The sequence below is a fragment of the Acomys minous genome (assembly GCF_964271855.1).
Source record: "Acomys minous genome assembly, chromosome: 14".
In the NCBI taxonomy this organism is placed as follows: domain Eukaryota; kingdom Metazoa; phylum Chordata; class Mammalia; order Rodentia; family Muridae; genus Acomys; species Acomys minous.
Window position 1 is genome coordinate 44,738,104 of NC_140496.1, and position 72,089 is coordinate 44,810,192.

Below are 72,089 nucleotides of genomic sequence, written 5' to 3' on the forward strand. Positions count from 1 at the left end.
AAGATAGGCGGGAATCTTGGCACTGATGAGAGGACAAGAGAAAAGACAAGAAATGTCAGAGCCGTGAGGGGAATTTGTGAGTATGTGGGGTTAATTATTTACAGATAAAAGAAGTGGAAATAAAATGATTACATTTTCTTTGACGACAAAGATTTTAACATATTGGCTTGGGTAAAGGGTTCATCGTCAAACTGTGTCTGTCACTCAAAATATATCTAATTTAAAGCTGAGAACTTCAGTTGTCTTAGCGCTCATTGTGTCATGCTTAGAGTTGCTTTATGAGATGCCATGAGTCCATTATGGAACTGTGCATATAAAGCAGTCTAGTGGCTAGCATGGTATTCTCCACCTGCCGTCACCATAAAGAGGATAATTAAGTGTCTGTAACTACCCCTCTGTCCTTCTGAATACAAAGAGTCCAATTTATGAAAAACACTTGGGAAATGCCTAGAGTCTGGACATCATGTGGGAGAGGAAGCAATGTCTGTGTTCTGTGTCCACCCCACACTGCTGGTCTTTCCAGATTCTTGGCTGGGAGAAAATAGTTGGCTGTTTGGAGAAATCTTTGCCTGCAGGTGGAAGTGCCAAGCTTTAGAACAGGGCACTTACTGGGCATGTCCGTAGTTAGACATAGCTAGACTCTCCTTTCCACTGAACCCTACCTCTGTATCCCGAATAGTCCTCAGCCCTGTAGCGATTTTCCTTTATCCCAGGTCACCATTCTGATTGGACAAGCCTGCTTGGACAGTGATCAAGCAAGGGCAGAGTGGTTCTCTTTGTGTTGTCTAGTTCAAAGTAAAACAAAGTGCTGATTCCATCTTCCAGTTCACATATTGGATGAATTTTACTTAGCAGTGGGTGGCAGATGAAAGGTAGAAGTAGAGTTGGGACATGTGGCCATGGTGGGTGGCAACTGTGTATTCAGAAGAACTACATTGACAAAGATGGGTGTGGCATGCAGACAGAAGAAAAGACACAGAGTCCTAACTCTTTAGGTCACACAAACATAGAGATGGAAGAGATGGAGGGATTTTCCAGTTCACAGGGCTGCTGCAGGCTCAGGTGGCGTCCTAGTAACTTGGGTGTTTCGATTCATGGGTCCCTTTCATTATGTCATCTTGTCCTTGAGGTTGGTGGCACTTTGGTTCTTCAATTTAAAATACAATTTTCTCAACACAAAAATGAAAAAAATTATGTATATTTCTTACCAAACGTTCCCCCAGATCCTCCAATTTTGCTTTAGCAAAAAGAAAAAAATATCCTACTTCCTTTTGTGCACGAATGAGCAAGGCCACAAGAATTATGTTTTTCTTCAACAACGATTTTTCAATACATTAAAATGGAAATAGCTATCTCAGGCCATTAGGAAAGCTTCTAGTGGAACATTCTATTCAGGAACATTAGCACACCACTCGTATTGCATTTTCCCTGGACAGAGAGGCCTGCTATGATAAGTGCCTTACTTTTATAAAAGTGTTTCTATAATTGAGCATAATCACAGTTATCACAATACCTCATATCCAAAAACTTAATCTGGTTGACTCTGAAAACTCTGTCACTTCAGTATTTTCTCAGAGATTTCAAGCATATTTGGGTAAGAAGGCACTGGACATCTGTGCATGGATGGGTTTTCTATGGTGGACATGTACTGCCTAGACTTCTGCCTTTGACAGTTACTGTCACATCTACTCAGACTTCATGGGCCCATTTTAGTCTTTCCCTGCAAGGACTAAGTCAGTGCCTAAAGATATCTGAGATGAAGCCTCATCCCTCTTTTCAGAGCATTTGGAGAATCAGTCCCAGTATAACTTACGTGATGCACAGCTCAACATGCAGGCTTGAAACTACAGATGGGAAAATACCTGTAAGAATTGAGCCATGCTGGTGTTGGGTGTTAGTGTAATCCTAGTGCAAGGAAGGTGGAGACAGAGGATCTCTGAGTTCGATGGTCATTCAGGCTCAGCTAATCAGCTAGCTTCAGCTTTGAGGAGAGACTCTGTTTCAAAAAATAAAGTGGAGAAAGGTTAATGAAAAACCCCCAAATTGACCTCTGTCTTCTGCATGCATCCATATAGGTACAGCTGTGCATTCACGTGCATACTCATGTATGTGTGCATGCACACACACACACACACACACACACACACACACAGAGACAGAGACAAAGAGACAGAGACACAGAGAGACAGAGAGATAGACAGAGACAGAGACACAGAGAGACAGAGAGATAGACAGAGACAGAGACACAGAGAGAGATAGACACAGACACTCAGGCACACACACATACACACACACACACACACACACACACACACACACACACATGTGCGCACGATAAACCTGTACTTATATGTGACAGTATCAAGTTCCAATAAGTGTTTTTCAATGCCCAGTCTTGTTTGTTTCTGTTTTTCATTGTATAGTCCTACTAACTGGTTGGACGTCCACTTTTCCTCCAGGGAGCATCCATTCAACAGAATTAGATGAAGCTGCCCATTTCTATGCTTCCATGTCACAATCTAGAAACACCTTCTAGACCATCTTCTTTCTGTGGCTCCCTTATTGACTTTCCGTTGGGACATGAGGGACTTCAGAATATCCTCCTGCATTGTCTTGTAGTAAACTCGTAGTTCTTTCCGAGAGTCTCTCTACTTAATACTTACCATCAACCGTCTTGATATTTGTTGCCCAACTTTGCTTCACCAGGATAGAAGTCACAGCATCTGCACTTGGAGGTCATATTGTATTTGTGTCTCTCATTGATACCTGGACTCTAATCCTTGGCACTCACTTGGGTAAGGTCCTGGCTTCGAAGAGAACATTGGATTCTTCTGGGGATCCTTCTGGAATCTCAGCTCTCCTTATCTTATCCTTCTTACATTCTTCTTCGTGCAAAGGAGGGAACATAAAACCATTAGGTAATGGGTACACAGGCTCTCAGTTTGTTTTTCTTCTAACCTTTAACTTGAAGGATACACCTTATATTTTTTATTTAATATGGCTTCAGCTCAAGAGGTGAAAACATGATGTAAAATCTTTTTTGCCTTACTCCTCAAGGATCCTTTCTTACCAAGCATCTTCATGACTTTACACTTGGTGTCAATTTGGTATCCCTTCCATAGAACAAGAGAGCTTCTTGAGTGGTGATGGTAGCCTCTAGGTATGTGTCCTTGACAAGTTCTGCCACTGGAGCCTGGAACATGGTACTCAGTGTGTTGGAGAACTTGTCCTTCAGGAGTCGCTTCTTACTTTTTTTCTGTGCAAATATCTTAACCATGTTAGCAGGCATTTTCATGGTGCTGTGTCAGCCGTGGGAGGTCTTTCTAACACACTTGTGGCATGGAACATGGCTGGTTGATCATTGTCATCCTTGCACACACATCTTCCAGAGATGGAACATGTGTGCAAGAGAGGCAGAGCAGGAAAAGGCAGCACTTTTGGCACCTGGGAAGACCTTGCTATAGACAGAGAAAAAGGAGAGAGAAAACGTGTCAAGTTCCAATGACACTTTCCTCAGGATAGCTGATGATTGAGAAGTATGGAGTGACACATTGTAAGGCGCGGCCACACCCGATAATGGCGGTGACCTGAGACGGCAACTGTTACAGCTCCCGCACATGCGCAGACATAAGCCCTCTCAATGCACCCCTCCCGAACAGGGGTATGCAAATGAAGCACTCCAACACAGCCTCTTGGCTGCCGGCATGCTAATGCGGGCATGCTAATGGGGCATGCTAATGAGGCATCCAAATGTAACCAATGAGACTTTGACATGCCATGTCCAGACAGTATTTAAATGGCGTGCTCGCAGGCATTCGGGGTCTTTTGCTTCAGCTTCAAAGGATGCTCCCAATAAAGCACGATTGAGAAGGATCCTGGTGTCTGTGTCGTTCCTGCCGGTGGGAGGACGCGACACCACATATATAAATTTCTGCTGGAGTTGGTTTCTGCCAATGGTTTCCTTTGGTTTGACTAGTCCCCATTGACTTGGCCGAGATGGTGTTAGGTTGTGGTTCATGCTTTTTCTACTTAGCTGGGGGTTACTCATTCGGGGTTACTCATGCACAGAGGCCTAAATACTCTCCTTGCTTTATGCTTCATATTTCTCACTGTGTTCTTTGTAGATCTGTATCTGAACAAACTTCCTACATTTATAACTCATGTCTTGATACACGCTACTTAGGGAGCACAACCTGATGGGTAGATGTCTACAGCCCTTAAAAACTACTAGTCGAAGCCACTAAATTTTAGTCTTCAAGTAAAAGCTCACAGGGAAAAATTAAGATTGAAAAAAAACCCAATGTGTAGGCTGTGCTTTCCTGATTGGGGTGAACACGATTTTCTGAGAGGCTGGTGAGTTCTGATGGGTCCCCAGTGCTCTGCGTCAAGCTTGGAAATCATGATACAGATAAAACTATTTTTGTGAAGAAAGCACAAAGGATATAATTTGTTCATTCCCACCCATATTAGGCTTCAACCTGCTGACCTAACCATAGAACAGTTTGAGATATAATCATTCTAAAAAAAAATGCCCGCTATTGGAGATTGTATCAGCAGTCTATGCACACAGGAGCCTGAAGATTCCCACCTGGTGTCACATGATGGCCAGAGAGAAGGTTGCATGACAGGGAATCTGTGCCATCAATACTATTGGCGCCTTTGTTTGTGCTCTTCCTGAACCTATTGGATATAAATTGAAGGATAATTAGGACATAAATTCTCTGCTGACCCCTGAATGGAACAGTGTGATGTCCGTGCTTGTTCTGGAAGGCTGTTTCTAGGACGAGTCACTATCTTGACTTGATGGAATCTAAGTACTATAATTGTTGGAGTACTCACTCATTTCCTTATCTAGAGACGTATAAAAGCTAGGCCTCTAAACCACACCCCAAGTGGTCCCCCTTTAATAAGTATCCAACACTGAGGACTGAATCCAGAGCCTTGCCCGTGTGGGAAAGTGCGTGTTGAGTGCTCGCCCACTGATGAGTTCTCGCAGCTGCTATATCCTCTGGCCCCACACACCATTTCACCGACATCCAGAGCTCATTAGAGAGACATATAGGGCGGTTTCAACAGGCAGAGCCAATTATTTTCTGAATTTGTTGCTGAGAACAACAAGTCCCTGACCAGATAATCACCAAGTGGGATTAGAATCTCTCAAAAATTGTTCTGGTTTGCCAAAAAGCAATGTTGGGAAAACTACAGACATTAAAAAACAAAAAAACAAAAAACAAAAAATAGCTAAGGAGGATGAGAGCCCCGATTTAACAAGTTAACACTGTAGACCACCAGGCTTCAAGTAAATGCATTACTCTTCAGAAGTGTACATCATAGTGAGCTCTACACACACACACACACACACACACACACACACACACACACACAGAGCAAGAGAGAGAGAGAGAGAGAGAGAGAGAGAGAGAGAGAGAGAGAGAGAGAGAGAGAAGAGAACAGTGCTGAAATGTTTTTTTCCTACTATCCATTCTTTGATTCTTCTAATTTTTCCCTTTTCTTTTTGTTCTGGAAAGAACTAATCAGTGTAGGAGTTATTCTCCTGCCTCCATCATTTGTGTCTGATGACAGCCTGGGGCAAATGGCATACTCTGTTCCTTCTAGTTTCTACTCCTCAGTGAAAGGCTCATGTGAGGAACCCTTGAAGAATGCTTTCTCTGCTGGGATACTGTGACCTTAGCCCACTGTAACTTATGTTTCTATGGCAATCTACAGGCTTTAAAGATATGCTCACTTATATATCTCCTCCCAGAGTCTGTTCACGGATCTTTTCAGCTGGCAACAATCAAGCTCCCACACAAGGTGGATTGCCTTCTAGTGGATTAACATCACCTGTTCTCTCACAAGACCGTTTCCTATCCCACACTTGGGATCATAACAAAAACAGGTTTATCTCTACGTCACTCGACTACCATGGAGAATGAGCTGTCGATTGTATTTTGACTATCTCTAAGAAGTTGTTGGGTTTCGGTATCCTTACTGGCCTTAGCTACCGTGAATTATTGGTCTGTGACTTTGGGCAGAGGCACAATAATCAGTGTGTCTCTTTGTCTTTAGTGTTCGTACAAGTGTCATTCATGCTGTTCCCCTCCGTGAGCTTCCCACTGTGTTCCTGCTCATTCCCAGTCAGTCTCTCAAGAAAGGCCTTGCCTACAGAAGGTGGCAAGTCCTTATTATGACTGGGGAACTCCTGCGCCCTAAAGCAATGATGAACATCCCAGAAAGCTGTTCTACCTTCAGCAGCAAAAATGAATTCTCTTTGTAGAAACTCACCTCCCCTATGTAGGAGGATGACTTCATAGTTATTTCTTTTACATTTTACTTCGAATTCAAATGGTGTGTGTGTGTGTGTGTGTGTGTGTGTGTGTGTGTGTGTGTGTGTGTGTGCGCTTTTATCTCATATCTGTGTATGTGTGAATGTAGAAACCAGAGAATAACCTTGGGGTCGTCCTGAGAAATGCTGCCCACTTCCACTGGGACAAGGTATTTAAATGGCCTGAAACTTACCAGTTAGAGTAGGCTGGCTGGAGGTCCCCCTACCTCCCCTTCTGCAGTGCAGGCACTACAGGAGCATGGCATCTCCTGCAGCTTGTCATGTCAACACTACGAATCAAACTTGGTCCCCCATGATTGCGAGGCAAACACATTACTAAAATATCCTCCCGGTGCCACAAATGCTATTTGTAGGTGAATTACAATGAAGAGGAAGACATTTTCACTTTGGAGACCCTATGTCTAGCTTCTCTTTGATTGAAATCAGGATTTTGGTGATAGCTGTGCTCTAGTGGGAAAAGATGTATATGTCTATAATTTCTATTTCGGTAGGTCATTGAAGGAAGGATGCAGAAGCATAAGCCTAACTTCAGGATCTAAATTATCAAGATACTCAACATGCACATTTTTCCTTAAGAAGTTAATCTTCTTTCCAAATGTGTCCCAGGTGTTATGATGTCTGATAGGGTAGTATTAGTCACAAATGTCTATTTAAATTACATTAATTAAAATTCAAGAAAATATCCAGATTCTCAGTTGTGCTTACCGTGTTCCAAGGCCTCAATAGATGCATGTGACTGGTGGATGTTACATTGCATGTGTGCTTATGGAGTGTGGTTCTCTTTGCAGATGTGTCTATTGAAATAACGTCACTGGTACACAACAAGACTCTTATTGCACAAGTGACTGAAATTTAATCATAAGATGACTGCTTTTATTATTTGTATGGGCTTCTAAAAAGTTTACTTGAAGTCTGTAAATATGATGTTGCTACTTAGAAAATAAGTGATAGATAATTTTTTAAAAATATCAATTGACTGGACCAAGGGATGACTCTAGTTGTATCTGTGAGCATGAAGTCAACACTTGAATTGATAGACCAGCCAAAATAGACTGCCTTGGTTCACGTAGGTGTGCCTCAGGCAAACAATGGAGGGCCTGATCAGAATAGGAAGAAAGCCCCCCCTCTTGGATCCTGGGAGTAGATCATCACTCTTTCCAGGCTTTGCAACCTACACCAAGTCATCAGCTCTTGCTGGGTCTCTAAGAAGAAGTGCTGGCCTCAGCATTGGAGTAGACAGCCTGGCTCTCCTGGGGCTCTAGGGTGTAGCCTGCACCCCTCCCGCTCTCAGGATTTCTCAGCTTTTGCGCTCCTGCAAGTCATAAAATCCAGTTTTTTTTATGTCCTTATAGTATGTATGTACTTATGCATGTCCGTATGTGTGCATATATAGTATGTATAGGTACGTAATAGTGTGTCTTCATATACACTTATAAATGCAACATTGTATACACATACACAGGACTGGTTGGTTTTGTTTCCTTGGAGAGCATTAAAGCGCCACCAAGAAAATAAGGTGAGAAGTGTTTGTGAAAGTAAAATTGATCCAATAGATTTTCTTTTTCTTGCATCTTACCTTATCAAAATTCAGCAAGAAAATGATTCAGTCATCAAGACAAGTGCTTACCTGCAAGCCAAAGCAAAGCAAGAGGGGCAGAAGACATCTGAAGCAATCCGACAGGGGAATAAGCAGTAGAAAATAACTGCATGGGACTTATATGATAAATTATGCGTGATGAAGCCTGGCTTCCCAAATAAAATTATGAGAATAAATATCATTATATTCAAGGTGAATCTTAGGTATCTAAACACATGATGAATTATTCTTAAGATGCTTGCCTGATGGCTTAGTGATTTTTTTTTAGAATCACATTACACCTCTTAGAATAAAGATGAATGTGCCTGGGCCTTTTTCAGGAATGTTCTCTGCTGTTAGGCCTAAGCAGTGGATCAATGAGGGATGATTTGAAGCTCTTGTTCAGCCCGTGCCTTATTTTACACTGCAATTTAGCAGCCTACAAAATACCACTGAATCATCACCGTGAACAAACAGGCGAGTAAGCAAACACTCATTCTTTTTCATGATCGAAGAAATAAACAAGAGTGGTATTAATTATCCGGCTAAAATAAATTATAATGGATGTGAACTCATTACCGTCGAAATCGACACATGGAGAGCAGAAGGTACATTTATTGAAGTCAACATACTTAATTACACTTGGAGTAATAAGGAGAGTAGGCATGGAGTCCAATGCCTCTTGAGCCTAAACATTAATTTTGATCTAATTTTCTTTTCCTTAATGTGGAGAAAACGAAAAGGCAAACAGAATTAAGAGGCCAATGTTAACTTCATCAGCTCTGAGCAGGGGCCGCCAGCTTCGTGTACCATGTGTCCTCTGCACTGTGACTCAAAGACAGGTTACAGTATATTAAGCCCCACGACACCATTATATGAATAGAAGGGCACCCACGGCCTTTCCCTGAGCACAGGAGACAAAGCTCAAGAACCTGAGCAACACGAATGCAGGGAGTGTGGGGCTGTGACACTGCAGAATGTGAGTCTAACCTCAGTGATTTGGTGCAAGGGCTTTCTTCTTCATTGAATCTCCTCTCTCTCAACATTCAAACTATGTCCAGATGTCTACTTTCCTTGTGCTGTGTCCCTACATATTTTATGCTAGCATACACACACACACACACACACACACACACACACACACACACACACACACAAAACTATGTGAGCCACATGTGCAGCTTGTCTTTCTGTGGGGCCTCTAATGGCAGGAGCAGGGGCTGCCTCTGACTCTTTTGCCTGCCTTTGGATCCCTTTCCCCTAACTGAGCTGCCTTGTCTAAGCTCAATAGGAGAAGGCGATCCTGGTCCTACTGCAACTTGGTATGGCAGGGTGGGCTGATAGGCATGGGAGGCCTCCTTTCCTCTGAAGACAAAGAGAAGGAGGAGAGGAGAGGAGGGAAGGGAAGGTGTGATCAGGATATAAAGTAAATAAATAATTAAAATATATGTGTGCTCTTGCCCCAGCTTTCAGGTGTGTTGACATAATTTCCCAGTTAAAATGTAGGGTCTGCAGACCTGTTCATAATCCCTGGTTCAGTGTTGGATGAAAAAAGTATACGAGGCCAGCCAGCCTGGTCTCCTAGTCAAGTCCAGGACAGGCAAGGCTACACACAGAGAAACCCTGTTTCGAAAAACAAACAAGCATAAAAGTATATGAATGGTTGAAGTTTTTTTTTTTGTCTGAATAAATAAAAATGACTCCCTTGGGTGCCGTTTTCCCATTGAGGGCATAGTTCAGTCAGATTATCAGTCCTGATAATTATTTTCATTATGTGGCTCGGTTGTAAGAGAAACATGACGTGATTCAGAAAAGAGAGATTTGAAATTTATTTTTACAAATCCAGAGTTTCATTGCATTTGAAGGCATCTTAGGTTTTTATGGTCGTTTTACTGTTGTGATAAGATGCCCTGACGGAAGCAACTTAAGGGGAAAAGGTTCACCTCGGCTGACCTCCATAATGGTGCATCACTTGGGAGATGTGTCCGCACCTGGAGCTTGAGGCAGCTGGTCACATGTACCCACAGGCAGACAACAATGCAGGCATGCATGTGTTCACCTTCACCTTAGTGTCTTCATTTTATACAGGTTAGTGTCCTCGGCTGGTAAATGGAGCTGCCCACAATTAAACTGTCTTCTCGTGCCAATTATTGTGATTGTGATCAAGATACTCCTCCATGTGTGAGGGGGGGGTCAGGAGAGCTATCCACAAGTCATGAGAGTGGGGGCTATCCCTGCCCCATCATTGGCTGCGGCACTCTGGAGAATGAGCCTTGTGCCTCGCTTGGGCAACACAGTGGAGTTGGCCTTGACGTCAAGGGCTAGTGTGCCAGCCCCGAGGGTGTGAGAGTGGAAGAGCTGGCAGAGCCCCTCGCTGGCTGCAGCACTTGGGAAAGTGGTCCTTACCCCTTGACTGGGCAGCACAGTGGACCTGGCCCAGGACAGGTGGGTGCCGGTGAGCAGGCTCTGAGGGCACGAGAGCAGAAGAGCTGACCCTGTTTCCTGCCGAAGGCGGCCTAGCTGAGGCAGTGCTGGAGAGCTCGCCCTGATAGTGTAGTGTGGGCTGGCCAGATCAGCTGCCACCTAGGCCCAGATCCTGGCCTCTGGGTTGGCCCATCCCAAAATCTACATCATCTTCGAACTGTTGGGGCATGGGAAAGTGCCGATCCTGCAGACCCAAAGATGCAGAATCTCCAAGACACAAGGTGACAACAGGATAACCTGGAGAAGTCCCAGTGAGGATCCAATATTGATGGCATCACAGAAGCCATCTTTATACCAAACCAATGACTCATTGCAATGAGCATTTGCAAGTGAAGATGTGTGGACAAACGCATATACTTAGGGACATACTATGACACACTACAGGTTTCATGATGTTTTCTATGCTTTGGTATGTGTGTATGTATGCATGCATGCATGTATGTATTTATGTATGTTTGTGTATGTTTTTTTTAGGAGAAGGTTGTAAGGGCAGAGGACAGATATGAGGGACAGAAAGATGAGTGGGTTTGGAATGCATGATGTGAAGTTCACAAAGAATCCAAAAAAAGTAAAAACAAAGTAAAATAAAATAAAATTTCTATAAATAAATACATACATACAATTCTAGGGGGAAAAGACAGTCCTTCATGGGCTTGCACAAAGGGTAACCTAAAATAGACGATCACTCATGGTGTGCCAATGGGCCTGTCATCCAGGCAATTCTAAAGTCTATCAAGTTGACAATGCTGCCATCACTGAAGATAAATGACACATATCAGTGACCTCATTCCAGACCTCTCCAGAACATATATCACCAGCTAGAGTTCAACATTTGTTTGTTAGCTCAAATTTATGTGCATGGAAATGTACAACTTTTGAATGTGCCATTCCCTACATTGTTGATAAATTCACACAACCCTACATCCCAAACCTTCTGATATCACCATCATCCCTTGCTGTGTCTCTAGGCACCACTGTTTGTTCCATGGCTAATGCGAAAGGTGCCACCCAGGAGGCAACCTTCTCTCAGCTGCTTTTGCTCAGCAGAACACATTGAGATAGATAGCCACAGGCCCAGACTCTTGTCAAAAGTAGATTCTCTTCCATGGTAGAGTAGCATTTTCTAGTATGAAAATGCTATGATTATTTTGGCCATTTTTTTCTGTTGCTGAACATAAGGATTATTAATAATTTTTTTCTTTTTCTTACACATCACTAAAGATGCGTTTGGATGGACTCGGTAGGTTTTCACTCTTCCTATTTCTTGCCTCTTATTCTGGATTCTTTTTTCCTTGCTCTTTTTTCTCTAGTGCTTGTCCGGTCATGGAATGTATTTAAGACCTAGTAAGGAGATAGTGCAACTAGTGCAGCTCTTTCCTAAATCAGTAAGAGCCTCCCCTCTCTTCCCAGTGTATTTCATTTTCTGTGAATGATTGTTTATTACCTTTATTCATGGCAAGACAGTTACCCATTTTCCCAATTCTTTAAAAAAATAATTAGCTAATTACTTTTATGTGTAACAGTGTTGTGCCTGCGTGTATGTTGTGTACCATATACATGCCTGGTACCGATGGAGGTCTGAAGAAGGCACCAGATCTCCCGGAACTGGAGTTAGGGATGGTTGTAAACCAGCCACATGGGTGCTGGGACTCTGTATCCTAGGTCTCCTGGAAGATTTGCCAGAGTGCTTAACTAGTGAGCCATCTCTCTAGCCCGACTTCCCAGTTCTTGCTGGTGTTTAACAAAGAGTTCTGAGTACACGATCCCCGTGGTTGTCTATGTGACCTTGCCTCACTTTCTAGGGCAAATATTTCTGACCCACACTGTGATAAGACACGGGAGAGTGAATGGGCCATCTTTTTTAGGCTCTTATGTCTTCTGTGCCTTCCTCTGTTAATAATTTTTATCTCTCACACTTTAAAGGATTCTTCTGGATGGGGGTGAAGAATGGAATTGTGGGTATAAGCCAACTTAGGAACTTGATGGTTTAGGTGAGAGACAGCACGTGGGAATATTTTTTTTAATTAACTTCGTTTTTTAATTAAGATACTTATTAATTAACAGTAATTGTTCACATTTATGGGATACAGTGGGACAATTAAATTCTTGTCCAAAATGTGAATAAATGATTAAAGCAGGGTAATTAGCATTCTCCTCTCCTTATAAATGTATCATCTTTTTGTATCAGGAAATCTTAAACTGGACTCTTCTGCCTTTAGTAAAATGTATTATAAATTGATGTAAACTATGACCATCTTATTGTGCTATAAAGCATTAGAACTGACTCTGGCTCTGGAATTGTAATATGACATCCTTGGGTGCATGGGTGCAGAAGGCTTAGAAACTATGTGAAGTCAGAATTTAAAAAATTTAATTTATTTACTTTACACCCCAATTGTAGTCCCTCCCTTGTCTCCTCCCAGTCCCACCCTCTCTCCCTCATCTCTTAGTCCTCAGAAAGGAGGAGGCCTCCCCCCCTACCATCTGACTCCAGCCTATCAAGTCTCATTGGGACTGCCTGCATCCTGTTCCTCTGTGGCCTGGGAAGGTCCCACACCCCCACTAGGGGGAAGCGATCAGCAAGTGGACACTAGAGCCCATGTCAGAGGTAGCTCCTACTCCCCATTTTATGAAACCCACAAAATATTTCTCTGTTTTATCCCTAGCTATCCTGGAAATCACTCTGTAGACTGACCTCAAACTCACAGAGATCTGCCTGCCTCTACCACCCTGAAAGCAACAATTTCTAATTCCTGTGTCTGATCATTATTTCCTTATACAGACTTGTTATTAAGCAAAAATGCTCAGCTTGCAGAAGAAAGCAGTTTCAATTGCTTTTTTTCCAGAGGAAGCAATCGACTTTCAAAATTGTCTTACTTATGATAATTCCCTCTTAGTTAATAAGACTAAGAGGGAGAGTAGTGAGACTTTAAGTAGACACTCTGATTTTTAAGGTTTTCGTACTTTATTATGTGTGTGGGATATGTATCTGTACATGTATGTGTGTGCGTGTGTGCATGAGTGTGTGCACGCGTGTGTGCAAGCGCTTGTGCATGTGCAGACATACATGTGTGTGCAGGAGCATGTGCACACGTATGTACACGTGGAGCCCCAAGGTTGATGTTTGTCATCTTCCTCTGTTGCTCTTCACATTAGTTTTTGAGGCAGGATCTCTCACTGAACTGCTCTGATAGCTGGCCAACAGCAAGCGTTCAGGACCATCTTGTATGCCCTCCCCCGCTAAGATTAGGTATGACGGCCACTGCATCGGGCTTCTTATGTGGATACAGGAAGCCCAGACACGTGTCCTTATTACATGGCAGGCACTTCGTTGGCTGAGCCACCTGTAGTCCCAACGATTTGTTTTTAAGTTTTAACAATTAAATAAGAGTGAACATGTAAAAAGAATAAAGACATATTATTTAAAGCAAATGAGGGGAACATACATACTGCCTTTTTATCTAAAGAATAAGTTTTAACCATCACTTACTACACTACATGCACCCAAAGTTTCCTAGTTGGCATGAATATGTTTAGACATTTAGATTCAGGATCTAATGAAGTGCTCTCCATAAAAAATAAAAGGAGTGACTAGGTGAGCATATGTAAACTGTATAAGGACAGAAATTGATCAGAGAAATAACAAATATGTTATATTGAAGGATGCAAAAGCAAAGATGAAACCAATCAGTTAATACAAATGTGCTAGAGGAAGGCTCTTGATGTCCCGGAACATCTCTGTGGGCGGGATTCTCTTGACATGAGCTCATTCTGTTTTGGCAACATCCTGCATCCACATATTGAACTATCATGCTGAGGGATCTGCACAAATACCATGTCTCAACACTTTAAACGCCTTTTGAAAATAAGCGGTTGATGCTTGTCTATTTGTAAAACGGAGAAGTTAGGCAATCTTTTTCCGGTGTCACAAAGGAAGAAAGTAATATGGTAGTTACATTAGAGAGGTCATGTGAGTGGCTCCTGTGTCTCTGTTGACACACCTTCCTGAAAATCTGTTAGTTTCTTCACAATGCTATAGTACAAGGATGGAGACAGTCAAGTGAAAGTCAGCAATAGCTGTCCCGGTCAGTTAGTCGAGTGGTTCTCAGCTCCTAAGCCTGAGAGATACCTGTCAGTGTTCTGTTAATCCCACGTACACTAGTTGACATTCTCAGAAGCATGGCCAGGTCAGACCTCTCCCACTGAGCTATACCTAACAGCTGTTTCTTATATACCTACGTCATACATCAGACCCTCACACACCAACACTCCCAATTCCATCTCCACCCCACAGAGTTCAATAAAGATTTCTTCCCTTTCCCGTTTGTGATGTGTTTGTCTCATATTAAGGAAGACGACTCCAGTTCTGCTTAATATGCTTATTTGATAATTGCTCTCCATGTATGTAACCTAACTTGCCCTCTCTGTGGGCAGCTGCTCTCCTCCTGGCAAGGATCTGAAACTGAGCGCTGCCTGTTGGTGCTGTAGATACCCTCCGCACCATATGCTGGCTGCCTGTGCCTCGGGATTCATTCTTCACCCTGGCCACGTAGGCCTCACCCATGGGGGGCCCACCCACCCCCTTGTCCTGTTTGCACTACCCATTCGTAGTTTTCTCACCATACTTTTAATAGCCTGGTACCATATCCTACTCATCCTGCTTCTGGGTTCCTTGCCAGGAACCCTTTCCACTCCTCGCAGTGTGTGTGTGTGTGTGTGTGTGTGTGTGTGTGTGTGTGTGTGTGTGAGAGAGAGAGAGAGAGAGAGAGAGAGAGAGAGAGAGAGAGAGAGAGAGAGAGAGCGAGCGCATACCCAGGTCCTGTGCACTTCCGGCATGCACTCTACAGCTAAGCTGCATCCCAGGCCATTCAAGTTGAGTAGAGTGTCTCGCTAAGTATGTGCAAAGATGCAGTGAAATCACTAAGCCAGCCCCCTCTATGGGGGTAAAGAAAGGTTTAGTTTAGGGAGTTCGAAACTTCCATGCTAGCTGTTGTGGGTAGAAAAAAAAAATCGGCAAGATGGTGGGAGAGTCCTGCCAGTTGTGTTGTGGGTAGAAAAAAACCCCAGCAAGATGCTTGGAGAGTCCTGCCAGTTGCACGGGGCTGTGCTGCGGCAGGAGGAAGGCATGGGAGCTGGAACCTCATGGGCTCCGATCTGTTGGAGGCTTGTGAGCAGGAGGAAGGTGGTTGTAGGGCCAGATAAGAAAGGCATAGCTTTTCCTGCCAAATAGGAACCCACTTTAAAGAATTCCTGAGGGATAGTGAGCATGTATTGGGCCAGAGTCTACCCTAAGCTGAGCCCAGACTGTCATCCACAACATTGTCAGTGGTACTGCCATTTTGGGGGCCGGGGTGGGGATGGGGGGAAACTGGGACCAAACACTGACTTGCTCAAGTCAGCCTTGAACTTACCATTCTTGTGCCTCTGCCTCTCAAGTGGCTGAAATTATAAACGAGGCATCAGGACATCTCACTAAAATGATCTTGATATATGGGATCTTGTTATTTTTATGTTGTTATTTATGTTTTGTCGGCCTGGTGACTACATACAAATGTGGCAGTAGCTGGAGGCAGGGGGGCGGGGTCCAGAAGTCATTACAGAGAGAGGTATTCAAATGGGTCTCCATTAGGCCTCCGGAGCAGACATGCCTGCTTTTTCCCTGTGTCTGCCGAAGGATTATCAAAATGGTGTCTTATGACGCCAACAAAGTGCCAGCGTATCAGGATTTCTATCGTCTAGTGTATGTTAATTAAGACTGTATGTCATTGTGACCAAGTGCCCAAGACAAACAGCTTATAATGAGGAGGTTTATAGCGGCTCACTGTTTATTTATTTCAGCTCCTGCCCAGCAGGCTCTGCTGCTTTGGGGTCTGTGTCTAGGCAGTAAATTGTGGTTGAATTGTGTACCTGAGAGAAATGGCTCCTCTCCCTGCAGCTGGGAGGAAGAGTGGGTGAGAAGGAGGCGACCACGGTCCCAGTACCCCTTGTCAAGGGCGTTCACAACGATTTGCCTTTCTCCCGCTATGCTCCATTTCTTCAAGACGCCACCTTCTTCCCGCAGGGCCACAGGCTGTGCACTAAAGCCTTCAGTACTGAAAACGTTCAGACCGTAAGATGCACCTGACCATAGGACGCACCCAGTTTTTAGAGCAGTAAAACCAGAAAAACAGTAAAATCCAGCAATCAGACCTACTCTCTGTGCTATTACCTCCCTGGAACACGCTGACTACCCTTCCCTCAGTCCATTCTTTAAGCTTCCTGTTGCAAACTTTGAAAAATCTCGTCTATTGCGTCAGGGCTTTAACCTCTGAACTCAAAACTACTGTGCGCAGGGACCCTTGTGAAGTCACTTAACGGCTCATAGTATGTACCGGTGAGCGTCCGCCTCCATGAAAGTGGCCATGTCCGTAGGACCTCTTCTGAGGTTCCACATTTCAGTCATAGGCTTGGGCTGGCTTCGGAGGCAGTGCACTTTTGTGGCCAGCTGACTGACGCGGGAGCCTGAGATCCAGACTGCTGCTTCGATTCAGGATGCACTACGGGACAGTATAGCTAAGCTGGCTGCTGAGCTGGCCCAACAAAACAAAACAACGACGGCCTTGTAAGCATCCGTCCTGTGACGGCAGATGGCGGAGGATGCTGCATGCCAGCCTCTGCCTTGGTGTCCTTCCGCTCTGCTCTTCTCTCGGGTTCCCTGCTTCTTTATCAGCCTTCCTCTTGATGGAATGCTGCTCTATGTTCTGTATAGGAAGTAACAGCAATTCCAGGCAAGAAAGGAGATGCTCATCACGTTGACAGTCAAGGATTTATAGTGTATGTGTGCATATTCCGTTGATTTTATTTAAATAGATGCATATTTTCGGTATATTTTAAGAAGTGAGAAAAATTATATGTAAAGTTATCTTTGCCTCTGTGATTTTCACGAAAGAAAGTGCTAAGACAAACTCTAAATTTACTGGGGAATTTCTTTGTAAAATATGTTTGTTATAATACAGTAAAAGCCACACACACACACACACACACACACACACACACACCACCCTTTTTTAATTAATTATTTATTTATGAGCCTAACCGTCAATGGCTGAGGCATCTCCCCAGATCTCTTTTTATTAAAAAAAAAAAAAAATCCGTTTATGGGTCATTCTACAGTGTAACTTGTTCCCATGTGTTTTTTGTTGACTTAAATCTTAGTACACAGGGATAAAGTCTGAAGTCAAGTTATACTGTTAAGAAAAGGAAAGAGACCTGCAGACAGAGGCAAACCTTCCTTTCAGAGCCTGCCTCCAGCCGCTGAGACTGAAGGCAGACTCCAGAAACACTTAAAAGATGTGAACAAAGGTATATATATACCGACTATACCAAAAGGGGTCAGAATAGACAAACTGTCTCCCTTTCAGGCAATGGAGTAGACACTTGTAGTCAGGGCAAGAATCTGGGGCCTGGAGAGATGGCTGGAGAGGTTAAGGGCAGTGACTGCTGCTCCAGAGGTCCTGAGTTCAATTCCCAGCAACCACATGGTGGCTCACAACTATCTATAATGAGATCTGATGCCCTCTTCTGGCCTGCAGGTGTACACGCAGGCAGAGTACTGTATAAATAATAATAGATGAATACATCTTAAAAAAATAATCTGTAGGCTCTCAGGGCAGACGAGAGCAAGGACATTTGGCTACAGGGTTGTGACTTGGCCTTGCTAAGTGCCTAAGCATGGACTCTGAGTGAAATGGAGTCACTGGGTGTCTGCGGATAAAAAGGAAAGAGAGTGGAGTAGGGCACAGAGTCAAAGATGTTGAACCCTTGGCTCAAAGAAGGCCTCTTGAATACAACCATCAAACGAAGTACAATCCGCTCCTCGGCAGTGATACTAGGATTCATGCCATACATGTGTCCTTTATAAAGAAACCTCAGAATGTGCATTATATCTTCCCTGGTTGCTCAAGTTGGTTATATTTGTGTAAGGATAGCTACAATGTAATTGCTTGCTCTGTGTCAGGTGCCATAAAATGAGAAAACTCTGTATAACGTCTCTTGATCTGCATTCTGTTTACACCAGATATGTACCATTTTACAGTGATCTCTTGCTCACTTCTTAGTGATTCTTTTTTTTATATATGCCCTTATTATATTATATTCCTTAGAAGCGGAAGGGAAGGGTCATGATAGCTCACATTAGCTTTGTAGAATCTGGGGTTGACCAGCTCTGTATGATTTCCAAGACCATCCTCGAGAATGTATTTTAAATGTCTCTGGGAGTACATTTGTGAAAGCTTAGCCCTCAGGTGACACTTGGGTGGTGACAGAGTTCAGTGGCAGGTCCTTTAGTCATTGGAATCCTGTCCTCACAGGAGATCACAGTTCCATCCCTGTCTTATCCCAGAAGGATAAAATAGAGTCCCGGACCCATTTTGTCCCATTTTCACCCATTCTTAGTGGTGAGCGGGGAGGCCTTGCCCTGTGTTATTCTCCTTGTCACGATGTACTATTCTACCGCAGGCTTGAAAGCAGCTGCCTGTGAACTGACAGCCCTAAAATTGGGTGCCAAAAACAAATCTTCTTATTTAGAAGGGGATTCTAGCAAGTATTTGTTATAACAGGTTAAGTTGACTAACACAAACACCAACTTCCTAGTGGTTGTATTCAACTGGAGGACTCTGTACAATCAATTTAGCCCTGGAGGCCTTACATTTTCACAGTGTCTGAGATGTTAGTCACTGGCCTTATTCTGTTGGAGATGACCAGTTGTCAGCATTACTAGTAATTTTTCCCTAAGGTTTTTGAACCTTCACAAAACTTAGAGGCTTAAAACTGGGGGAGATGGTTGGGTTTGTAAAGTGCCTGCTGTGTAAACAAAGGACCATGACTTATGTCATCCTGCCAGGGAGGCAGCATGAGTGTGAGATGCCAGCGAGGGCAGGTGGATCCTGGGAGCACCCTGGCTAGCTAGTCTAGGTAAATAGGAAAGCTTTAAGCTCAGTAGAAGAACCCATCTCAAAACAGGTGGGAGGCAACTGAAGAAACCTGCCACTGACCACGGTCCTCCATACCACACATGCGTATATAGCATATACACCTGAGTGTACAAGTACACACTTGCACAAACATGAACATGCACCCCCCCACACTACCAGACATATATATGTGGGAAAGATTAAGCTTTGTCACAGATGGAAGCAATCTTGGTGGGCTTTACCCTTGGGGCACACCATGAATACCTTGTAACAGACTGTTTAAAGCCTTCCTGGGCTTAAAATTCAGGAAGCCTACCTGGAAACCCCACCGTGGCTATTGTTTTCCTAATTGACCCTGGAAGGGAGAAGGGACTGGGAAGGTGGGGGGAAGACAAAACAACAGGTTGAGGCGAAGAGAGCGCGTGGAGAGAGCAACCAGACCGGACCAGCTCGCGGGACAGATAAACACCTAAAAACCCCTCTCATAAAACGGATACCAGAAGGTTCACTCTTTTGTCCCTTTAACCTTTTTTTCCTTCTTGTGTATGCTAGTTGGGTTGTATAATAAAGTTTAATTGTTAATAAACAGAGCCAACATATATATACATTAAAAACAAACCTTTTAATTTACTTTATGCTCCTGGGCTTTGAGAATTTGATTGGGGTTGGTGGCATTCTTGGTAACCAGAGCCAAGTTCTGAGATTCTTGACTAGCCTGTATTACATGTCTGAGACCTCAGTGCTCATACACGGATTGATGCTGTCCCTCTGGAGACTGGAATGTGGTGTTAACTGGGCAGCAGAAATGCTTGGAGAACACCAAGTGAAACTTAGGGGCAAGGACACCATCTGAGTCTCTGACTCATGCTCACTAGGGCCTCATTGGCCAAACCCGGTTAGTTACAAGGCCATCCCAGTCACAAGCATAGATGAGGAACCTGTCTCCATGGAGAGTGTTGCAAGTATCATTCATTCTGCATGGGCGTCACCTAGTAAGAGACCCACCCTACCATGTCATTGACAAGGGAAGGGGAGAACTTGAGATGACTTAAACATATCTGTCATATTTGTATAATTCTACTTGGTCCTTTCACAGGTATGTGGTGTTTATCAATGTGGAGGATTAGACATAAAATTGGTAATATGCCACAGAAAATAACTTGTCACTATTGCACATAAACTCTCAATTGGAAGATGCCCTGTCTTCCCAGTTGAGTGGTGAAAACCACTCCTCAGCTTTAAGCAGAAGAGGAGCCGTGGCTGCCAGTCATTACTCGGGCTTCTTTTGTTTGCCTTTTGAATTTTAAGACACAGTATACTCATGGAGCCCCCAAATGCCCCAAACTTGTCATCCTTCTGCCTTGGTCGGTCTTCTGCTTCCTGCTGGGATTATAGCATGCCTTACCAACACTCGGCATTTTTCTTATTAACAGGAAAGGTGACTCGTAAACATGTGGTAAGGCACGGAGTGCTACTCAACTGACTATTGTCCAGAGATCCAAAAGAAAATTGCATTTTGTTCCAAGAAAGAAAATGTTCAATAGAGAAGTGGATTTTCTAAACACACACACACACACACACACACACACACACACACACACACACACACACACATGTTCAAACACTCTGTCACACATACTCACATCTGCAAGTGGTAAGTTTACAGTATGACTAACTTCTGCCTTGAGTGGAAGGAAATGCCTGAGGTTGAGTCTGGACATGGACCCTCCAACCTGATGTCTCAGCTCATAGCTATTCAATGAGCACACTGGAGAAATACATAAGGGACCAAGGAAGGAAAACCACTGATGTTCCAGAAAGAGAGCTACAAACAACCTACTGCTGTGGCACGAGTCTCTGGAGGAGGCTGGTGTGATGTGAGCATCACACAGGACACTAATGTGCTGCCTCTGCCCTTCAAGACTTTTCCGTGCACTTCTGACATTCTCTGCTCTTCAGGTTTCCAACTGTGTTTGAAAAGCTTTGAACTTTCAGCCAAACTGTCAGTAAAAACAGCCTGTGGGTTTCTGCTTCTGAAAATGACAGAGTCCATTGGTCCAAAGCCCACACAGTGGCTTTCCTTTCACCTCAGTTTCTGTGGAACTGATCCAGAATGAGCCCGCAGGGTTACAAGAGTCCTGGTTTGGTAATGCCTGGATATCACACAAAACTATCGATGAACAAAACTTGAGCTTGTAAATTCAGTCAGTCATAAGAAGTCCATATATGTCATGGTGTAGACTCCATATCAGTATGTGGGTAGTGGAATGTATACAGGAAATGTAGGAATAGACTGTATATGATTTTCTTGTCCCTCCTGGGTATACTGGAACCTACTTCCACGTACATCACATTTTCATTTTCTGAGGAAGTTGCAGATTAAGTCTTTGCATCTTAGTTGCTTGGAGAAGGACCTAGCTTGTGATTAGCAGTTCAGGTTATATTGTGACTTGGGTCAAAGGGCATGGGTAAAACCCAATCACAACGTAATATTTATTGCTTAAGAGGAGAATTCCTTTCCATGGAGAATGACAGATGCTTCAAACCCTAAAAGTCTGTATTATGGTTTACTCTGAAGAGCTTGCTGAGGGATCCAAATGGAAGCCTTACCTTCCACAAACGCTTCAAGTCTTCTTAAATACAGTTACCATATAATTCAACTGGGAGCTCAGAGCTCCCTCCAGGATGGTTGGAGTGGCCTGCATAAGTGAGGTGCGTGTGACTTCTTAACTTTAATGAGTTCCAACAGATATTATATCTTTATCTAGGTGTTAGGAGAAACCATATGAAACAATTGATTCTCCACCGTGGGAGACATTTCCCTCAAGTGGCACACTCGTGAGTTCTTTGGGGGATTTATTGCCTATTCTCGGGCATTCAAGTGTTTTCGTAATGCCTGTAGATTGCTTGCTATCTCCCTCTTATCAGATCCAATCAGTGAAATTTTATTAATGTAATGGACCAGCATGAGTCTCTTGGAATGTGCAGTAAGCAGGGTCCCTGAAGGATGGATAATGATGGAATGCTGAGCATTGATACAACCCAGGGACAAGACCGACACAATGTATTGCTGGCCATGCCTGCTGAAAACAAGTGACTTCTGATGACCTTCACTGACAGGTGTAGAAAAGCAAATAGCTTTGCCAGATCAACAGTTGCACTGCAGGTTCCAGAGAACAAGCTGGTTTGGTCCTTCAGTGAAACTCCACAGAAGCAGGAGCAATGATTACTTGATGATGTTTATGATAACCCAGTCGTTGGCTAAGAGCCATCTGTCTTCTGGGCAGGTTCAGCAAGTGAATATAGGATCCTGTCTTAGTGGCTTTACATTAATCAATGCAGTCTCATCCATCTTCATAATCCTTCAACGTTGATCTTGCATTCTTATGACACATTACCCATAAGACATAGCTGCACACACATTCCACAGGCTTCTGCCTATAGAAACTGACAAAAATCATACATTTTTTAATATTCATTGACTTGTTTGAGTCATACTTTAAATTTTGTTTGTTGGGACTTGCTGAAACGTGACTTCAGAAGCCAAAGTGGGAGGAGTAAGTTTTGAGTAGGCTAAGACTACATCAGGAGAGGAGGACATCGCTCCTTCAGACAAGGAGAGGCTATTGTCATCAAGAATGGAAAGAATACTTCTGTAGTCATAGGAGGCTCAATAAGATTTCAGGTATCAATGTTCAGAACTTGCTAATTTCCCTGCAGTTATATCACCTTAAAGATATTCAGTGCCGTACCCATACCCAGTTGTATTTGTTAACCTTCATTATCAGCCCCACTAGATTGAGACACACCCAGAGGTTACTAAACCTCACCTCTGTCTGTGTCTGTGAGACATTTTCAGAGAGAATTACTGAATGTTAGTAATGGTCTTGGATCGAATAGGAGAAGGAAACAGTGAGAGCTCACTAGCACAAATGTCTGTCTGTCTGTTGGTCTGTCTGTCTGTCTGTCTGTCCCTCCACCTCTCTCTGCATCTGGTCACCATGATGTGAGATGCTTTTCTTTGTTCTTCTCTCCCAACCATGATCAACTGAAGTCTCTTACACCATAAGCCAAAATGAATGCATTCTCTGAAGGCATTTGGTGATGTTTTTCTGTCACTGCAATGAAAATCCCACTAGCACATCACCAAACACACAAACTTTAACAACAGACTAGCTGTGACAATGAAAGCTTTACTTTTGTTGTAATTTAGTGACATACAGACTATATTGTCATTGACTTGAAGTCACTCTTATTTTTCCTGGACACTGCATCCTGCTCTTTATGTATTCATTTGAGCATTTATTGGTTGCCAGCTTTGAGTCAGGCAATAAATTGGGCAGCTCTAAAGATCAGAATTCCAATGTGAATTTCATTGAGCTAAAAGTCAAGTTATCAGAGCTATATTACTTTGTAGAAACTCCAAACGAATTTGTTTCCTACATTTTCTAATTTGTGGATGTTTCTGATTATTCACTATCATTTGTCCAGGACCTTCATTCTTTAGCTTTTGTTTTATTTATTTATTTAAGATATAACAAATTTTATACTATAGTCCAGGCTGGATTGTAACTAGCCCGTGTAGCCTAGACCTCCATCAAATTTGTGATAATCTCCCTGTCTCAACTTTATGAATTTTGAGAATATAGGCCTGAGCTACCACACATAGCTTATTCTTCACCTTTATAGAAAGGAATATTGTATTTTTGATACATTTCTTTTATCATTGCCTCCTTGTCATGACTTGTGCTTTTCATTACTAGCTATCAGATACACTCAACACCTAGGGAGCAATATCGGTTTCCTGGCATGTGCCATGTGACCTTCACCATATGAATTCTCAAACATAGTGGCTTGCATCTTCAAAGTCAGCAGGAATGATAGAAAATAGATCAGCAGCGAGAAGTCATTCTGTATGATACAAAACAACCTTGAGACAACCCTAAAGGATATGGGCAAGTGATCCTTTGATAATGAGGTTAGATTGGGTGTAACGTAAAGATTTACCAGCTGCCACAGCAAGGCAAGCTGCTGGCATTAACTGAAAGGAGACAGTGGTAGAAAGAAACACAAGAAGACTGTAGTACTCAGGTTATCCATGATGCAAGTATCAATCTACTCACCTGTTAACACGGCCTTTCTCTTCAAGACAAGAAGGGAGGCGGAGACCTTAAAGCCTGTCTCCTTGGTACCAAGAGTTGTAGTTCTTGCTTGGCTTTCAGTAGACCAGATGACCTCTTTGCATGGGAGTGGAGCAATCCATCAGAAGAAGCCTGGGAATAGAAGAGCGTGGGGCAAGGATCTCCCCCTGAGAGCCTAGAGGACAGAGCGTTGGACACACCAGTTGTTCATCTTTTAAAGAATCTCACAGAGTTTGCCTTGCTGTTTGGGCAGTCCCTGGGACCCAGCATTTCTTCTATCTTCCTGTTTCTTTTTTCTGTGGTGAGAATCCCTTCCATGCTTACTCCTGTATTTTGGAAACAACTTGCTCATTTCCACACGAATAGAGGTGAAGAGGCACTTTATCTAACTCAGTCTAAGCTATGAGCCTCAAGTTGGGGCTTGTGGTTTGTATGGTATCCAGCCTTTGTATTGTCACAGCTCGAATTGTGACATCCTAAAATGACCAATAACCAATAATGTAAACTTGTGCTTGCTTATACTGCCATGCTTTAAAACAGTGTGGTGGCCCACCCCTTTAAGCCCAGCAATGGACAGGGGAGGGGAGAAGAAGAAGGCATAACTCTGAGTTTGGCACCTTCCTAGTCTATATAGAGATTTCCAGGCCAGCTGGGCCTATAGCATGAGACCCTATCTCCAAATCAAAAAATGAAACGAAACACTATACATAGAAGATTAAATGTCCTCTACAATTATTATTTCTTTTAGAAATTTTGTTTGGTTTTTATTTTGTTGCTGTTGTTGGAGATAGGGTTTTTCTGTGTAGCCCTGGCTGTCCTGGACTCGCTTTGTAGACCAGGCTGGTCTTGAACTCACAAACTCCCTCCTGCCTCTGCCTCCCTGAGGTGCTGGGATTAAAGGAGTGCACCACCAACCACACTTATTTTTAGAGATTCGGTAGTATCTCTACTTGCTTTGGACTGATTTTTTTTTTTATCCCCCTGGCCTCCATGCAGTCAGCAGTGTGATATAACTGAGGCGCTCTCTGTGGGAGGTGATTAGATGTGACCATGGAATTAGTTTCCTTCTAGGAGACATCTTGTGTGAGTACAGATAGAAGGCACCACCTATGAGAGGGAAAATCAGCCAGCCCCAGATACTAAGCCTGCTTTGCTTCTTGGTCTTGAGACTTCCAGCCACTAGAACTGTGAGAAATAAATCATTTGCCTCACTTGCAAGTGACCTAGTTTACAGCGTGTTGGTACACCAGCTGAGCTGGACTGGGATGGGCCCTTCGCTCTCCATCCTTCCGATAGAGTGGCCTACTAAAAAGGAAAACAGGATACAAAATGCGGGTCTACTTCATTCCATTGCCCCAGTGAAATTGAGATGCACTTCAAATTCCAAAACATAAAGCAGGAGATGAGTATAAAAGCGACAAAAAAAAAAAAAAAAAAAAAAAAAAAGGGCAGAAAAAATGATCAGGTTGCAAGTTTGAGCGGAAGCTGATCAGTGTGATGCTGGACCACAGCTTGCAAACTGCTCTTCTTGACTGTCTTCCCTGAGGAACCTCAGTTCATTTCCCTTTTCCATCTGTCTCATTATGTCATTGGTTGATATAGTCATGCATTTTGGAATGGGGGTTATAGTAGCCAGGCTAGCCTTGAACTCTGCCTTGCTGCCTGCCTCAGCTCTGTGGTGCTGGGATGGAGTTATCTACTCAGCCAGACCTGTATCTCCCACACCTTTGAGTAAACTAGTCTCCTCCTCTTAGAACCCTCCTCTTTTTTATACCTGGAATTTTTTCTCTCTTTTTCTGGTTCATCTTAGTCTCCCTTTTCTCTGAGAAACAAGAAACATCATTTTGTTGTTTACCAGAAGCTCATCTGACCTCACAGGTAGGCATCCCCGTGGAAGGAAGGGACGGAAAACATTCCCAGTAAATGGGCCTAGAAAACAAGCAGGTATTTGAAAACAGTAGATTTCAAACCAAATTTACTCAGAAGAATTAAGGAGGATACTTTATTCTGATCAAGAAAACAAAAAACAAGGAAGGCATTATGTCATATACATACATACATATATACATATGTGTGTGTATATATATGTGTGTACACATACACACACATACACAAACACACACACACACAAACACACACACACATACATATACACACACATATATATATGTATATATTGAGCCAGCACCTAGGTTTGCATCAGCTCATTTCCTAAACAGTATATATACCATACTACTAGGCTTCAAGATTCAGATTAGTTCCCAGTCAGTAATAAAGTGATTTAAGAACTTTATTTTCTCCCATAGACAGGTCATTTGAACAAAAACTAATCAGCTACATTAGAGTTAAATGAAACTGTGAATCAAACAAACCTAGCAGATATCTACACAGTGTATTTCACCCAAACACCAAAGAAGATACATCTACTCAAAAGCCCGTGGATGTTTCTGAAAAGCAGATCCAATATTAGGACAGATAACAAATGGCAACAAGTACAGAAAATTAAAGATGGAGCTGAGATTGAGGGAATGGCCAACCAATGACTGGCCCAACTTGAGACCCACCCCATGGGAGAAAGACAAACCTTGACACTACTAATGATGCCTTGCTATGCTTGCAGACAAGAGACTAGTATAACTGTCTTCTGAGAGGCTTCCTCCAGCCGCTGATGGAAAAGGATGCATAGACCCACAGCCAAACAATAGGCAGAGCTCAGAGAGTCTCATGGAAGAGTAGGAGGAAGGATTGAAGGAGCAGGAAGGGTCAAGGACACAAGAAGAAGACCGACAGAGTAAACTAACCTGGGTCCATGGGGCTCACGTAGACCGAACCACCAACCAATGAGCGGGCATAGGCTGGGCCTAGACCCCCTACACATGTGTAGCAGATGTGCAGCTTGGTGATCATGTGGTCCCCTTAACAATTAGAAAGGGGGCTGTCTCTGACGCAGTTGCCTGCCTGTGGGTCCCTCTCACATAGCTGGGCTGCTTTGTCTGGCCTCAGTGGGAGAGGATGAGCCTTGTCCTTCTGGGACTTGAGGTGTCATGGTTTGGTTCCCACGGATGGCCTACCCTTCTCTGAGCATAAGGGGATGGAGGGATGGGAGACAGGGCACGAGGGTGGGGCTGGGAGGAGAGGAGGGAGGGGCTACAATCAGGCTGTAAAGTGAATTAAAAAATCAACTCTAATGTATCCAATCTGACCACAATGCATCAAAGCTCAAGATCAACAGCAAAGCAATCTAGGAATTACACAACCCCATGGAGATTGAACAGAACCCTGATCAACGATGAATGGTTCTGAGCAAGTCCTCAGTAGTTCCTGCTCACAAATATTTCTGTCAAATATATTGGGGCAGAAGGATGAAGATGATGCTCCAATGTTATAGAGAGTTTTGGGTGACTGCACAGGCAGCAAACTGTCTCTTTCATGTTGTCATTTGGGAAACTGCTAACCTGCACCCCCTGTATGCTCAGGTAATTAATTTTATCCCTTCTCAAGTCTCTGATGGGGTTGAAGACCAGATAGTTTAGTTTTACAATGAAGCTTAGTTGTTTAGGGGTTAAGATGTTTTCAGGCCCAGATAGATATTTTAAGTTGATAATGATGAGATATGATAGATATTGATTTACATTCAGAATTTTAGACTCACCAAGATAGGAAAGATGTTTTCTTCAAAGCTGCCAAATACCAATAGGCAAAACGCCAAGACTATAACATTTATATAATTCCTGATTCTTTCATGGTTCTTCTTGCTGTAGGTAGTTTATTATATATATGTGTCATAAATAAATGTATATGTAAAAAATTTAAAAATATATAATAAAAAATAAATTTAAGTTAAAAAAGAAAAAAATGCAAATAAAAGGATAATTTTAACACAGATAAGACTTTTTAGAAAATGAATTCATTTTAAAATGAATTTGCATTAATCCTAATGTAATTAAAGTAACTTGAAAAGAGGTTAAGTATAACAATAAACAAAGTAGAATAAGAAAAACACAAAAAGCAGCCATTTTGGTGGAGGTACTTTGTCTTAAGAACATATGCACTATGTTTCAGCATTCTTTTTTAAAAAATATTTTATTAATTTATTCATATTACATCTCAATTGTTATCCCATCCCTTGTATCCTCCCATTCCTCCCTCCCTCCCATTTCCCCCTTACTCCCCTCCCCTATGACTGTGACTGAGGGGGACCTCCTCCCCCTGTATATGCTCAAAGGTATCAAGTCTCTTCTTGGTAGCCTGCTGTCCTTCCTCTGAGTGCTACCAGGTCTTCCCATCCAGGGGACATGGTCAAATATGGGGCACCTGAGTTCATGTAAAAGTCAGTCCCCACTCTCCACTCAATTGTGAAGAATGTCCTATCCATTGGCTAGATCTGGGTAGGAGTTTGAAGTTTACTGCATGTATTGACCTTGGCTGGTACCATAGTTTGAGCAGGACCCCTGGGCCCAGATCTGCCTGTCATACTGTTCTTCTTGTAGGTTTCTAGGACCTTCTGGATCCTTCTATTTCCCCATTCTCACATGCTCTCTCACCTAAAGTCCCAATAGGGTGTCCTCCCCTCTGACCCACTTTCCTGGTAAGTGAAGACTTTCATGGGACATGCACCTTGGGCTAGTGTCCAAATGGTGAGTATATACCATTTTGTCTCAGCATTCTTTAGGAGTGTTTCCTAAATAGCTTCATAGCTAATGGAAATAGCAATGAGTGAATGATGAGAAAAAGAAATTATGTCTTCTTTAAGAATAAGGTTCATTAGAAAGCAAATTCAGAGATTAAAACTTTATTACAGCTTAGGCCTAGGATTACATTTGATATTTGTGTGCATTAATTTGTATTTGTTAATTATTGAAACTTAATCAGATTCTTTGGGAATAATATTGAAAACTCATTTTGAAGTTGGCTCTTTCAGGATTTATTTATTTATTTTAGTTTTTTTCATTATTAAACAAAAGGTGAACTAACCCTTCAAATTATTTCTTTCCACTGTTGCTAGTACCATTTTATCCCCTGCCCAACCAGATTTAGATATGATTTTATTATAGTTACAAAGGCATGTTTAGTATGAAGTACAGTTGGCAAATGGGTAGAGTTATCACTTATGTGTGTTAAGCAATTTATGTTTTCCATCGCTTACATAGGTACTAGCCTCTAGCATGCTTTCTTCCTATGAAGACTTTCATTTACTCTTTACAGCAGCCTTTTAAACTAATTAACTTTCTGTGGTTTTGTGATAGGATTTTAACCTTGCCCGGTCCCCAAATCCAAATCCTCCTGCCTCCACTTCCAAGGGCCAGGATTGTGGCGATTTGCCACCATAACCAGTGATAACAACCTGTTAAGGTATACACATCATTAATAATTAACGTGAGTCACTTGGATGACAAACGTAGATAGTGACAGAGGTCACATTAAAGGATCTCTGATTTCCCATACTGTATTCTTTAAGAAATGCAAAGAAATAAATTATACTTTAACAGGCAGGCCCTGATAAGCAAAAGCCATTTCCTTTAAAGGTTCTGGCTTTTAACTCCCTTTGTCCCACAACAGTTGCTTCTTTCTCAAGCTATTTATTTCCTTCTTCTCTTTAATGATCTTAATTATCTTTCTTCTGACACCTTGGGTTCATTAGAGAGATTGACACGAACAAGGCAAAGAAAGGACAGAGTCTGTAAGAATTAGTTTTTCATCCATGAAATACATGTTGGAAGAGCAATATACCTAATAAGATGACTCTTGCACACTGTTAGAAAGGCTTAGCAAATGCCAACCTATCAGAAAGATGGTTGAGCAGTTGGAGAACACACACACACACACACACACACACACACACACACACATACCCCACATGTAATAATATAAGATGCACAAAAGATGATAATATATGTAAATTACACAATATTGTATTACACAGTGAATATAATTACACAAAATAATCAGTTTTTTGTTTCTATCATTTAGATCACTGGGAAAAACTGAGGTTATTCTGCCAATTTTGTTGCCAGATCAGAAGAGAGAGCACCGCTAACAGGAAAATGAATCCTCTCTAAGGCCAGCAGCTTCTCAGCTGCACGGTATTATTTGAATGCGTTCTCTTACATGCCAATTAGCCTGATTCAGAACACAGGAGGATGCATGATGTGTTTTGGGAGGAAGCCCTGTCAGTGGGTCTGACAGGTGTAGTAGATGGCTGTTGACCCTGGAACGAAGGATGAAGTTGAACAGAAGGGGTGCCATCATAGAGAGCGTGCCCTAATTCATTGATCAGTAATCCTGAGTATAGATAAGACCGTGTGGCCCAGAGAAAGGGAGATCTCTAGAGAGAGCTGCCTTGAGAAGATGTCTTGATCTTTAGAGCTGTGAACTCCTTGTCTAAAGCTGGGCTGATGATAAAGACTTTGAGGATCAAATAGGCTAATTTATGTTAAGACTCAGGGCAGTGCCAGGCATGCCAATGATGCTTATGAATATTAGCCACATTTATTAAGTTCAGGAGGAAGAAGTACAGTAGAAACAGCCTCTAATGAAGTAATAAGCAGGAAGCACCGTTGCCAGAGCTGTGGAATTTGAATACTGACAATACACCTCGCCCTGTGGGGTCATTGAGCACATTAAAGATAAAAGGATGTCAGCGGCTGATGGCTCAGCATTTTAACTTCCTCTAGAACCTTCCTTCTTTGTGGACTATAATTAGCTAAAAGATAAATACCTTTTCAAAGGAACTTCTATTGTGATAGTTTATAAGCCAAATTTGTCACTTTAGGAGTATTTTAAGTATTTTGAGGTAGTTAGACACACACACACACACACACACACACACACACACACACACATCAGTGTCTGCCTTTTTCCCTCTGTGGTGCTCTGTAGAAGGTAATCGGATTCAATTGTAAACAAACTCTTCCCGGGAGATATGCTGATATTTGGCCAAACCTTCTGGTAAAACCAAGAAACAGAATTTATTTGTAATCCCTTGCTCATTACGTATGAGACTTTTGGGGCTATATATTTCACAAGTCACTGTCCAGTGACCCATTTTGTCATTTGCAGTTACTACTCATAAATGCTGCTCCTGCTGCGAGCTGAAACCATCTTCTTGTAAGTCTGATGTGAATCAAAAAGCACACGACTTGGCTTCATGCCATCTTTTTAAAAATCATCAATTCTAGGAAATTGAGATGACGGATCTTGGACGTGTCCGGTTGCCTGGCTTTGCAGCTTTCTGCTGCAAGACAGCATCACAGGACACTGTCAGGAGAAGCCTAGCTTTTCTTATTTTGCACTAAATATTCTAGATAGCGCATATCTGGATGCTTGTCTTTCATGTGTCGGAAAATTTTCTACATTTCAAGTGCAAATCTTATGCACAGAAATATTCATCTTTCTGAGACCTTGGATAAGCCCAGACTTTGAAAGTTAGGATGAGACTGATAAGAACTAAGCACGCGAGCATTTCCACTGCCCACGCAGTGTCAGCCATCTGTATCAGAGTTGCCGGAACACTGGTATGCTGTGCTGGGACCTTCCACTTTTCTCTCTTACACTTTGCTCACAACACAGCCATCTTTAAAGGGCACATCTTCCTCTCCTTCCATTGCCCTGTGCTCCTCAGAGCACTTACCTGCCTGCCTTCTGTCTCTTTCTCCTGGTGCTTTCCCCCAGCCATCCTAGCTTTCTTGTTCTCTTTTCCCTCTACAGAAGCATTCCCATGGTGTGGCCTGGTCTATAAAATTGTTCAGTGTTAGCTTTTCCTCTGCTAACACTGTACACAAATGAAGGCCCTGAGCCCAGCAGGACCTACCTTCTGTAGCAAGGGCTATACTTTTAAAATTGCACTGCCTCCCTATTTCATGGATTACGTTGATTCATTTGTTTAGTTGCCTTTCCAGTTACAGCACAAATTCTCTGGAGGCAAGGATTATGTTTTAGTAGAGAGCGTGGTCTGAATCCTTAGAATGGAGCCAAGCAAACAATAGGCAATAAGTAGCTATTTCCCAATGACTGATTGATGTCTACTTGTTCCTGATACCAAGTGGTAGAATGGAGTAAATTATTTCCTTATGATTAATTTCTCACAAAGAGATGGAGCTAATTGCTATGTACTCGCCAACACTCAGGATGGTAATGTCTATGGGTGAACAACAGGATTTTTTATGTGGTTTTAAATTATCATTCCTATAGGAGCTGAGAAAGGGAAAATTTGTCCCGACATTGAAGTCAACACTCACATGGGCTGGGGGTGGGGTGGGGTGGGGCGGAGTGGGGCAGGGTGGGGTGGGGCAGGGTGGGTGGAGAGTTTGTTAGAAAGCATGAGCACCTGAGTTGGATCTCTAGCACCCTTGGATACTGGGCGTGGGGGCCCTGCCCATGCCTGTAATCCTGCTGTGGGAGAGGTAGAGACAAGTGGGTCCTGGGCTTCAATGTTCTTAGGTTCTAGCAGAATTGGTGAGCTCCAGGTCCCCATGAGAGGCCATGGATGAGCAAATGCTGCATGGCTCTTAAGGAAGGCCAATCAGGCTGATCTCTGACCTCCCCATATCCAAGTGTGCCTGCACATTGTCACATACACACTCACATACTAACACACATGCACACACACACAAGCTCATACATGTACACACACTCACACACACACACAGTCTCATACACATGCACACACACACACTCACACATGCTCACACCACGCATGCACACACATTCATATTTATACTTACACACATGCACACACACTCACTCACAGTCTCATACATGTGCATACACACTCACATATGCACATGCACCACACATGCACACACATTCATATTTATACTCATACAGTACCATACACATGTATACCCGTTCACACACACACTCACACACACTAACACACATGCACACACTCACACACTCACACACAGTCTCATACACATGCACACACACTCACGCATACACTCACACACACCCACACTCACACATGTACACACCACACATGCACACACACATTCACATTTACACCCACACGCAATGGTTACACTTTGATTTAAAATCTCCATTTCCAAGAAACTTCTATGCAAAAACCAAAACCAAGGCAAAACTACTCCAAACTAGTTCCACAGCAAAGAGAGGCTATTGCTACTGTGTGTGCAATGTATTGATTGGAGAAATGATGTGCAATATACTGTGATGTGCCATACATCATTTAAAATGAATGGAGAAAATGAACACGCCGACGAATAGATGTGGAGAAACAGTTCTCTCTCCCTTCCTGTGTGAAATTCAATCTCCCACGTCACTGTTTATTTGCTTTTCCAGATGCACTGCATCTCTCTGCTCTCATTTTTCTCATTTTGTTCCTTCGTATAATCTTTCTTTTTTCCTTTTTCTCTGATCAAAATTCAGATCTCTAAACTAGCCTTGCAGTGCAATGAGGAAAATGTGTTATTTACAGCGCTTATTAAATGGAATTTCAAAGTTCCTCTTGTTACCTCCCCAAATCAGGAGGTAACATCTCACATTTCTCTGTCTGAGCAACAAAGAAGAAAACTCAAGCGTGGTGGTGAAGCAGCCCCTTTGTGCACAAATCTAGATTGCTTTCTAGATTTGATTGACAGGGACTAACGTGCATTGTTTGATTGCCGTGTGCCCATTTCATGCTTTTATCTTCATGCTTTTGGCATGCATGTGTGTGTAAGGGGGTGCAAGTGCACGTGTGTATTTGTGTGTGTGTGTGTGTGTGTGTGTGTGTGTTGGGGAAGAAGGAGCATCTGTATTTGCGTGTTTGCAGGCTAGAAGTTAACCTTGACTATTTTCCTCTTCTGCCTCTCCATCTTAGGTTTCCAATAGTGTATTTTCAATGAGCCTACAGTGCACTGTTTTGCCCACTTGGCTGGAGAGTGAGACCCCAGGATCTGCTCTTCTCTGCTCCACTCCCCCAGCCCGGGCCCTACACGCATGTGCCACGTTACCAGGCTTTTAGGTGGATGTTGTAAATCCTAACACAGGTTCTCAGATGAGCATACAAGGCATTTACCACCGAGCCATCTCCTTACCCCTTGCTTGTGTCTTTTACATATACCTAAGAAAAACTTAGGAGGAGAAACTACAGAGTAGTCACGCCAGAAGACTGTGTTTTTGCAGGAACCTAAATCAGTTTGGAGGTTGTAGCCTGGATTACATGTTGCTATTTGAAATTGAAGTGTTCTAGAATTACCATTTGTTGGTGATATAAAAATATCTCTCCCATCTCTCCTGCTAGTCTTAGGAGTTGAGCAGATATGTTCCTGACAGCCTTAGACATTCTGTTTGTAAATGACAGAATGATCTGTAATCACTGTGAAACTAATCTTTAATTAAACTTTGGAGAAGATATATATAAAATTAACCATATCTATAACTCTAATATCTGTTGCTTTGCTGTCAATGGTTTCATCTGTTGCAGGGAAACAAAAAACCATTCCAGCCACCTGACTTTTTTTTTTCAGTAAAAAAATGCCTAAAACTTGTTTTGCTTTACATTTTTAATGAACATTCATTATGAAATCTACTCTATTAGTTGATTTTAGACTTGTTATGTGGTTTTGTTTTCAAAAGGTATGATGTTATACATAAGATCTCGAATATTTATCTCACGTAGTTGGAATTTCATACCTGTTCATTGTATTTTTTTCTAGCTCCTGAAAAACAATAAACATTTTTTTCTTCTGTGAGTTAATTCCTTTAGAAACTGTACATAAGTGTCATCCTATAGCAATGGTCCTCTTCTGCATTGGTTCTGTCAGCATGATATAAGGACCTGACTAGCTGGGGTGAGTTGGGGGTTCTCCCCTTTTCTGAGGAATAAGGGAAGGTGAGGGGGCAAAGGAAGGGTGGGGTCAGGAGGAGAGGAGGGAGGGGGCTATGATTGGAATGTAAAGTGAATGAATAAATGAATAAATCAGGTTGCCACATAGTACAGAGGCCCTTATGTTTCGGTGAACTACAGCCCATTGCTGAGAATGTGATGTCAATTAAAAAAAAAATGTTCAGGAATGGGCTGGATCTACAGTAGCTCTATTTAATTTTTTGATGAACCTACATATTGTTTTATCATAACGGGTATATAATTTCACCATGCCCACCAGCAGTTTATAGGGGATCCCATTTTTTACATTCTAGTCAACGCTTGTCTTTTGAGTTTTACATAAAAACCACCTTGCCATGATAGTTTTGGTTTGTATTTTCCTGGAGATTACTTATGCTCAGTAATTTTCATGTGTGTGTGTGTGTGTGTGTGTGTGTGTGTGTGTGTGTGTGTGTGTGTTGTTCATGTCACTCTTTAGAGAGGTGTTTACTCAGAACCTATATCATTTTTCCACTGTTACTATAATTTTTGATATGGAGATGTAGGAGTCATCTACAAGTCTTAGAAATGAACTCGGTAGCTGGCAAGTTATTTGAAAACATCTTCTCCCATCCCATAGCGGCCTTTCATTCTACCAATTGTTTTCTTTGTTCTATAGACATTTTCTTACTTCCCTGTATGCAGCCTGGCTTGTCTGATTGGCTTATTTGGCCTGTGCTCTTGCAGTTGTATCTGTGAAATCATGCCTAAAACCAGAGTCATAAAACACTTACACTGTTCACTTCAATGACTTTTATAGTTTCAATTTTTATTTTTAAAATTTTGATCCATTTGAATTTATTTTTTTGTGTGTGTGATGATACAGAAAGGGGTCTGATTTTGTTCTTTGTAGAATATTTAGTTTTCTTAGTATTATTGAAGGAGAAATCATTCTTGTGGTGCATTTTTGACATCCTTGTTGACTACCCAGTGATCAAATATGGATGGAGTTCCATCTGGTCTTTCTATTTTCTTCTGTTACAGGGTATGTCTACCTTTTTGCAGTGACATGTTTCTATAGTCAGATAATGTTCTTTTTCCTCTGTGTCACCCTGTTTATTCATACCTGACTCCCTCCTTTGTTTTATCCTAACTTCCCTTTATATCCTTCCCTTTTAATTTATTCAACTTGTCCTAAAGTTTAGAATGACTATACTATCAACGAACAAACTTAGTGTCAAACAGTGCTTCAGAAATTGATGGATTAAATTTTGTTTAATGAACTTGTTGTACCTTATTAAATCTATTGAAGATTTCATTACTTCTTGTTTTACTAATTCCACTTGTGCAAACACATACTTGAATAATAGCTTATTCATGAGATAGCTCATTTAGCCAAGAGACAATACTCCATTTGTAGTTCTTGTGTCAACTCTGTCTTCAGAACTCCTCCCATCCCTTCTCAGTGATTTTATAAAGTACAAATTTCAACTAGCTGATCCAGTCCAGGAGTCTGTACACAATGCCCATAGAACCAAACATCTCGTTTTCATAAGGCCCACAAGTTCAGAATATTTTAACGTTTTAGGTAGTTGAAGTAATTAAAGACTGGTACTTTGTGATTCAATAAAATTATTTAAAGTTAAACGTCAATGTTATAATTCAAGTTTCCTGGGAATATAGTCATTTGTACAGTGTCAGTGGCTTCAGCACTGAAAATCCTACAGTGTGGACCACATGTCTGCAAAGTCTAACATCTACTGTCTGGCTCGTTAGAGGTAATGGATGCTTGCCCTTTCCTTCCTTAGGCTCTGCTGGAAGAACAAGAAACACTGATTATTTATGAGTTGGTGTTTCCTATTGGCTATAGGAATCGATTCAAGGGAAGATGGACTCAATTATAAGAGTATTTGGGTTATTCTGGTATGGGAGACTCATATTAAAATGTGCAAAGAGACAGAAGCATTCAGCCTGCATAGGTTGTTGAGCTTAGAAGCATTCACAAGGCAAACATTATAAGGCTGAATTACCTGCCTTAGGCTGGGAGCTCTTTCCAGAATTCCAAAGGGTCTTTGACACTTGCCTTAGGGTCAAAATGAGATAAAAAGTCACACATGGTAGTCTCTTGTCTTTAAATGTTTCCTTTATATTTATTTATTTATTTCAGGTGGGGATGAAGGAGGAGCAGTGTCGGAGCACACGGGTGGAGGTCAGAGGACAACATAAGGGAGTCTTTCTCTCCTTCCACTGTGTGGGTTCTGGGGATCCAAACTCAGACTGTCAGGTTTGGCAGCAAGCACATTTAGCAGCTGAGACATCTCATTGCCTTACGAGGTCTCTTATTTTCTACTAAAGGCTTTGCTAGATAGGTTGTTGCTGCAAAATAATTTTAAATTTACCTTTCTTTAGTTCTATGGTGTCTTTTTCTAAATTATTGTCAATTATATCATATTTGGCATGACCGACATGGAATTTTTCTGCCTTGATTCTCACTGTCTCATTTAGATTATTATTAATAATTATTAATGAATCAATGGTAATTATTATTCAATGGAAACTATTTGTGTGAGGCAAAATATTTGAAATTCATTAAGTGAATTATCTTACACCCCCCACCCCCACCCCCACCCGCTCTGAGACAGGGTCTCTCTGCCTTGGCTGCCCTAGACTCCCTTTGAAGACCAGGTTGGCCTTGAACTCACAGAGATCTGCCTGCCTCTGCCTCCCAAGTACTATGATTAAAGACATACGCCACCATGCCTGGAAATAGAATTATCTTGAGCCAAGCAGAGAAAATGTAAAGTAGAAGTGCATTAGTAACATAGCAACACATGTTCTCTAGTGACACAAAATGTTATGCCAATATATGGCCTCATACAGTATTCATATGTGTGCACACGCTTAGGCATGGCAACCGTCATGGTGAGTAAGCTTGCCTGTAATAGTGAGAAAGAAAGAGGTTCTGTTTATGGAAACAATGAACACGTAAGGTCTGTAAGAACCAAGGGGTTCCTGAATACCTGTACGGGGTCAGCTAATAAGCTAGTCATCCAAGTCGCTTCTAGGGAGAACGGGCAGTGAGTGAGCCAACTTAAGAAACCACATGTTTGGTAAATGTTTGCAAGGCCAGCGGTTCAGCTGGGAGGATTCAGGTGAGCTCAGTTTGTTTAAGAGAATTTTTACTGAATTCAATCAGGTGTAAGGACACTAAAATTAAGATCATAAAATTGCTCCACTTTGCCCAGGATTAATCTAGAAGCAGTTTTTCACACAATGGAAACAGTAGTGTCTGTGGTATACAGGCCTCCTTAGGGCAAAACTGAGTATTAGTGAAAAGCTTGTAGTACCTGGCTGTTCCTGCTGCCTCATGCCTCCACCAACCAGTTCATTAGTTGACTTCGCCAAGAGGAGACCAGTGCCTGATTGACACTCCGACTGGGGACCCCTTGCCTGCAAACACACCATTGGTTGGAATGTCTCTAAGTGAAGCTTGCCCTGACTTATTATGCTCATGTGAAAACACACATTCCCATATCCCTAGAATAGTCATGGTCTTTATCGGAGAAGAGCTGTTGGAAAATTAGTTTTAAATATTCTCTAGCTTTTTTTTTTTTTTTTACAAATACAGTTCTCATTTTCCCTAATGATTACTGATATCTCCTTGAGAGCGGTAGTTATTGTTTTGTTTATCCTCCAAATTCATTGCACATGCTGGATAAAGAGAAGGAATTTCTAAAAAAAAAAAAAAAAGATTTATTTATTTATGTATACAGCATTCTGTCTGCATGTGTGCCTGCATGCCAGAAGAGGGCACCAGATCTCATTATAGATGATTGTGAGCCACCATGTGGTTGCTGGGAATTGAACTCAGGACCTTTGGAAGAGCAGCCGGTGCTCTTAACCAGTGAGCCATCTCTTCAGCCCAGGAATTTATTTCTTTGGCTTATTTATTACTTATGCTCTATTTAGTTCTTATCAAAAGATTTGAGCTGGACTTATAGTAGACTTAATAAAACCATTAAATAATCATTTTTACACGAGCAAAGAGAGCTGACAAGATGGTTCAGCAGGTAAGTGCTCTTGCCACCAAACCTAACTACCTGAGTTTGAACCCCAGAGATCCCACGAGGTGGAAGGGAAGAGCTGTCTCCCACAAGATGTCCTCCGATCTCCCCATGCGTGCTGTGCCCATCTCTCTCTTTACCCTCAACAGCATAAATTTAAGATGTAAATTCTAGGACATTTTTTTTATCACCAACTTTATCTCTGAATTTCATAGGAGAATAGCTCAAAGAGAACGTAGTAATCCTGGGTTCTGGTTGGAACTCAGGAGGAAGAAGTGTCAGCTGCCTCCTGTGGGCCTAGCATCAAGGCTGTGAGATGTTGGGGGAGGGTGTGATGTGTTTTGATGCTAACTACTGCTTGCTGTCTGACTACCTTTTGTTTAATAAAAAAGCCATCTCACCTGGGCAGGGCAAAGGAGATAGGTGGGGCTCGAAGAGAGAGGAATTCTGGGAAGAAGAAAGACCACCATGAAGCAAGGGAGAGAGACCTAAAAGAAAGAGCGGAAGGCCGCCGTGGGTTAGCTGAAGGAGGAGCACACGGCCGGCGTGGATGGGAAATTCCGCCCAGATGAAGAACATTAACGAGTATTTGGGATTATGGATGAGAGGTAGCTTAATAAAAGTTATTGGAAACAGATGGCATGGGATTGAGGCAGGGATCCCATGCCTGCCACACTATGGGAGGTAGTTGAGAGGATTGATATCTGCCCTGCCCCAGGTTAACCAAGGCTATTTTAGAATTATAGTAAGTGTCTGTGTCTTGGTTGATTGCTAGCTGGGCCTAGAGATAATACAGGTAATACAGATAATTTAAAAAACAGTAGTGTGATGGTCTCCTGCTGTTAGTGTGATGAACTTCATGGACACTTTATTCCTGGTAAGAAATAATTTTTTTTTTATTACTGCCTTTCATCTCTGTCTGTATGAGAGGAGCACGGTTCTTCTGTGTGAACCATCAGTTTGTAAGAAGCTAGCATCAGACACTGGCATTTAGCTTGCCTTTCTTTCTTTTTTTTTTAAGATTTATTTATTTATTATTATGTATACAGTACTCTGCTTGCATGTACTCCTGCAAGCCAGAAGAGGGCGCCATATCATATTACAGATAGTTATGAGCCACCATGTGGTTGCTGGGAATTGAACTCAGGAACTTTGGAAGAACAGGCAGTGCTCTTAACCACCGAGCCATCTCTCCAGCCCCTAGCTTGCCTTTCTGATGGGGCATTGGGGTGAAGCTTGTAACTGATCCAGCTCACTGCCTACTGTGACTGCATCCTCTTGACTCATTTTACACCTGAGCCAAGCAGCAGAAAGCCATAGCGTCACTGTCCTCAAGACACCAAGAGTAAACCTGTGAGAATTTAACTTAAGAAAACCTTTTCTCTAGGCCTGTACATGATACTACCTAACTGAAAACAGAATCACAAATTATGGTTTTATAAGACACTAATGTCAAATAGCCACAACACAGTCAAAGTGAGTAAAAGTCTCAGAATATATATTTGCATAGGATAGTTAATAACAAACAGGCAAAGCCCTTTAGCAGGAGTCTGTATAAGACATCATAATGGTCCTGTGTTAACCTGTTTAGGCTAAGGGGCAGCCAGACTGGGTAAAATATCCCTTCTGGAAGCTTCTGGAGTGCAGCTTCAAAAGACTGGCCTTTGAATCTGTGGATCGGTTGTCATCAAGAGGGTGTTGCTAAGTGTAGCAAGAGTCTAAGAAGATGAAAACCCTAGAGAATGGTGAGTTTTTCTCTTTTTCTTTCTTTCTTTCTTTCTTTTTTTTTTTTTTTAACATATTCTTGCATTTGGTTTGTAAGTATTTTTTAATATAGTTTATTAATTTATTCATATTACATCTCAATTGTTATCCCATCCCTTGTATCCTCCCATTCCTCCCTCCCTACCATTTTCCCCTTACTCCCTTCCCCTACGACCATGACCGAGGAGGACCTCCTCCCCCTGTATATGCTCATAGGGTATCCATGTCAGTATCCATTTCATGGCTCTCAGTGTCAGAACTCTTGGTTCTTCAAACTTCAGAACTCAAGCTGTCTGATTTCTCAGCCCCTAAAATCACACGAGTTAAAAGTCTATGGTAAATCTCACTGTAAATACTTACATTCTACCAGTTTCCCTTTTTGTTTTCTGAGGAAATGGGAGTGACACAAAAAGTCTCACTGTGTGACGAAACTCCACCATTTAATTATAGCCCCGTAAGGACTTGCAGTGTAGAAACGCTGCCTGGTTAATCAAGAGATGTGTGTTCTGCCTTCTAACTGCTGCCTGGTTAATCAAGAGATGTATATTCTGCCTTCTAACTGCTTACGTGATTAAAAACAGAGGCCCTAGGGAGTGGCCCATTCCTATTGTCACTAATTTCAAATAACAATTGTTTTCTTTCTTTCTTTTTTTCTGAGACAGTATTGTCCCTGAATTCATCCAATTAAGTTTTTATTCTGCTTTAGCCTAGTGTTCTTGATTGAGCAAGGAGGAGGCAGCCCTGTGCGTTGGATGCCAGGTGAGAGCCCCTGATGTCCTAGTTGTTGTGGCACTGATTTAGACCAAGAGCCAGAAGCACCATGGCAAACATCTGGGCTCAATGAGCCATGTCCCTGGCACTGCTGTGCTACTTCAGCAGAAGGGAGGTGCCGCATGGAGACAGGGGCTTCTGCTCCATATGGTAACAGATTTTTGACTCTGATAGCAATCTTTGGAGACCCAATATTCTGTACCATCTTACACATAAGGAAAAGCAATGGAGAACTCCAGAGCCAAGAATTTAAACACCTCAAAAAAACCTCGAAAATATTCTTGACTTCATCAATCTTGCTTTGGTGACTTTTCTTCTCTCACTCATTTCAAAATTAAGAAGAGTACTCTTTATTTAATAGGCTTTTGCTTGATGGTAGTCTTTTCCACAGAAAACAGTGTGATGCGTTAAGGAAAGCTACTGCCTTGCTGTCTGTTCTGTGATGAATTATTCATGAGTTGTCTAACATATTTGACTTGCTACTAGCTCCTTTAATTTCATGCATGAGGTGAAGGGCCTTTTGCTCACCGATTGCTGCAGTGGCTTTTGCCTTAGCAGGACTAGAAGCTCTAAGAGGTCAGTTTCCCATCGCCACTGCCATCCTGCTCAGGCCATCTAGGGCCTGTGTCATAGAATCTGACGAGTCACTCATGGCCCAGTGCTTCACCCCAGCCCTTCATACTTACAGCAGTCTCTGGATCAGTCTGGAAGCTGCTCCATAATAGAAAAACTCATGGCCAAGTTTTCACCACCACCACCACCACCATGTCCTCCTCCTCCTCCTTTTCCTCCTCCTCCTTTTCCTCCTCCTCCTTTTCCTCCTCCTCTTTTTCCTCCATCTCCTCCTCCTCCTCCTTCTTCTTCAGCATCTTTTTTCTTTCTCTTTAGTGCCACAAACAAATGTGGGCCTGACCTCATGAACCTTCCTCATTGTAAGGAACAGAAATAATAAACAATGCTACGGGAAACCCTAACCATCTATTAAGTAGCAAGAAAAATATTTTGAAAACACCTAAAGATTGGAGTGAGAACTCAGCAGTAGCAATGGTAGTGAAGATGACAAAAAGCAAGTCTCTTGTAGTAGTGGGACCAGCGAAGTTCAGATTCCCAGCATGCATCCTTTAGAGGCACATTTAACTCTAAGATGGAAACATCTTCCCACCTTACATGTTTAGATGTTTTATATATAGAAAAATTCCCATTGGTGACAGATATACTTCAGTGGCAGAATATTGGCTTAGAAACAGAAAGAATTCAATTTTTTTCTCAGGTCAAATCTCAATAAATAGCCCAAGACAGTCTGGATCTTAGACCTCTCTTGGCTTGTGAGAGTTGCAAGAATAGACGGTCATCTTCATATGATGGCTAAAAAAAATCTCACGTTGTTTTCTGTTTGTTTGTTTGTTTCTCTAAGTTTCTTTATCTCTTCTCTCTTATCCATCAGTAACTCAACAGCCTTATGGTGGTCATATTTACTTGACACTGTCAGTACAATGGCACTTCCTTTGACAATTTCCTGACAGGAGGACACCAGCATAGTCAGGCAGTAGAGATAGCTTTAAGAATAGTGGGAATACAGGCTGTAGGGATGATTCAGGCACCCAAACGTGAAGGCTTGAGTTCACTTCCCTGGAGCCCACACAGGGCTGGGTGTTATAGCATGCATCTGTAATTCCAGTCCCGCTACAGTGAGATGACAGGTGGAGGTAAGAGATTCCTTAGCGGGTCTCAGGCCAGCCATCTTGGTGTATGTCATGGTGAAAAAGAGACCCTGGCCCAAATAGGGACAAAAGTAAGAGCTGATGGCCGATGTGACACACATATACCCACACTCACAAACACACATGCACATATATCCATGAGCATGCACATGAATGTGAACATGTCTAACACGCATGTGTGCATGTGCGCCTGTGCGCACGTGCACACACACACACACACACACATACACACACACACACACATACACACACACACACACACACACACACACACACACACACACAGACACGCACTCACAGGAATATCTGTTATACTCCTGAAAGAAGTAGTCTGTGTTTTGCAACTAGGAATTCAAAATTCAAAGAGACAAAATTCTGGGTTTGTAAGGGACAAAATATTCAATTGGGTCACATGCGTTATAGGGAGCATATTCTACTCTGTTGCTTTCATCCTGATATCTGGACTGTCATACATTCCAGACATTGACGATAAACTGCCAGATATGGCATTAATTTAAACTGATCCTCATCCTGAAAGATTGCTTTCTTCTTCATGCGGTCTCCTGTTTAACATAGTGCCTTCGCTATACTTTAGATAATGCAATCAAGCCAACCATCAGGGAAGGTAAACGGTGATAGTTTTGTACAGCGTAGTAGGTGGAACACTGCAGTGTATACTGTGTCTTTCTGTGACTACCCGTCATTGGATGAAAAGGGCATCTGATTTCCTACTTAGCAGGAGCCCATAGCAGTATCTCTGGAATTGCATCTTGAGGTGGCTCACAGCTTGTGGAGGAAAGGCTAAATCCAGCCTTGTCACCTGTTCTTATGTTTTGCCTATGCTGTATCTAGTTGGTGATGTAGTTTGGGGAGGCATCACAAAACCTGTTTGAAGGCGAGGCAGGAGGGGCAGGCTTTACAGCCATGCATACTGCTGGCTATGGTTTGAGTTCTCTACTTCCTGATCCACCCAAATGAGAACACTCTATGTCACCAGGTCCTGTAGTCATGGCAGAGCCACCCCAGTCTCTGAGGCTTCCTGTTCCCTCTTAACATGTGATAATAAATATGCTGTTTTCTGGGATTTTGTCACATTGATGAAACCAAAACTAAGGCAGCTGTCTGTCTTGGTCAGGATGAGTTTTGTTTTCCATGGATGGAAGGAGTTGGTTCTAAGCACAATGTCACCAAGTGGCTGAGATTAATGGCCTGGTTTCTTCATTGATGACCACATCAAAGGGCTACATCTGGGTTTCATTTTTTATCAAGTATGGTGTTTTCCAGCAGCAGCCGTTTGAGAGATGATTTAGAAGCAAGTATAATGTGAGAAAATCTGCATGGGCAGAAACTATACTAGCCTGGAGGTTTAGGATGGAGTAATTATTGTGCAGCACTGTACTCTAGGCTAATTAAATAGATCCTGGTCTCTCTGTGTGGTTATTTGGGTATAAAGCTGTTAAGAAGTAACCCCTGATTTTTTTTAACAAAAAAATTTTTATTGATTCTTTATGAGTTTCACATCATGCACCCCAGTCCTGCTTGTCTCCCTAGTGCCCTCATATCTACCCTTTGCCCTTGTAAGCTCCCCACCAAAATAAAACATACACACAGACCAGCAAACAATAACAAAAACAAAGCATAGAAAACATTTCATCATGGAAGCTGTAGCGTGTCACAGTGTGCCCCATAATATAACCTCTTTTCCACACATCTTCTCTTGCTAATGTTCATTGCAATGAGTCATTGGTCTGGTTCGAGACTTTTGCCTTCGGTGATGCCATCAATACTGGATCCTCATTAGGACTTCTCCCAGTTATTGTGATGTTGTCCTGTGTCATGGAGTCCCTGCAGCTTTAGAACAGCAGGACTGTTGTTTTATGCATCTCAAGCAATTGCAGATGACACGGATTTTGGTGTGGGCCAGTTCAGAGTCCTGGATCTGGACCTGGATGGTAGCAGAGCTGGTCAGTTCCCCTGCTCCCCCTTATTTGCACCATTAGGGTAAGCTTTCCCGCACTGCTGCAGCTAGGCTACCCAATGCCATCATCTGCAGGAGGCAGGGTGAGCTCTCCTGCTTTCATGCCTCCGGGCTGCTCCAGTGTGTTACCAAGTGAAGGTTCAGGGCCCACTCTCAGAAATGCTGCAGCCTGCGAGGGGCTGGGCCAGCTCTCCAGATCTCACACTTTTCAGGTCTAGCTCACCCATGTCCCCTCTAAAAGGGTGAGTACTAATATACTTCCCAGGTGAGGGGCAGGGTCTTCTCTCTCAAGTGCTGCAGCTGGCAGGGACAGCTCACCCACTCTCATGACCCTGGGCCAGTTTTTTCCAACTGCCGTAGGAGGGAAGGGACATGGAGTTGGGGAGGGAAATAGCTTCCTTACCCTTGCTACCTCATGGCAGACAAGTGGTGCAGCCAGCTCTCCCATGCTCTTTCTCTCAGGGATGGCTCACCTGTGCCCCTGCCACCAGGATCAGCTCTGCTGGTACCCACTGATTTTACTAAAATAATAATTCAATATTAAATATTATAAAAATCCTTCAATATTACATCTTCATGATTATAAATTTAAAAGCATTCCTTAAAAGTTAAAAAGCAAACTAAGACAAATAAGACAAATGAAAATAAGGTAAATACAGGTAGAGTAACCGCCATTCAGGCAAGAATTATTCCTATGACCATAAATGCAGTGTTTTCACCTCACAGCTATGCTTTTAGGGATCACATTTTTGGTGGAGTGTTGGTATTTCTGTTACCAAAGTATCTGAGTGACATCCTAGGTTATGAAATCTTAGCCAAACCTAGGATCCACGTGTTTGACTTGGAAGAAATGACAGACATGCAAGATTAATGATAATATACACTGTATTCTGGAATCTGAATGATGGACTCCTGTATAATTAAATCTTTAAATTGGATATATTTTCTTAAACAAATAAGATATTTGAGATATCACCTTTTATAAAATATACAAACCATACACTTACAATATACATATGGCTACACATATACATGTATCATATGCAATATATATGTCTTTCCTAGCTCTGTTGCTAATAATGTCTATAAACAAGGAAAACCCTGAAGCACTAAACATGAATGTCATCCATACTGTGGTTTCTAATTTATGTCTCATCTTGAAAACAAGTAATAAGACTTTATTATTATGGATTATTATTATTGCTTTTATTACTTTGGTACAGTTGATGAGAGGAAACCTTTACTTAATCAATATTCTACTTACTAGGTGGAGGATAATCCAATCAGAAAACCAGTATTTTTCAGCCTAAAGAATCAGTTGATGGGGCTGGAGAGATGGCTCTGCAGTTAAAGCACTGGCTGCTCTTCCAGAGGACCCAGGTTCAATTCCCAGCACCCACGTAACAGCTTACCATTGCTTGTAGTTCCAATTCCAGAGGGTCTGGCACACTCACAGATGTAACAGGCAAAGTGCCAATGCTCATAAAAATAAATAAATCTTAAAAAAGAAAAAATCTTTTAAAAAAATCAACTAATATAACTCATGTTGATTATTGGGGCTAAAATTACAGAAAGAACCAATGAGTCAAAAGGTAGCTACTTTTGGAAGTGTATGGCACCAAGTTTGAAGTGATTTTTGTCAAAAACATACGTAAAACATCAAATGCTTACATCTAATACTAACCTAGATGAAGTAGAAAAGCCAGGAAAACTGCCAGGGACCAAATGGCCTGTGGCCGACCCCCACCCATTCAGCATCTGCAGCAAACATCCTGCTGGGCCACTCATTAGGCATGCAAGGCATCTGGCTTAGCCCTGAGAAGAGAGCGATCCGATCCTGAGATAACCACAGAGACATCCTGCTTTGTCTCACCTAGGAAGACCCCTCCCCTTGCAAATGTTCCCGGGGCTCAACCCCAGAAGATTTTGTACTTTTCCATTTACTCTCCCCGCTTACCCCGCCCTCCCTAAAGCAGGTTTTAAAAAGCCTGCCCCCACCCTCAATAAACGGCTCTTGACAAGCTACTGTTTGCTTGAGCCCTGCGTCTCTCTCGCCCATATCTTTAACCACAGGTTGCGACCCCCCTCGGCCCCCCAATAACTGACCAGCTGGACTGGTTATGTGGACTATTTACGTGGACTAGTTATCTGGCGCCCCACGTGGGACTCGAGGTGCGGGTTTCTCCCCGAACGGATTAAGGGACCGGTCCACAGGATTTTTCATGACCAGCCGAGTTCGCCCGGCCGGCTTCGTCATTAGGTGAGTCATCCGTTCGCATATCTCAAGAATGGGCCATTCGCTGTCCAAGGAAGCAAAGTTCATAAGAGGCTTAAAGGACGTACTCAGAGAGAGGGGTATTAGGGTAAAAAAGAAACATTTGATTGAGTTTTTTGTTTTTATTGACCAGACCTGTCCCTGGTTCATGATCGATGGACCTACTATTCATTCTGAAAAGTGGCAAAAGGTGGGGCATGAGCTTAATGCACTTATTAAAAAAGATGGTAATGCAGCGGTGTCGAACAGTATTTTTTCTTATTGGGGCCTTATACGGGACATAATTGAGTCCAGCAAAAACGAAAGCGGACAGAGGCAGCTCCTCTCCGTGGCTGAACTCTGCCTGCGCGAATCTCTCCCTCCTTCTCATGTTCCTTCCTGTTCCTCTTTGCAGGGTTCCTCTCTTACGCTCATTGACATGCCCCCCGATTCTGTCCCTCCTACATCCTCGGAGCCCTTAAAAAATCCTTCCCCTGCGCCTGCGTCCAACCCTTCCCCTTCCCCCTGCCGTCTTTATCCGTCGCTTCCTCCCACCTATGAGGACCCCATTTCCGCTATGGAACGTGGGTGTTCACCACTTTGTGCCCCTGTTTTTCCCCCAAAAAAAGGGCACCCTCTGTCCGGTCTGGTCCGCCAGCCTCTCCTGTTCCCCCTCCATCGGCCGCCCCTTCACGCGCCTCCCGCCATTCCGCCATTTTCCTTTCTCAGGCCCCGGATGAGCCCTTGGATCCGGATGCTGCCGCCACCCTTGAGGAGGAGGCTGCTCGATACCATTCCAATGATGGCCCCCTCCGCGCGGCGCCAACCTTTTCCTCCTCTACCTTGCTCACTCTTCCCCCTCCCCTTACTAAGCCCTACCCTGCCTCCTGGCTCCTGCCATCTTGTTCCCTCCCAAACTGCTTTTGCCAGACGGAGGCCCATCTCCAAAACCAGATCTCCCATGCGACGAAGATTCTTCAACTTCAACAACGGCTTTCACTTTTAACAACGCGCCTTTCCTCCACAGCCCCGTTTATTTTCCCTGTCACCCATTCCCAGAGCCAGCCTGCCCTGAGCGGGGCGAAAACTGAGGCCACTGATTCAGGCGCTGCTTCGGGAGAGCCACCTGCCCCTACACCCTCCCAGTCATCCGCGGCCCTTGTAGATTCTAATAGTGAACATGATTCCTCAGGTTCGGAGGGAGAACAGAAAGGTGGTGGAACGGCTCCTGACCCTACCCAGCCTTTCGCGCTCATAATTTTTCCTTCCCTCTTTGCCCCCACAGGACTGCTCTGGCAACGGGCCCCTCTTTTTTGGCTTCATCTCCCCTCCTCCTCCACTAAGGTCCTTCCTACTTATCCCACTCTGGTTGCGTCTCTCATTCGGCAGGGGCGGGAAGCGGCCACCAGGCTCTTCGGAAGGGACCTCACTCTATTATCACGCCTTACTCGGCCACACAAATAAGGTGGCTTTTTCAAAATTCAGATGATTGGGCGGTCTCCTGTATTTCTTTTTGCAGCCTATTAGATAATCATTATCCCCCAGATAAACTAATTCAATTCCTGCAGCGACAACCTGTCATCTTCCCGAGAGTCACCCGCTCCAGACCCCTCCCCCAAGCTTCCCTGGTTTTTACTGATGGTTCCTCTACCAGGGTCGCTGCCCTCTCTGTGGACGGAGCTATCCTACAAAAACAAACCCCCCATACCTCTGCTCAGCTTGTTGAGCTGAAAGCTGTCGCACACGCCTTTACATTGCTTCCCCATACTCCCTTTAATCTATATACTGATAGTGCCTATGTCGCGTTCTCTGTTCCACTCCTCGAGATGGTTCCTCGTATTAAGCCTGCTACTAATGCCTCCCCTCTCTTCTCCCGTATCCAACAGCTTATTCTTTTGCGCTCTCAGCCTTTTTTCATTGGTCATATTCATGCTCACTCTACCCTGCCAGGGCCTCTGACTACACTTAATGCCCAGGTGGACTCAGCCACGCGCCCCCTGCTTTCAGGGCTGGCCATTCCATCCGCCAGCGACCCTGTTGCTATGGCCAGGGAGGCTCACGCCCTCCACCACCTTAATTCCCAAAGCCTTCGCCACATGTTCTCCATCACTCGGGAACAAGCCCGGGCTATTGTTAAAGAATGCCAGACATGTGTCACCTTTCTTCCCGAGCCACATACGGGAGTCAACCCTCGTGGCCTCATGCCTGGACAGGTCTGGCAAATGGATGTTACTCATTTCTCCTCTTTTAAGAAACTTAAGTATATTCATGTGTCTATAGATACTTTTAGTGGATTTATTTGCGCCTCTCCGCACGCTGAAGAGGCTACTAGAGATGTTATTGATCATGTTTTGTATTGCCTTACTGTTGCCCCCAAACCCTTTACCTTAAAGACTGATAACGGCCCTGGGTATACAAGCTCTGCCTTCAAGTCCTTTTGTGCCCAACTGCAGATTAAACATGTTACGGGGATACTTTACAATCCCCAAGGACAAGGAATTGTCGAGAGGGCCCACCAGACACTTAAAGCAATGCTTAATAAATTACAGTTTTCCAAAGGAATCCTATATCCCTCTACAGCAGGGCCTCGCCTGCTTCTCAATCATACATTGTTCGTCCTAAATTTTCTACAAAAGGATGATCTTGGCCATTCGGCGGCCGATCGCCTTTGGCACTCTTCCACCTCCTCCACCTATGCCAAGGCTCTGTGGAAGGATCCACTGACCCACCGATGGCATGGACTCGACCCAGTCCTTATTTGGGGCAAAGGTCATGCCTGCATTTATGATCAGAAAGAACAAAATGCGCGCTGGTTACCTGAGCGCCTAATCAAACCTTTTAACCCCCCTCCCCCAGGAAATGCCCCTGAGGAAAAGATGTAATTGTGCTCTTTTTTAGGATAAAAAAGATACCGCCGATTCATCATGTTGCTACTCACCGCATCGCTCCTTTGCCTCTGCCTTCCTAAAGTGATTCTCGCCGCATTCCCGCGCCAACCTCAGCCTTATACAATCTATAACTTTACCTGGGTCATTATTAACCAAGCGGGAGATATTGTTAATTCCTCCTCCTCTCAGGGCATTAACCCCCAGTGGCCCGATTTACAGGTTGACCTCTGTGCCCTGGCCCTGGGAGGCCCCTCTTCTTGGGGCATGGAAGACATCTTTTGGCCTACTAAACAGTCTAGGCTCCCAAGGAGACGCCCCCTTTCTCTCGCTCGGTTGGTGGTCCCAGTCCCGGCTGCCGTAATGACCTGGAGCGCATCATGCTCCACAAAACCTTACACCAGGATGGGATTGCTTGGGCCAGAGGACTCTATGTTTGCCCGGGACCCTCTCATCGGCCCCGTCCTGATAACCACCGCTGTGATGGGGCCCAAGATTTTTACTGTGCCTCTTGGGGGTGTGAGACCACTGGCGACACGTACTGGAAGCCATCCTCTTCTTGGGACTACATCACTGTCGATTCCTGGGTTCATCCTCAGCCCTATGGTGAGGCCGTTAAAGACCTTTGCAATGCAGCTCATTCAGTCACCAATGGCTGGTGCAACCCCCTGACCATTCGCTTCACTGAGCCCGGTAAACGAGCCATTTAGACGGGTCGTGGATTTAAATGGGGCCTCCGTGTTTATAAACCAGAGTACGATTTTGGACTTACGTTCAGGTTGCACCTCCTGAAAGAGGTACCCAATAAGGGCACTGCAGTGGTTGGGCCTAATCATATTTTCCATCATCCTGTTCCCGTTCCTGCTCCTGGCCCCCTGCCTAAACCCGCCACCCCCATGCCTCCCTCCCCGCCCACCCCCTCGGACGTCCTCCTTCGGTCCATTTCACCCCCTCCCTTCCGACCTACCCTCCCCGTGGCCCCCTCCCCCCCCAGTTCGGCTGATGTCATTCTCCAGTTGACAAATGCCTCCATATGGGCCTTGAAAAATGACTCCTCCTTGTCATTTCCTAAATGTTGGATGTGTTTCTCCCCCTCCCCACCCTTTTACGAGGGTATTGCTCTTCTTTCCACCTTGCTCTTTACTAATGTTACCCCACCCTCACCGGCTTAGCTCCCGACAATCACATTACCCTCCAGTCCGTTTCCGGCATAGGTACTTGCCTCCTGGGTCCCCATATGCTCCCTCCTCTTCCCCTCAGCGACGTTTGTGCCCAGACTGTCATCCCTGACCTCTCCCTCCCCTATATTCTCGTGCCAAATAACACCCATTTTGCTTGTTCCTCTGCTTTAACCTCAATCTTCTATGCCCCTACCTTCCTTTCCTCCAAAGACTGGTGTGTCCTTGTTATTCTTCTTCCCCGTTTTACTATTAATGACCCCGACTCATTTTTAAATTTTCTGGAAGGGGGAATTTCCCTAACCCTAACCTTGCCTCCCCCTGGCTTACTACTCTTCTCCCCACCCTGCTCGGGCCCCTCGTTAGTGTTCTCCTTCTATTATCCTTTGGCCCATGGGCTTTCAACCGTCTTACAGGGTTTGTTAAAAGTCAGGTTGAAGCTGCCACCAAGAATATCCAGGTTCACTACCACCGCCTGGAGACTGAGGACCCAAATGAGACTTCTATTTCCATCCAGGAGATTTCACCTACACCTCAGTCGGTTAACTATGGGCGGCCTTTGCAGTTCCTATGGGCGGCCTTTGCAGTTCCCGAGGATGCAGAATGCTGGATGGCGAGCCTGGTTGTGCCCTCGGTGCCTTTGGTAAACCTGTGCAAGCCCTCCCCTATATCTTTTGGCCTGAGCCCACCTTGACCTGACCCGCGATAGTGCCTGGTAAGTCAGAGACGGAGCGATCGAATAAGTCTCGGTTATCAGAAGTTGGTCGGTCCTTGGTGGGAGGACAGACCATAGGTGTGGTAAGATTGAGCATCGATCCTCTAGCAGGCTCAGGCCATCGCGAGGCCCCCTTTCCTTGGGAATTTGGCCGGTCCAGAATAACTGTTGTCCTGAAACACTTGGACAATAGTGATTCTCAAATATACTGCCATCCTGTAACAATGACTGGTGACCTCCTAAAGGTCATTCGCTGGGCTGTAAGGTCTCCCTCAGGCCAAAATAAACAAAAAGGGGTGAGATGCCAGGGACCAAACGGCCTGTGGCCGACCCCCACCCATTCAGCATCTGCAGCAAACATCCTGCTGGGCCACTCATTAGGCATGCAAGGCATCTGGCTTAGCCCTGAGAAGAGAGCGATCCGATCCTGAGATAACCACAGAGACATCCTGCTTTGTCTCACCTAGGAAGACCCCTCCCCTTGCAAATGTTCCCGGGGCTCAACCCCAGAAGATTTTGTACTTTTCCATTTACTCTCCCCGCTTACCCCGCCCTCCCTAAAGCAGGTTTTAAAAAGCCTGCCCCCACCCTCAATAAACGGCTCTTGACAAGCTACTGTTTGCTTGAGCCCTGCGTCTCTCTCGCCCATATCTTTAACCACAGGTTGCGACCCCCCTCGGCCCCCCAATAACTGACCAGCTGGACTGGTTATGTGGACTATTTATGTGGACTAGTTAGAAAACAAGTCAAATGGTATCACGTTGTGAGACACATGAGATTTTTCTTTTTCAGACAGACTCTCATATGACCAAGGCTGACCTTAAACTCAATACATATCTCTACCTCCCAAATGTCAATAAGTTTTACATATAAATCACGAGGGAAAAAAGCTTTATCTACTAGAGAAAGGAACTTATGTAGTAACATAAGTGGTGGAATAGTCAATCCAATGTATGTATCTCTCTGGGATCTTAGCTAAGTACACAGTGTTAACATTTACATAACACAGTTTAGTTAGTTGTGAACATTGATTAAACATTTGACAGTAGAAATAAATATGTGCCTAATAAAATATTGTACGTCTTTGTAAAGACAGGCTTATATTTAGAGACCCATAATGGGATATTTACATGAAACTACATGGTGTCAGGAGCTTGCCTCAAAATGATGTGGGTGGAGAGGTAGGAGGTGACCATGGGAGAATGACCATGAGCTGGTAACTGCAGCTTGAGTGGGAAGTAAATGTACTTTCCCTGTATTGTTCTCATATTTTAGATGTCTCAAAATTTCACTCAAAATAAAGATATCATGAATTCTAAATAAAGGTGCGTGTTTTCTCTTTCAGCCTTTGCATGAAAACTCAACGACTTTGCTAAGGATGGCTAGAGAAGTGGCATCTGCATTCAGCTTTGCCGTCATTAACCCCAGATCCACGGGTCACTTCCTTTTACACACCTAATAAAGAGCTCACCCTCTTCTCTGTGCTTAAAAGAGCTCTTGGCATCACACATCTCTAGGAAGTATCAATTAAGAGGTTTCACTTTATGTACCTTTTGACCTCAAGAGGGGAAGGAAAGCCTTTGTAGATGAAATGTGTCTTTGAAGCCTCTTTGCCTTGTTCACCATTAGCCTCTAGAGTCTGCCCTCTCCTTACATCATATGTTACTCTCTGGCTAGTTTCTTAATTGCTTACTTTTAATCTAGATCCTATGAAAGAAGACGTGTGTCCTATCAAATGACCAGGCTCACTTTGGGGTTGGTAGCTTGTGTTTTTGTGGGATTAGTCAGAGTGTATTATTCAAAGTCCTTAAGGCCCACAGAAAGGGCAGATCTATATCTATATCTATATCTATATGCATATCTATCTATCTATCTTTATCATCTTTATCTGTATCTATATACACCTCCCTAAGTTTATATAGGAAGACTTAGGACGAGCCACATTCTAAAACTATGGATAAATACGTATACTTACAGTGAGAGAGAAGTAGTGGACCAGATGTAAATAATGATGACAGGCAGGCAGAAGGGAATATGTAAGTATGTGAGATACAACCCAAACTTGCTGAACTAGGACTGTGAGTTGGTGAGCAGAGGGAAACAGGGTGGTAGAGGTTATGGGATTCTGGGTCTATCTGGGAAAGCAGATGAGTCTGATTGTGAAGAATATTGTATGTCATAACCGAACATGATAGTTTCCCGACAAGCATTGCTTCCTGATCATGGTCTGGAGACAATAGCATGTTGCATGCCATTGCTGCCCTTAGACTGAGGGCCTGGACAATCACACTTCAGAGGATCTTTTCACTTTCTAGTGTCTTCACGGGCACGTATTTTCTTATTTTCTGAGGTAGTTCCAATGGTGATGCTGTTGAGAGTCGTTTCCTGAAGTCAGATCAAGGTGCCTTGGGTGTGGCCTTCTTCCTGGAGGTCATAATACCCGCTTTATCCTTAACCAAGCATCAACCATGTATCTAAGAAGCTTTAGGCCTGAGATACTAGGTCATCCCATAACCTGTGACATATAAAATTCTTGCCCCAGGATCAGAGGCACTGGACTGCCCTGATGTTACAGATGTGCGGACATCTTGCTCTTACCACCTATCCATGGGTCAGCATCATATGTCTAGGCTGGTTTGCCTCCTTTCCATACTCCTTCCCTAGCTTCTACCTCTGGCTTACAGCTCTCCAGAGCAGCAAGGATGCTGACAGACATTCTTTTCCTCTACAGCCCTGTGGTTGGCACCGGGATATCCATCCCATATTTTTTTTTGCAGACTCTCTGGAGATTCCCACACCTAAATCATCAAAGGGCTGTCTAGTATACTCTTCCTCAACATAATGAATACTTCTTACTAATATATTATTTTCCCTGGGATGTATATGATCATGCTCACTGGAGTCTAGACTTGAGAATGTCAAATGAGGGGCAGTTTTCCTTGGTTGAACAAACTGTTGCCATCTGTCTGACAATTAGCTCCTGAGGGGTGGGTAAGTAGAACATACATGAATAGGTAAGTCTGGACGTGGTCATGTTTTAGATATATAGTCAACAGGTCAAGAAAGCTCAAGGGAATATGTTGTTATTTTTATTGTTTCATGCCTATGCTATATAATGAATGATAACTTAATATAACATGTGGCAGAAAATGAAAAATATCATTCATGTTTACCTCTATACTCTGGGTTTGATTTGCACATATAAGCATAGTTAATGAAGTGCAGACATAACCTGTGAGGGTCACTGGAATCCAACATTTCCCAGTCCACACAGGATGATATACACTATCATAACTGCTGCCATTGTGCTAAGCAAACAGTATTAAAGACATTCAGATGCAAGGCTCTCTCTACTATTTCCAGGCAAGGTTGTATTGTATATGAAAAATGCAATAACATAAGCAGTTAGCAGCTTAGGCTGTTTTGTAAAAATTAGTCAGGGACCTAGGAAGTTGTTCTCCTGATGAGAGAGGGAAGAGAAGGTGCCTGGATGTTGTGAACAGATCATTGTACATACTGAATACACCTTAAGTGATGTTGACCCTTTCCACCCGTGGTTTGGCTTTGTCATTGATAAATTACTATACTTTGTCAAATGGTGTTGGGAAAGGAACACACACACACACACACACACACACACACACACACACACACACACACACATGTCCAGAATATTGTATGCTCTACAGTAGTCTTTAAAAGCCTCCAATGCAAGGAGTGAAAAGATACAGAAAAATGTTGAAGATTATTATAGCAATTTAGGTTACAAGCAATGAAGGCTAGCTAGAAATATAAAATAATGATATGTGAGCAAAACAAATTCTTTGAAGAAAAGCTACTTGACTTAGTGTTCTGAAGTAGCTAAAGGCACTGAGGGATGCCTATGCTTAAAGGTTGGGAAAACGGGTGAAGGTCAAACAGTGAATTGTAGTGGAGAAGAAAGATTGATTTGGGATGGAGAAATGTTGACATATGTGTCAGGTTTCCAATTACGAAGAAGCCTTGCATGAAGAGAAAGTCAGCCATTGTGCTAGGCAGCTTTCCATCAATCCAACAAATACATGCGATGGTCACCTTTGAATTCGGAAGGTTTATTTTGGCTCAAGTGTCAGAGCTTTCAGTCTGTGATTGGTGGAACCCTGGCTTTGAACCTGTGATATGTTAAGGCAAGATTATGTGGAGATGCAAGACTGTCACTTCCTGTTTGAGGAATGATGAAGCGAGAGAGCTAAAGACAGTCATCACTTTACCACCACAGTGATCCGAAAGCTCTTCGCCAGGCCTTGCCTCTTAAATTCCTAATACTGCTAGTATAGAGACCAAACTCCTATCACATGGCCTTGGGAGGTCATCCCAGGGCTATATGGTAGCACTTTTAAACATCTCTGTCGGAGGATTCAATCTCCATCTTTTCTTCCACATAGTAAGACAATGACAGCCATCTTGTGGCCAACATTTTATACATGGCATCAGAAGTTGTAAGTTTGAATTCTACTTCCTCTCTTTGCATCCATTACATGGCATATCTTAACCTTGGCTTGATTCCGTTCTGGTAAGGTGAGTGATGTCCCTGCTGTGTTGCAATTTGGGGGTGTGGTGGGAGGGCTGAAACCTCTCTGAAAGTGCATAACTGAGTGCCCTGTGATGTTCAACTACAGAAAATGGTTGTTTAAGTGAAATGAAATGGAATATTCCAGGGGCAGATTGCTCTGTGGCTCCATCAATCAGATAAACCTGTTCTCCTTCACACGTGACAGTAGCTCATGTATTGCTGTGCTCCCTCAGGCTGGGACTCAGGCCTGAGACCACTAGCTTCAGGTGTTTACAGTAACATTTTTCTTTGTTGGCAAGAATGACAAATTGAAGATGTAAGGACCTGAAGGAGAAATGACTTGTGCCTTGATTATTTACCCACTGCATTCCAGAAGTTGGCTTCTATACTGCTTAAAATACAATCTCCAGTAATATCACATTTGTATTATATGGTGATGTTCTCTTGAAAACGTAAATTAAAGCCATGTCCTATGAGTCTTTGAAAATAGACAAGAGCCAAGACAGAAGTAATTTAAGATAGAATGATACTTCAACGATTTATTTTGATAACAATGTTCTTGGCAGCATATTGGCTGAAGAGAGGTGCAGAATCTCCATCATTCTCTGCCTGGCTTTTTTTTTTTTTATGGCTCTTGCTTCAAATGATTAACTGTCTAGTCAGAGGCTGCAGCCACCTAATGGCCTTCTGTTCTCCCCAGTGCCCAAGGCTGTTCCTGGCTGTAAGTTAGGCCCTTGAGCAAAGGGATTCTGGTTCTTTGGTCCCCCAGGAGCAGTGGTAGCCATGTGGCAGTAGTGAAAATGCAAGGATGAGAAGGCCGTGGCCTGAGACCTTTTAAGAATGACCTTGTGTATTTATAGGGAATAAACTTTACTCATTGTAGTCGAAGTATACTGAAAACACAGCTTTTAACAATGAGGGAAAAATGGTCACAGTGACTTACTGACCAGTGAGAACTTTCAATAAAGGTGTGAAAGTCAAATTATCATCAGTCAGCTGGCTAAGGTTCTCTCTACTTTATAGAAATGATAAGTATATGCTGGTAGGATGGTTGAGTGGGTAAAGTCACTCAGCACGCAAGCCTAATGACCTGGGCTTAATACCTAGAACTCAGCGTAGAAGGAGAGACCAGAATCCCGAAAGGTGTTTTACTTGCACACATGTACATATAACACAGACACACACACACACATACACACACACACACACACACACACACACACACACACACACACACACACACACCAAAATAAAAATTCAAAAAGGAAGGAAGTTGTGAGCAGATACGGAGACATTCTGGTGATAGAAAGCCAATCATGAGCCACTGGTACCACCTCCAAAGCTCCTAGGACCTCTTCAGCTTTCCCAAATTCATTGCTGCCACCTCTGTCAGCATAGTCCCAGGCACCAGCACCCCTGATCTGTTCTGTCTGTGTTTGTGCTATGAGTTCATTCAACTCTATCAAATTAGTCAAGAAAACGTGATTAAAGCTAAATAGTGGTTGAGTTTGATGTCACAGCAGAGGAGGTGGCACAGGAGAGCATCTCCTAGCCAACTCACAGAGTGAGCCTAGGTGGCTTGCTCATAAAGGCTAAGACCAACTTTTGAACAATTCACAGATACTTATTTGAACCAATTAGATCCTTTCCAACTTAGCATCAATCACAGTTATCCAGGCTTGTGTTTTGGACTAATAACAGCCTTGCCTCTTAGCATCATTTACAGTAGGTCCTCTACCAGGGCAAGGGCTCCCAAGATAGAATGATTACAGGATCATTAAGCGTTCATTGACATTTGTGATAACTAAAAGTCTGCTACAAACTGTTTGGGCTGAACCCCTCTGGGGATGTGCCTTCAGGAGCCAGGACATTTGGTAGAAATCTTTTCATAGTTATGTCAAGGCTTTAGTAGAAGGTTCAAGATGAGTGTAGCTGGCATGAGGGTGGTATGCTTGGCTGTTAAACTGACAATCATTCTCCTCAGAGCATCAAGGGAGTCCAGTAGCTGATAACTATGGAGCCAAATTGTCCCATCCTGCACATTCGCTTGTTTATAGAGAAATGCAGTACAAGAGGAAGCACTTACAAAATTATTTTATTTTATTATTCTTACTTTATTTGAAGGCACATGGACAAGAAGAGGAAAAAACCAAGGCAGGAAATCTGTTTTAAGTTTTAGCGTCAACTCAGAGGAGGAGGATGGAGGAAAGCAGGGAACAACTGTGCCATTAACACTGGCACAGAGGTGAGATACATGGCTGACAAGCAGCCACTGGGCAGGAAAGAGAACCTTAGAGTGTTGATGTACCTTTTATTCTTCCTACATTAGTCAACACAGTAAATTATTAAGTCAGTAGTTTTCTTTAACCAGCTAGTTCCCAAAGGACAGACACGGAGACTTTGACTTATTTTTACGCTGCAAGCACTATGCCGGGCAGAATCTGAGCTACGCTAACCCTAATATCCTTAAAACCCACATATAAACCCACACCTTGCCGGTCTGATGACTTCCAGGGTGGATTCTCTTCCTTCAGTCTCTTTTTATCTGCCACCTGCTCAGCCATCTTCCTCCTGCTTCTCCCCAGAAACTCCTCCCTTCCACTTCCTGTCCTTCTGCCCAGCTGATTGGCCAAACAACTTTTTATTGGCAACTGCTGCACCCACTCAAGGCGTTCCTCCACGTTAGAGAGTAAGAAAGTCTGAATGTGGCTGGGAAAGACTCAAGTGTCAAGAAAAGCTTAGAGAGAGAGAACAACAGCAACAACAGGCTCCCTCTTTTGGATATTCAGGAAAGGCAGGAAGGCTTGGGGCGCCATATGGCTGCAGCTTGTAAAGCCTCTATCTACAGTATACTTTTAAATAAACCTACTGTAACCCTACTGACCTTAGCAGAGTTTTGCAGTGCTTGAACGATGCTTTTATGTCTTTCCAGTGCTCGGTGAAAGATGGTTGTCCTTTGTCTGTCTCTCAATAATGTATAGAATTTAAAATGTGGTTGGAAAGGTTCCGTAGGGAATTTCTCTTCAGTAAGTGGAAAATGTTTGAGGCTCAGATGATAGGGGGTCATTATTTCTTAGTGAAAAGGAAGGACATAAGTCATTTAATCTGTTTAGGGTAGGTTAATTGAAGACCATTTTCAGGCCAGGAGGTATAACTCTGACCATGGACAAACGCACATCAGAGCCTGATAGTGACAACTCCAGATCTATGCAGGCAACCATTCCTACATGCATGCCTGAGAACGGGCTCAGCATTCCTTTTCATCATTTATCAAGCTCAGAAAAGACCCCCCAAGAATTCTGACGCATGCTATGATGTATGCATGTGCTACCTGTAGCACAGAGAATGATCTTTGCAGCCATACTTTTAATTTTGAATGAGTAAATTTATTAAGTGCACAGCAAACAAAAGTTAAAGGGTAAATAGCTAGTAGCATGTGGAGAGACGCATCAGGCAGAGAGCAAATCACCATCACTAATGTGCCTGTGGCGTCCACTAGACATGACTGGAGTAGCTTGGATGAGAAAGCAAACAAATGTAATGTCATCAAATCAGGAGCTTATACCATTTGGCAGATGACTGTGGAAGGCGAGGCAGTCAACCGGAGTTCCCCGTTGAGCTTTCTCTCCACAGATGACCTTCCTGTACCTGAACTTCCTGTTTGCAGTGCAGGCATTTTGTCTCTCAGAGTAAGCAGCGATGGCCTCTGCTGTCTTACCTTCTTACTTATCTCGTGAACACGTGTTTTAGCTCTTTGGCTCCATGTTGGTCCTTCCCCTCTCTTTAATAGAATTAGGGGTCCAGGTCATCCCTGGATAAGGAATCTTGGAGGACACTTGATAAAAATTGCTTGGATCAAAGATGGGGGCGCCTGACCCCACACCATGAGCCAGTCTTCCCTTCTTAGTGATTTCAGAAGTAGATTACAATCTACCAATGGTGTGTACACTATGGTAAGTTAGAGACTTTTCCATATATTCTTGCTTCAATTTTTGTCATTTGTTTTGGTATAACACACATCCACTCCTGAAGGTGGTATATGTGATAACCACTGTACAAGGAAAATATGTGTTTAAATACAAAATACAGCTTGAATTCAACTCCCAGGGCTTTTTTTTACTAATTACAACACCTAGGACAAATACCTTCAGCCCTTAGATTGACCTATTTAATGTTAGTCTCATCTACAAAGTGAGTTTCAGGACAGTCAGGGCTATACAACAAAACCTTGCCTCGAACCGCCTCCCCCCCCAAAATAAAAGAAAGAAGAAGAAGAAAAAAATTTATTTTTTCAATGTATAATAGTAAGAGGCACTGATATACTGGAAAAATCTTGGAATTAAAGCATATTAGCAATAAAAAGATAGCTCGGTTGATAAGGGTTTATACGGCAAGCACAACGTGCCTGAATTCAGTCCCCCAAATCCATATAAAAACCCAGGCATGGGGATGCATGCTTGTAACCTCAGCATTGCAGAGCCAAGCATAGGCAGGATCCCAGTGCTTGCTGGCCGTCCAGCCTGACGTACTCAATCCAATGAAAGATCCTGTCTTAACACGAGATGGATGGCTCCTGGGTAACTACACCCAAGATTGAGCTTTGGCTTCCATACCTGTATGCACACATGTGATCCTGCATGAACACGCACCCATGTGAACATACACATGACATTTTTGAGGAGCCTACACATTCTCTGAGATAAGGAAAATACCACAGATAAGAACAAAGTCATCTGAACTGAAACAGCATTAGGTGCTATGTTCAAAGATGACTCAATGCCCGGGAATAATAGAAACGGAGGGCTGATTTACATCACAAAAATCTATTAGGATGGCATAAGCTCTGAAGCGGTTCCTGCAAATGGCTGAGACATGCTGGAGAGGGAAGTAAAGGGCTAGGACTCTGGGGAGAAAATGTGCTTATAATTCATACCCGAGGTATAGTGGGAAATGGTTGTAAGATGCAGCCCAAGTCAACCAAGACATCCATTGATTAGCTAGTAAACTTTTTAATATTTAAACCACTGATGTGGGGGCCTGACTTTATATCATTATGTAAGGAACACTACACATAGGGCTATTTATAAGCTTTGTGTTATCAGTAAAGCTTTAACATCTTAGCTTTAAACAGTCCGCACGGTTCTCTCTCTCTCTCTCTCTCTCTCTCTCTCTCTCTCTCTCTCTCTCTCTCTGTGTGTGTGTGTGTTTGTGTAAAATCAGGGTGTGTGTCTGCCAAGTACGCAAGGCTAACTGGATGACTAGTGGTCCCTGCATTTCTTCCTGTCTCGGCCTCATCAAAACTAGCATTGAAAATCCTACACCCACACACCCTGATGTGTATATGGGTTCTGGAGACTAAGTCAGGCAAGTACTTTACTGACTGAGTTATCCTTTAGCCTCTGTCTAGCTCACGAGATACCTCACATTCTCATTTTCTGATATTCTTCTATGCACTAACAGACAATCTTCTAACACAATTCATGCAGCTAGGCTCCTTGGCCCACTCTCCTTGGACAGGGTTAGCTGGCCTCCAGTGTGTCATCAGGTCCCATCTTAAGCAGCAATTAATAAACTATAATGTAATGTCCACAGTGTCCCTCTCACTATACTTGTCTTTAATTCTTACAATCGATGTGCTTCTGGAAGAGGGTGTTTCTTGTTTGTATTGATTTTCCAACATTGTACTCCAGTCTCCAGAAGCAGAGAAAATAAATACATAAGGCAAAAAGGGCGGGGGAGGACCCAGCTGTTCAACACATCGGTGACTCCATTTCCACACGTGTACAGTTTTTAAAGGCAGAGATTGTCACACTGCCAGTGAGACCTGAACTTTCCTTGCCTTACTGGGTAACACTGGGCAGGCAGAGGGCAGGATCTGTTCCATTTCCTGTCTAGGGTCGCACGTGAGCATGGATGCAGGCTTAATTGAATGCTAGTTCACAAACCAGGTATATTATCTGCACGTGACTTCAACATCCCATTTGCATGGGTGCATGATTCAGCCAAGGATGCTTTTAAAGGGCAAGACTTGGGATACTGAGTGTGATGTCCATTTCTATGACTCCACATTTTCTGGCAAGTGATAATGTTTTTTTTTCTGTATAATGATTGCGTATTTTTATCTTTGATTAGTATAGTTATGAAAATAAGTGATGTGTTTCCTAACTTTTAATTATTTTAATTTGATAAAGGTAATGTGTGTGTGTAATTCTGGGATGTTATGTCATATATTGGTACCTGTACACATTTGTCGTGCTAAGATCTGAATACACTTATCTTCTCAGAAGTTTATTTGTTGTTTATATTTTATGAAAATTATAGTAGGTAGTGTAATAGTTTATTAATGAAAAGAAATATAGTAGAGGAAAAAAAAAAACAGTAGTGGAAAGCCCCAGTGTTTTAAAGGCTGTAAGAAATTGGCTGAAGTTTGAAAACAATGGTGTCTTTATAGAAAACAAAACCTAATACTTTGAATCCTCAGAAATTTCTCCTAACTAGTGAATACCTCTTCTGTGGACAAGCTCCCTCCAGCGTATCTCCTAATTGAGACTAGATTCTAGGAAGAAGAAACATCACTGTTTATTTCTGTCTTTAATAAAAAGCTGCACTCTTCGTGGGCTTACAGAGTGAACCCTGCACTGAGCACCTGGGATGTCTCACCTCTACCATCAGCAGACACCTTTCTAGGGAGACAGAGTCCCCAAATTGTTTTCCTACCTCCACTTCCCAGACAGAAGCTTCCAGCAGCCCATGACACAGGAAACCTTAGCTATGGGGCAGATAGGGGTGGGGTGGAGAACGAGCTGGTCCTGAGTCCCCTCTCTGGAGCCTAAACAATGTGCCTGGATTCTTCGTCTCTTCATCAATAGCAATTATGTGTTTCTGGTGAGTGTTCCTTTCTGTGTGGCTGGTATCACATACTCCCCATTTTTTAAGGCTCTAACAACATGGAACATTCAAGAAATTATTGTTCTACTTATCAAGATAATTAAAATGAGCTATTTCTATTATTTAGTTGTGTCTACTGTGCTCTTCTGAAACCAATTCTTAGTTCTTTGGTATCCAATGACACGATAAAAAAGTATCAGAGTCTTCCAGTCAAGCTCAGTGTAGAGGGCTTTTTCAATGATACCTTTCCACGACTGTGATTACAAAATTACAGGGCAAAGAAGCTCAAATCTAATCAGAAAAAAAAAAATCGAAAGACACATCAAGGGAGGTCAGAGAAAAAGGGTCACATCCCGTAACAGGTAGCATTGTTCTTTTAACAAAAGCATTTGTTCGGTGTAAAATATTGATTGCAGTGGTGCTTTAAATCTCTTCATTATATTTATTAATAATGGTCTATAAATGAGAGGTTGAATTCTAATTAATAAGCCTGAGCCATTGACCAGTTTAAAACCTACAAAGTGAAACAGTTTTGCTAAGCAGGAGGCACAAATACAAAGTTACTAACAAGTGGCCATGTTAAGTTCAGTCTCTGTCCAAAAGTGAAAGCCCAAAGTTCAGGGTAAGGGGTGTGTGTGTGTGTGTGTGTGTGTGTGTGTGTGTGTGTGTGTGTGCAGATTCGTGCAAAGGAAGCTTTTCCTCCCTCTACTACTGGCTGTGAATTTTCCCTGGGGGTTGGTACATACAGCTTCAGAACATGTCCAACTGGTTCATGTGAAACCCGTGCGGTTTCTTTGGCATCTGGCTCTTGGTGAATCTCAATTTCCACATTGGTTTTGGATCCTCTACAAGAGCCACGTGTTGTAGGGCAGGGCGACCAACAGTCTTCACTTTTACAGACTGGGTCACTTGGATCAGCAGTGTTTGGTGCTGCTGTGTATCCTGGCATCTGAGTATGGAGGTGCTTTGGTAGATCTTGGGACAGCTTATTATTTTTTTTTTTTTTACCAAGATTTACCTCACAGACCTGTGTGAATTCCCTTATCAACCATTTCACAGCAGGCTGCTTGTGCATAACTTTACTAACATGTTTTTGCTTCTTGGTTAAATGACTAGCAACTGAAGACAGGATGACAGCCATTAGTTACTGATTGGAAATTTAGTAGGGGCATTATGTTAAGGGTCTGCCATCTAACAAATTTTGCTTCAATAGATAAAATAAAGGCTTCGGATATGGCTACACCAAAAACATGTGTGGTTTTACTCAAACTGTCTTACTTAGAATGATATTTTATATCAATTGTAGATGAATTTTTATTTTCTTCCTACTTTTTGAGACTTCTGTACATGAATACTTTATTTACATTTTGTCTACCCTCGCATGCTTTTCTCCAGAGCCTTCTTCTTTAATTGGTGGTACAACCTACTGAGTCCCATTTAGCGTTGGTCATATGTCCATGTGTTCAAGTGTTTAGGGCTAAATAACCTCTCAGGAGGCTTTGCCTTCCCAAACTGCTTCTCCATCTCTCACCAGCTGCAGCTCTGCATGTAGGAGTGACACCTTGTGAAATCGACCCCCCATCTACATTGGCATGTCTGCTTGTGTGATTATTATGCATTGTAGCAGCTGTCCTGGCCCTCTTACTCTCACAGTCCCCACCAGTCCCCAGTGTTCCCCAAGTATTGGCTGTAGAGGTTATATTAAGATGTACTAACTGGGGCTGGGCACCACAATACACATTTGGTCTCTGCGTCTTGACCAGTTGTTTGCAGCAATGATGTCCACTGAAGCTTAAAGAAACTATTGTAAAACCATATACCCCTTAGGAGTTAGCTTATAGACACTACTATTGGGTTTGCCAGATAGTATCCTTACTTAAAAATTACTATTGAATAAAATGGGCAGAATTTACTATTGTCCTTAAGCCTTCTGCATAGTGCACTACTGTTCTTTCATGTCCAAGTCTTAAGAAGTACATGGATTCACTCATGTAACATATACAATATTTCTAACTATGTAAATAGAACTCATGTTTATAGAATATCACTCTTTTTTTCTTCCTTTTTTTCTCCTTTATTAATTTATTCTTGTTACATCTCAATGGTTATCCCATCCCTTGTATCCTCCCATTCTTCCCTCCCTCCCATTTTCCCCTTATTCCCCTCCCTTATGACTGTTCCTGAGGGGGATTACCTCCCCCTGTATATGGTCATAGGGTATCAAGTCTCTTCTTGGTACCCTGCTGTCCTTCCTCTGAGTGCCACCAGGTCTCCCCATCCAGGGGACATGGTCAAAGGTGAGGCACCAGAGTATGTGAGAAAGTAATATCCCACTCTCCACTCTACTGTGGAGAGTGTTCTGTCCATTGTCTAGATCTGGGTAGGGGTTTAAGGTTTACCACCTGTATTGTCCTTGGCTGGTGCCTTAGTTTGAGCGGGAACCCTGTGCCCAAATCTGCCTATCATAGTGTTCTACTTGTAGGCTTCTAGGACCCTCTGGATCCTTCTACTTTGCCATTCTCCCATGATTCTCTCATCTATAGTCCCACTAGAATGTCCTCCCCTCTGTCTCCGTTTCCTGGTAAGTGAAGTCTTTCGTGGGACATGCCCCTTGGGCTAATATGCAGATATAAGTGAGTATATACCATTTGAGTCTTTCTGCTTCTGGGTTAACTCACTCATTATGATCATTTCTAGCTCAATCCATTTATCCACAAATTTCGGGAATTCCTTGTTTTTAATAGCTGAATAGTATTCCATAGTGTATATGTACCACAGTTTCTTTATCCATTCTTCTATTGAGGGACACTTAGGCTGTTTCCATGTTCTGGCTATTATGAATAAGGCTGCTATGAACATGGTTGAGCAAATTTTCTTGCTGTGTGCTGGAGCATCTTCTGGGTATATTCCAAGGAGTGGAATAGCTGGGTCTTGAGGAAGCCCTATTCCCATTTTTCTGAGATAGCACCAGATAGATTTCCAAAGTGGTTGTACTAGTTTGCATAGAATATCACTCTTATAAGTTCTAATGTATACCTATGGGTAGACAAATAATAATGATGAAATAATAGTGGTTCATCTTAATGGAATCAATAATTACCATTGTAGTCCACAGTGTTGTCACTTCTACTAATTTTCTCTCCTGACAAATGTGTTTTATAAGGATAATGAATCTAAAATGGCCTGCTCTGAAAGTCAACTGTCCACAGTACTTGAGATCCTGATGGATTCAGAAAATGAATCAAAGCCATCCAGCTTGTTAGAAGTGAACTCTGAAGCAAATTGTTGCTACTTTTCAATGAACCCCAGGGGCTACAAGGCCAGTTAGCCCCCGTTTTTATTTCTAATCTTAATAAGTGATTTGGAATAGCTTTATTTCTTCACCCACGAAGTTAAATCCTTTACTCTGCAGGACACCATGCAGAATGACTCTGTGAGACAGTGTTAGCATCCAGAACATCCAGCAGTTCTCCACAATATGACTTAGAGATGGCTCCTCAGAATCGTAGCCAGATTAACACCATCATTCAGCAAACTTTATCAATTAGCTGTACTGTATGGCAGACTAGGTACCAAAGTAATTTTCTCAGGATTGGACAGTATTTGTTCAGGTCAGAGAATGTCTCAATATGGCACAGATCAATAATGCATACACAGTCAGCTTCCACCAGCTGGTTTTGTCTGTGCTGTGTCAGCTAGGCTTGTAGCTACTTCTATGGCTTTATCCTGAATATGACTCCTTTTTTGGTTGTTGTTCACTTTACATCTGGATTATAGCCCCAACTGTCCTCTGCTCCTGTCCCATCATCCATCCCTCTCCACCATCCCCCTCCCTCCCTCCTCAGAAAAGGGAAACTCTCCTGCAACAACCCATCCCAGCATATCAAGTCAAATCAGGACTGATTGCATCCTCTTCCACAGAGGCCAGGCAAGGCAGCCCCACCAGGGGGCCTTGAAAAACAGGCAACAGAGTCCATGTGAGAGACTGAACCCGCTCCCCTTACTGGGGGACCCACATGAAGGCTAAGATGCCCATCAGCTTACATATGTTTCAAGGTCTTAGGTCCAGGCCATGCATGGTCTTTGGCTGGTGTTTCAGTCTCCATAAACACCCTGGGCCTAGGTTAGATGACTCTGTTGGTTGTCTTGTGGAGTTCTTGTCCCTTCCAGGTCCTTCTATCCTCCCTCCACTGTTCCGTAAGGCTTCCTTCGCTCCACCCAATGTTCAGGTGTGAGTCTCAGCATCTGTTTCTGTTTTGATCAGCTGGTGGGTGGAGCCTCTCAGAAGACATCTATGCTAGTCTCCAATCTGCAGACATAGTAGAGTATCTTTAATAGTGTCAGTGGCTTGTTCTTCCCCATGAGGTGGGTCACAGATTGGGCCAGACATTGGTTGAATCTTCCCCAAACAATCCTATACAATAAAAGAACTTCTAGAGATGTCTCCATGCCTGATTTCAAGATGTACTACAAAGCAATAATAATAAAAACTTCACAGTATTGGCATAGAAACAAACTGGTCGATCAGTGAAATAAAATTCAGAACCCAGAAATAAACCCCCACACCTATGGACACTTGATTTTTGACAAAGAAGCCAAAACCACACAATGGAAAAAATAAATCACCTTCAACAAATGGTGCTGGCCTAACTTGATGTCTATATGTAGAAAAGTGTAGATAGACCCATATTTATCACCCTGCACAAAACTCAAGTCCAGGTGTATCAAAGACCTCAACATAAAACCAGAAACACAAAATCCATTAGAAGAAAAAGTGAAGAAGAGCCTTGAACTCACTGGCACAGGAGACAACTTCCTGAACAGAATACCAACAGCTCAGACTCTAAGATAAACAATTAATAAATGGGACCTCATGAACTGAAAAGTTCTGTAAGGCAAAGGACACTGGCAATAGAATGAAATGGGAATCTACAGGTGGGAAAAGATTTTCATCAATCTTATAGCTGACAGAGGACTAATATCCAAAGTACATAAAGTACTCAAGAAGTTAAACACCAACAAACAAAATGACCCAATTTTAAAATGGGATATAGAGATTTCTCAACAGAGGAATCTCAAATATCTGAGAAGCACTTAAAGAAATGTCCAATATCCCTATTCTTCTGGGAAATGCAAGTCAAAATGATGAGGTTTCATCTTATACCCATCAGAATGGTGAAGATAAAAACCTCAAGTGACAGCACATACTGGCAAGGTTGTAGAGAAAGGGGAACACTCCATGCTGGTGGGAGTGCAAACTTGTGCCATCACTTTGGAAGTCTGGCACTTTCTCAGAAAATTGGGAATAGTGATACCTCAAGACCCAGCTAATACCACTTCTGGTCATATCCTCAAAAGATGCTCTTTTATACAACAAAAACACTTGCTCAATCATATTCATAACAGCTTTATTCATAATACCCAGAAACTGGAAACAATACTACTCAGCTAATAAAAACAAGAAAATCATGAAATTTGCAGCCAAATGAATGAAACTAGAAAACAGCATCCTGATTGAGGCAACCCAGACCCATAAAGACACACCTGTATATACTCATTTTAAGCTAAGTAACAAGGAGGGCCCAGGGGAAGATGCTTGATTATCACTCAGAAGGGGAAATAGAATAGATAGAAGAAGTGGATGAAGAGAGGGAACAGGGAAGGAGAGGGAGGTAGGGAAGGAAATGAAGGTAGGGATCAGATGTAGGGAGAGCAGGGACTGGAGGCCAGAGGGATTGGAATGAGAAGAGAAACCAAGGGCGGGGCATCTCGGAGACAAGGTAGAGACCTATGTCAGGGTAGGTTCCTGGGAGGATATGGAGTAACTCTAGCTAAGACTCTGAGTAGCCCGGGTCATGGAGACCAAAAAGGTCACCTTCTAGTCAGACAGGTCTTCTAGTGGAAGGAGGGAAGCACCCACCCACCCACAAAACTTTGACCCAACACTTTCCCTGCCTACAAGATGTGCAGGGATAAAGATAGAGCAGAGATTGAGGGAATGTCCAACCAAGTAAGACTCTAAAGAAGTTTCACATGTTTCTATCAATCCTGATGTACACTTAGAACCATAAAAACCAGTATCTTCTTAAGGGGGTGGGGGTGTTTATAATGTCTTTGATAAAAATTCACTTGGCCTTAGTTCTCCACTACTCTGTAAGTTAAATAATGCTTAACCCCAAATACACTCACCATGCTTATTTATATGTACTTAATTGAATGAGTCTTTCGGACTGTGGGTATCATCCCATGTTAGGGACACATGCTAATTTTACTCCTTCCTTGTCTTGGTGAGTCCTCTGTAAGCTATAATTTGAAATAGTTATAGGTTTCTCCCAGTAACATAACTCTAGCCGCCTAGTCATAAATCATACTTTTACCACTTCTATTAACTTGGATTTGTCTTTTCTAATCTCTAAAATAAACCCCTGCAATGCTTTGTATTAGCTTAGACTGAAGAATACCTTGAGGTTTGGCAATAGAAGGCTGAATTTAGCATCCCCCACACTGTGTAACTTCAAAGACCAGACCAAGATTAATCATTCTTGATTTATCAGTCTTGATAATGGCATGTGGGTAGCCTCTAGGAAGTAACTGAGTAGGCTTGTTAGGTGCTGTGGTCAGTGAGTGGCTTTGTTATTCAGGATGGAGGAAGCCTTTGAACCACTTGTAATAAAGGTGGTTAGTTACAAAACAGCTGGGCAAGATGGGCATGGGATAAGACAGACAGCAAGATTTTGCTAGACGTAAAAGCATTCCAGAACAGGAAAAAAGTGTGTGTGTGTGTGTGTGTGTGTGTGTGTGTGTGTGTGTGTGTGTGCGTGCACACACACAAGATTCATTTCCACTAATTATAGCTACAGTGACTATCTTCCTGAATAGTGTCCCATTCTGAGGTACTGAGGGTTAGAATTTCAACTTAATATTTTTGCGGTGAAGGGGTTAAACCCAACTCATGGGAATGTTTAAACAGCAGCAGGAAAATGTCTCATCAAAAATTATCCACTGAAGTTGTTGTTAGATCAATCCAGGTTAGAAAAAAGGCAATAATTCAGACAAATCAAACATACTCATCTGTTTGATTGGGACGATGAGAATCTGGGCCACCAATTTTGGTAAGGAAAGGAAACGAAGCAAATGAAGAGAAACTAGGGAAACTGAAATGAACAGAGGCTCTAGGGAGAAGGACCTGGAGGACCATCCCTGGCTGGTCCCACAAACCCCCTCATCTGCAGACTGCCTCACAGGTTCCTCGCTCTTACTGGGCTCAGCACTGCACTGGACTCAGCAAGAGAGATTTAATCTATTTAACTATCTTCCCAATTATAGCTAGTTTATGAGTTTAATAATTACTCACACCTAGTGTCCATTCAGAAGGAGAAATATCTCATCAGAGTCCCTTTAAAATTAGATGCTGCTACTGTTTGAAAACTATAGGAGCTTTTTAATTTGGACCATTTGTTTCCCAGTAAGTGAACTGGTTGTTTTGTTCCTCTGTAGAACCCATAGCCAGAAGTAACAGTGGACATACTCTTGATATGAATTTGCTCAGTAGGACATTGTCAAACACCTGATAACTAGGTGCTGAGAAGAAATCCTTTTGACAACCGTAGTCATTGGAAGAAAAGAGTCCCCATTCAGTCATCTTGGACATCTTTCTGACCAAAATAAATTAACTTTAGCATTTTTCTTCCCAGGATTCCATTCAGTTTGTGTTTAAAGCATCATGGACACACAATTTCTGCAATCTCTGGTCTATCAATATATGTTATGATAAGGCAGTTAAATGAGCAGGTTCATTGCAGCCCATCGAGGACCAACGCACCCCTGCATGGGAATGAGAGCAATACAGATTAATTGTTTCTGTAATGTGCTGAGAAAATTGTAAAATACTTTGCATTGAATTTTGTTCACCGAAGTATTTCTTTTTCATAATATTTTAGGTGTTTCTTCCTACAATTCTTTGAGATAGGCAATCGAATTAATAATGCAGTATGGATGGAGGTCACCAGGCTCA

General features: G+C 42.9%; 1 long non-coding RNA gene across 2 annotated transcripts; it reads left to right on the forward strand.

Moving 5' to 3' along the window:
* The first annotated feature begins 22,889 nt into the window (after positions 1-22,889).
* Positions 22,890-54,108, forward strand: LOC311582602. Of its 2 annotated transcripts, none has more exons than XR_014774158.1 (7): positions 22,890-23,050; positions 29,058-29,135; positions 30,469-30,581; positions 34,319-34,462; positions 37,473-37,639; positions 41,796-41,892; positions 53,981-54,108. It is a non-coding gene; the product is annotated as an uncharacterized lncRNA (long non-coding RNA). The 2 variants fall into 2 exon arrangements; XR_014774159.1 differs by having other exon boundaries at positions 41,840-41,892.
* Positions 54,109-72,089: the final 17,981 nt, after the last annotated feature.